Source organism: Aegilops tauschii, chromosome 6 (assembly GCF_002575655.3).
Source record: "Aegilops tauschii subsp. strangulata cultivar AL8/78 chromosome 6, Aet v6.0, whole genome shotgun sequence".
In the NCBI taxonomy this organism is placed as follows: Eukaryota; Viridiplantae; Streptophyta; class Magnoliopsida; order Poales; family Poaceae; genus Aegilops; species Aegilops tauschii.
The window spans coordinates 276,263,302-276,335,390 of record NC_053040.3 but is presented as its reverse complement, the minus strand read 5'-3'; the positions used below and the strand labels follow the sequence as shown (position 1 = coordinate 276,335,390).

The following is a 72,089-nucleotide window of genomic DNA, read 5'->3' as shown; positions in this document are numbered from 1 at the left end:
GTTAGCCCAGTGCTACAGCCCGGATTCGCACGCTGCTGACCGACACGTTCGATGTTGATTCATGTATGCCTGTCCCCATACGTTAGTGCCGCTTTGGGTTCACGACTAGCCATGTCGGCCCGGGTTCTCTGTCATATGGATGCTAGCGACACCATCATATACGTGAGCCAAAAGGCGCAAACGGTCCCGGGCCATGGTAAGGCGACACCCGTGGGAATACCGTGCGTGAGGCCGCAAAGTGATATGAGGTGTTACCGGCTAGATCGATGTGATTTGGAATCGGGGTCCCGACACTATGTGTCATTGCTATCTTATTTATTTGATCATTTTGGGAGCTTCAATTCCTTGAATAATTCAGTGAATGCCATCTGCAATGACCCATTGTCTGCCAGTGCCAACACTCATCTAGCCTTCTCCTTCGCCAATGTCAGCCTCCCACTTAGCTTCTCCCCTTCTTCTCCATGCCCTCAGCCTTCACAAGTTCCTCTTCATACTTCTCCATCACCTCCCCAACATTCATATCATCCACCAAGAACATAATTCATAACATTCAGGCGGTAAAGGTCAATGTACACCAAGCCGGTCAAACAAACAGTACTTTAGCATCTCTCAAGGGAAGTTTCAAATTTCACCTAAAAATTTCAATCAAAGTCATGTTGGAAATTTAATCTACTACCAATATTAAATACTATATGATAAATGTTATAGCTTAAATTCAAAGTAATAGAATGGATCCTCCCTTAACAATATGACTGGTAGATAGTTTTGAGGGGAAATCTGCATATCTTTTAGCATAGACTTACCCAAAGAAAAAGTCATTATAACCGTTCAACAAATGACCTATAGCCTCTAATGTATCAAAGGGGAACAGATCAGATGACATGTTTTTGTAAGTCCTAGGATAACCAAAAAGCACATCATCATGACATGTCATCAGTTGGAAGTGTGACACTTATGACCGTGGTATGTAATTGATATATTCCAGTTGGAAGTGTGTCATCAGATGCAATGTGGAAGTGTGTCATTAGATGCAATGTGGAGGGAAGATATCAAGGATACTCATCGGAGTATGCGGTTGCACTGTAGCAGCTGCGTACCAGTAGGAGAACGGTAGCCCCACTCGTGTACTGGTCGGCGGTCACAACCACGCACTTGTACCCGTCGCTACTGCATGTCTTTGCATATTAGAGAGATATAGATTCAGGATCCAGAGATGGAAGAAGATACCTGGCTCGCCAACATTACTGTCATTGATCAAAAAATCCCTAGGACTGCCTCCAGCAGCGGGCCCTCCAGTAGCATGGCACCGAGTGTGCGGCCCTCTCATCCTCTTCAACACCGCCAACCGCCTCACACTACTCCTTTCCTCACTTATCTCCACCGCTGCTCACCTTCCCGCTGGTGCCATCCGTCGTGCCCTTCGTCTGACAACAAAAATAATTTTTTTATCAATAGATAAAAGTAAATTCACTTCTAAAAAAACTAAATTCATAATCCATATACGTGTCCATGATCTTATTGCATAGGCATGTTCATAAATGGCCCTAGAACAAATAAATTTGATCTCGCTATACATACGGAATGTAAAACTTAGATGGTCAGCCTGAAATAGTTCATTTCTAAACGCAAGCAGTACTGAAAACTACATAGCATTCACAACTTCCATAGTAGCCTATGGCATCGGACACTTGCATATTTGAAAGGCTCGCAAGCTGAAAACTACACGTATCACCAAAAAAATTCCAAGTACAATTGATTATACTCTAACCCAGCCGGCAGTGCCACTCCCTTGATCAATCATGAGTTTGTGCTCTAGATTCACAAGTTTGCTCATTCTACACACTGTACACTGCACATTAAAATACATGGATGAAAGGAAGAGAACCAGGTAGACTTGGTTCTCAAAGCATCTGAATAAAAAGAAGCAACATTTGCTTTTTACGTAACCCATATAACTCATATGTGAGTCAAGGATGCATATTAGTTGGTTTTCTTAGAAATACATGCATGAAAGGGAGTAGCACAAGGTAGACCAGTATATGAAAGAACTTGAATTAAAAAATAGCACCTGTTGTGTGCTTCAAGAATGAACAAAAAAATTCTATGAATGTTGCAGCTCTTATGTACCCCTAATGAGACATAGTATAATTATCCCTATGATTCTCCAAACAGGTTACAAAATATTTGGAATTATTGAACAAGCCCCAACAAACAAATCATCAAAAAATAGACCTACATCGATATAAAAGGGAGCAGACATTACCAAGAAATTTGCAGGTGAGGTTGATATTTGCTTTGTTGTTTGTCCGACAGCGATCAATGATGGAATAGGCTTGGTGGACTTGGTGACGCACACATGAGCCTCTTGGTCCTCGACGGCGGCGATGGCAGACGAATGGAGCTATGAATGGATCACTTGTATAATACATGAAGCATGAATCCTCAACATGCCAATTTAGTGTACCTCGGAAGAAGCACATACAGTATGGGCTGATTTAGCTTTGAAGAAGTTATGGATCTGAAACGACCACCAATACCGAGCTCACCAATAATCCATTATACATATTTGCAATATAGACCAAAAATCCATTCGATCCTGGAATTTTACAATATATATTTCTGATTAGTCATGAACAATCATTACAAACCCAAAATTCAATTACTTAAAATAAGGAGCTCGATATCATATTACCTAATCTTTCATAGAGAAAAACAAAATATTAAAACAATCTTTGCTAGAACAGCAAGAGGTCAGCCCAAAATAGTTTCTATCATCATCTGCACAAATATAAGATAATTAACAATTCTGCACATGTATCAAGCTTCATTCTATGGGGTTGTGGCACCCGGACAGGTGAGCACATCGAAATTTCCAGAAACACATCTCAGAAGTAACCGGCCATTCCAAGCAGCCCAAGAAGATTTCTGGGCATGAACTTGAAAGTGCTAGTTATCGACTAGAGGGGAGTGAATAGGAGATTTTTATGAAAGTCTTCAAAACACGGGGGCTTTGAAGACAAACAGAAGAAATGAACCTATCGATATGCAGCGGAAGGTAGGCTACACTAGACAAGCCATAGTCAAGTAAGCAATGAAGTGGAAGCACGAAGACTATCAGCAGCTAGGTAGTATGGATCAGGATGGAAGATAGTATGAAGCCAAACAGCAAATAGTCTTCACACAGTGAAGCCAATTAGATCATGCAAGCAAGCAATGACTTCACAAAGACAAACTGTAAAGTAAAGAGATGGGAAGGATAGAACCAGTTGCTTGGAGAGGACAAGGATTTGGTAGACCAGTTCCAGTTGCTGTGACAACTGTATGTCTGGTTAGGGAGGCTGAGATTCGACTCAGAAGACCGCGTCTTCACCTTATTCCTCTTGAGCTAAGAACACACAGTGCTCGCCCAATCACTCTGGTAAGTCTTCAAGGTAGACTTCCAAACCTTCACAGACTTCGTTCACTGGCAATCCACAATGGCTCTTGGATGCTCAGAACGCGACGTCTAACCGGCTGGAGGATTCACAGTCCTCAAGTATAACAAGTCTTCAGATCACACGGACAAAAAGACTTCAGTGATGCCTAACACTCTTTGGCTCTGGGTGTTTTGGGCTTTGTCCTCGCAAGGATGTCTCTCTCAAATGCTTCAGAGGTGGGTTGCTCTCAAATGACAAAAGCCGTGCACTAACTCTGAGGAGCCACCAATTTATGGTGTAGGGGGTGGGCTATTTATAGCCACGAGGCAACCCGGCCTGATTTGTCCGAAATGACCCTGGGTCACTAAGGAACTGACACGTGTCCAACGGTCATATTTGAAACACACGCGGCAGCTTGACTTGGGCTACAAGTAAAGCTGACTCATCCAGCTCTGGATAAGATTTGTTCTCATTGTCTTCGCTTGAAGACATAGGATTTGGTTGAGCATCACATCAGTCACTCTGACTTTGTTCACTAGGACCCCACTTAACAGTACGGTGGTTCCTATGACTCAACGAAGAAGAAAAGGAAACTACAAAACAACTATGTCTTCACACTCCATAGTCTTCATGTGAATGTCTTCTCATGTCATAATCTTCAGTGTGAATATCTTAACAGACCACCACTTTCTTCAATGTCTTCACACATTTTTAGGGGCCATCTTTGGTAGGTAAACCGAATCAATAGGGACTACTACCTGTGTTGTCCTGCAATTCCCACAAACACATTAGTCCCTCAACCAAGTTTGTCGTCAATACTCCAAAACCAACTAGGGGTGGCACTAGACGCACTTCCAATCTCCCCCTTTTTGGTGATTGATGACAAACTAGTTGAAGTTTTCAACGGGGATAAAAGTATGTGAAAGTTAAGGATTAAGGGATTGTCTTCATAAGAAGCAAAAGGCTCCCCCTAAAGATGTGCATATAAGTAGTTTGCTTTTGAATGCAAATGCACATGGCAGGTTTACTTTGCGGAGATCCTCTTCGACTTACGAAGACAATTCATCATGCATATAAAGAGATAACGAAGATAATGACATGCATAATGAAAAATGTATGTCTGCGGAATGGCTTCATGCGGAATTTATCATCGCATCACAAGGTAGCAGAATAAGTAGCAGACGACCATTGAGTTTAAGTGTTACAACTCAAAGAACCAAATGTTTGAAAAGACGAGAGTTGTAAAGACTTAGCAAAAATTAATGCAACCACCCATAAGGACCCGCTTGAAGACTATAAACTCATAAGCTTCTCCCCCTTTTGTCAGTAAGGACCAAAAAGGTTTGAAGACATAGAGTATCTACTCGTTCCCATCAAGAGTAGATGAAGGAGCAGGGTCGACGTTGGAGTACGGTGGTGCGAACGGGCCTGATGCAGTGTCGAGATGCAGTGCAGCCATGGTTGGTGAAGTGGCGTCGTCTTCTTCATTGATGACTCCCGCAAAAACAGTTGCAGCCGAAGATGAACGCTCAGAATCTTCAATTGAGGGAGTGTGGCTCCAGCTTGCATTTTGTGGGGGGCTGGAATCAAACTTGAAGTCCTCAGTGAAGCCATCTTCGCGAAGATCATCTTCAGGATAGAGCAGTGTGAGACTCTTCCAGGACCGCCGACAGGCTTCATGGGCAATAAATGAGTTCTTGGTGGCCAAGTTTTGAATGTGATTGACATCCACCAAGATACTCTGCATCTAACGCCTTAGCCAGTCATGATGCTTGTCCTGCTTCTAATGCAGTGCCACAAGAAGTTCTCGGTCATTAAGTACATGAGAACGCTTCCGAGGCCTTTGGGCAACCGTACTGACAGTGGCTTCGGTGTTGGCACGATGTGGCACTCTCATATTGCCAGCTAGAGGATAAGTGGGAGTTGCAGCATTGGGGACAAGAATTCCCTCCATTGGTTGCGAGAAGCTTTGGTGTTCAGCATTGTGAAGATGTAGAGGCTTCTTGGCAGGCTCTGGGTAGATGGCTTCAATGGACAAATCAACCTGAGGCAGAAAAACAAGATGGTTGCGCGCTGAGGGTTGATAATCAACAGAAGAATGGAGCTTGATCAGGCGCATTACCCATGGAGCATAAAACTTCAAACCAAACAGATCAATCCAGATGCAGCTAGTTGTCTGATGAAGAAATCCTGGGTATTGAATCTGATGTCGTTGATGATATAAAATACCAAAATCTTCATGGCTCCTTCAAGTTTGGCTTCAGAAGAATGTCCCTTGATTGGCCATAGAGTACGCCTCAGAATGTGGTATATTGTGCGGGGCAAGTACTTGAGGTCTTTTACAAAGAACTCTTTGGGTTATTCAGCATCTTGAGGTAATGGCTTCATCATACTAAGCATCTCACTCATATTTGGCTCAAGCCTCTGAAAAATACTCTGCAGTTCATTTCTGTGAAGCTGACAACCAGGCTCGTACAACTCACCTGGAGTGGGCAGGGAAGTAAGCTCAATGATGTCTTGAGCTTTGGCTTCATGATGCACATCACCTGACATCCACTCAAGGATCCATGTTTTCGGATCCCTGTTGTAGCCACGAATATGAAGTGTGGCATAGAACTGCAACACAAGCTCTTCATTCCAGTGCTCTTTGTCTATTACAAATGGCAGAAGACCAACCTCTCTAAAGCAATCAAGAGCTTCTTCAAGACAGGGTAGCCCAGAATAGCTTCACAATCAAGACGCATGTGTGGAAAGATTCGCTCTTGATTGTATAGAATGCAGGAGTAATAGATGCGCTGCTGATGGCTCCAAAATCAATCGGAAGAGATCTTTGGCTTCGAATAGGGATTCTTGCCACTGTCAAAGAAGGTGTTGTGGGCTCTGAAGCTGTGCACACTGAAGGAACCTGGTGTTGTTGCAGCACCTGGAAGCCTTGGCAACCGTGGCTTGGGCTTCTGAACTTGTGGTCTCTGCTCCACATGATAGTCATATTGTGGACTGGGAGCTGTGGGAGGAACCATAATGGGCCATCTCCAGAACAAGTTGGCCACAATCATAGGCTTGTTCAATTGTGTGAGGCCTTGGAGGTGGAACAGTGGCTTCAGCATCCACATTGGCTTCAGGCTCCACACGAGCTTCAGGCTCCACATTGTCTTCAGCCATGACAATGTCATTGGCTTCAGTAGCATTGTTTGTGGCAGCCTCAGTGGTTTCAACCTCCGTTTGTTCAATAACAGGAGGGTCGGGCATAATCACATTCTCCTCGAGGAGGACTTGATCAATACCAGGGGGTGTGGCAACTCTTTCTTCTCTTCTTTCTCCTTGATCATCATCGGCTGATGTAGCCGGAATGTCTTCAACAGCTTTAGCTTCAGACTTAGAGACATTCGTAGTAGGGGTGGCTTTAGGAAACACTTGGCGTGCTACTGAGCTTTGGTGCACTTCCCCTTCCGGAATGCTCGACATGGTGACCTGTGGCCTGGGACCTTTGCGAAGCCTGCGAAATGTGGGCGACGCCTTTGGTGAGGGAGAGGTCCGCACCATGTAGTTATCGTCGCCAAGCACCGGAGTCGTGACTTGAGGTGGTGGAGTTCTGGGTGTCTCATCATGAATGGGGGTGTCTTGTTGTGGGTGCTCGGCCCATGAGCCATCCTGAGCAATTGGCGTTAGTGGACGACCAATGCTAATTAGTCATTGCTTGTTGGAGCAGGCGATGATACCGACTCGGGCTCGAGTTGAGGAAGGACTTCATCATCACTAACATTGTCATCTTGACCAATGTCTTCAGTTGTGATGGGGTCAACAGCTGGAACTTCTTCATCTTCATGAGCCTCTATGGAAGCAGGCTCATGGATCACCAGACGACGCTCTTGGTTGTTTGAAGCTGGAAGTGCAACAGAAATGGGTTCAACAATGAGGGGCTCAGAGGCAATAGCACGCTCTCTCTTTGAATACTTTGTCTTCAATTTCTTCTTGGATGGGGCATCATGAGAAGCATCCTTGTGCTTGCATTTCCTGGCTTCGGCTTCAGCTGGCCTTGTCTTCTTCAGCTCTGAAGCTGCTGAGGTGACCTTAGGCTTCGAGCCTATCATGCTGGCAGGGAAGACAATGCGAGGTTCTTCCTGCCTTGGTGCTTCGGTTTGGGCCACAGCAGACTTCTTCTTTTGCTTGGCAGCCATCCTGGGATCGATGCCAGGACGCCCAAGAGCTTTGCACTTTTCAGCTTCATTGTGGGCTTGAACGCATTTCTGTGCGAAGTACTTCATGCGCTCTCCTGAGCCTTTAGCTTCATCACGCTTCTTGTGGAACTCTTCTTTGAGGTCATGCAGCATCTTCTTGAAGATTTGAACATCTGCCACGCTGAGCTTGGCCATGTTCTTCTTGAAATGAGCCTTCTCATAGTCAATCTTGTTCTTGATTTCAACAATTTTCTGAGCCAAGGCCACTTCATTGGAAATTGCTCCGTGAAACATGATGCTAATGTCCATGGGCAACTGAAGATCATCAATACTGATGCTTTGGTCATCGAACCACTCGTCGATGAAGTTGTTCAGAATGTCATCATCAAAGAGAGGCAGATCGTTGAAGATCTCCACCTCTTGCTTGCTCTTGATCAGCATCTCAAGGGCATCATCACCAAGATTGTCATCACTGGACAGATCAATGGTGTCATCCTCGTTGCGCAGAACGGCGGCAGGAGTCAGTTCATGCCCAGAGATCTTCTTGGGCTTCTTGGTTTTCTTGGACTTCTCGGCCTTCTTGGAGACACGAGACAAATCTTTAGACTGCACACTGGATTCAGGAGGTGCAGTGGTCAACGGCTTCACAATCAAAGCTTTTGGTGTGACTGAGGGCTTCGAAGCTTTTGACTTCTTTTTCTTTTGCTTTGGTGGAGCAGGCGCATCTTTTGAGTATGCGTCATCAGCTGATTGCTCCACAGTGGCCCTCTGAGCAGCTATGTGAGAGAGAACCCCATCGAAGCTGGTGAAAGGGCCGATGACATTTGGATTGGCATCGCGTGTGCCATCCGGCCTAGGAGCAGATGGACCAGGGTTGAAGTTGAGTCCAAGATCTTTCTTGTTCTTCACAGCTGACTCCTTGGCAAACTGATAGTTGCGCTTAAAGAGATTGTCTTCGTGACACCATAACATGGATGATGGGTCGGCATTCTCTGGCTTCGGTCCTCGGACCATGCATGGGTAGAAGCCTTGATCAACAGCTTCAGACTTCGACTTAGGCTGCAGATTCCTATACAGAATATCTCCCCATGGGCGCTTGCTAGCATTCTTCTCTGCATATTCAGGGGCTATGAAGTTATACTTGAACCACTGTTCAGCCCAGTATCTTCGAATCCATTGGATTCGAGTCTTGCGCTGGCCGTAACTTTCCTCAGGATCTGACTTGTACAATTCATACAGATCTGGAGGCAGATCTAGAGTTGTATTGCCTCTGCGTTGCCTGCCACCTTTCCTGATAGATTTTTCCATGGCCATTATATTCAGACTAAATGGCTTCAGAACAGTGAATGGCTTCCTTCTACTGGTCAGGCAAGAGCTGGCTTCAGGGGAGTGTATATGATGCTGTAAGAACTCTGCAAATGAATGCAGACTATGAGAACCAAGGGATTCTCCCACGGACATGTACCTGTGACAGCATTAGAGATGCGAGGGAAGGGGAAGAGGTCATATGCATTCTCAGAAGATTTTGAAGAAAAATCAGTTTGAAGACATTGACCTCATAGAGCGAAGACATTCACTTATTTGAAGAGAGTTGGTTCAGGATTTGTACGAATCCATGAATAAGTACAATTGAGGAATCTAACTAGTTATGAAGCATAAGTGAATATTCTTAGCATGATATGAGATGCAGATAAGGACGGATCCATACTTGGAAGTGAAGAAACCACTTTTGGTTGAATTGTATGGATTTGACAGATCAAAAAGGCAGTAAAAAGTGCGATTTAATTACCGCTTATGAACTGCTAGACGAGGCGGAGTTAGAAGACGAGCAGTTCAATCTACCGCGCCCTAACTTGGCGGCGGAAGACACCTACGGCGGCGGCGGAGAGGACGAGGTCCGAGGCCGGCGTGAGGACGACGTCGAAGAAGTCGCGGCAGCTAAGCGCTTCATCTCCGGCGTCGTCGCGAGCTAGCGGAGGCGCTAGGGTTTGAGCGAGGTGGCGAGGTGCAAGAAGAGATTTTGACCGCGTGGTCTGCATATTTATAAGGAAAGGGGCAGCACATCATAATTACGCAGGTGCCCCTGGCAGTTCACATCTGAAGGACACATGCTTGCATGCAACTTATTGAAAGTTGTTCCACATTCCCATGCACGCCTGGATTGTCGGGTGGTCGTTCCGGCTTCTCCGGTATTCAGGCAAAAAGGATATGGCATTAAAACAGATTTAAATGTTTGTCTCTTTGTCTTCAGCTAACAAGGACTCAAAGAAGACAATTGACAGGTTTCAACAGAGTGCATATGACTTGGATAGATAGAATTTGAGGTAGAAGCACAGAGGGGAGGTTAGGGTCCGATCACATTCACTTAGAGAAAAAAAAAAGAATGAAGACATAGCTATAAGTGAATGTTGTAGAGGACAGAACACGCATATATCAGTATAAGACTAACTCAACATTGCGAAGATAAACTTAGAAGTCAAATCAATGTTGAAGACAAACCAAATGCGAAGACTATGAAATTGTGACGCCAAACGAAACACTCCAATAAGTATTTGGTGGTGGCGTTACCCACCGTATAGGAAGTATTAGACCCAGACACGGCGCACAATTATCGTGGCGCTCCGAAGTCAAATTCCACGTTAATGTATTCACACTTAGAGTGTATGTCTTCATTGATTGAACATATACGTTACTTCGTGCGTTGCACATCTAAGTCATCAATATGCATAAGCGTTAGGATGTGTGTCCAATTATAGGACATTTAAGGATTCTAAGATATTTAGCACACACCGCAACTTGCAAAACCTTTTCTCATCCAAGGGCTTTGTGAAGATATCTGCCAATTGCTCTTGAGTGTTGACGTGAATGATATCAATATCTTCCTACATGACATGATCTTTGAGAAAGTGATGACGATCTGAATGTGCTTTGTCTTTGAGTGTTGAACTGGGTTGTTGGCAATCTTGATGGCGCTTTCATTGTCGCAGTAGAGTGGCGCATGCTTCAGGTGGATGCCATAGTCCTTGAGAGTTTGCTTCATCCATAGAAGCTGAGCGCAGCAAGATCCAGCAGCAATGTATTCAGATTCAGAAGTGGAGAGGGATACACAGTTCTGCTTCTTTGAAGACCAACAGACACGAGATCGTCCTAGAAAGTGACATGTGCCTGATGTGGACTTGAGATCAACCTTGTCACCAGCATAATCAGCGTCTGAGAATCCAACTAGATCAAACTCTGAGCCCTTTGGATACCATAATCCTAGTGTTGGGGTGTAAGCCAAATATCGAAGAATTCGCTTCACAGCTAAGTGTTGCGATTCATTTGGTGCCGCTTGGAATCGGGCACACATGAAAACTCTAAGCATTATATCTGGCCTAGATGCACATAAATAGAGTAAAGAACCAATCATGGAGCGGTATACCTTTTGATCGAACTCTTTACCATTGTCGTCGGGCCCCAATTGACCTTTGGTTGGCATTGGCATCGTGTATCCTTTGCAGTCTTGCATTCCAAACTTCTTCAGGCAATTTGAGGTATTTCTCTTGTGATATGAAGATGTGTTGCTCTGCTGACAGATTTGAAGACCGAGGAAGAATTTCAGCTCACCCATCATGGACATCTGATATTGCTCTTGCATCTTGTGTCCAAACTCATCACTGTATCTCTTGTCAGTGTAGCCGAAGATAATGTCAGCCACATAGATCTGGCACACAAACAGTTCACCATCGTATGTCTTCGTGAAGAGAGTGGGATCCAGGGAACCAGGTTTGAAGCCTTTGCTCTTCAGGAAGTCTCTGAGTGTGTCATACCCAGCGAGAGGGGCTTGTGTGAGGCCATACAGTGCCTTGTTGAGCTTGTATACCATGTCAGGATGTTTTGGGTCTTCAAAACCAGGTGGTTGTGCAACATACACTTATTCTTCAATCTTGCCATTGAGAAAGGCACTTTTCACATCCATTTGATACATAAGGATGTTGTGATGGTTGGCATAGGCTAGCAGTATGCGAATGGCTTCAAGCCTAGCCACGGGAGCGAATGTTTCATCGAAGTCAATCCCTTCTACTTGAGTGTAACCTTGAGCAGCGAGACGAGCCTTGTTTCTTACAACTTCACCATGCTCATCTTGTTTGTTGCGATAGATCCATTTGGTGCCTATGATGTTGTGCTTGTGAGGATCTGGACGCTTTACTAGTTCCCAAACATTGTTCAGTTCAAATTGTTGAAGCTCTTCTTGCATAGCTTGAATCCATTCAGGCTCCATGAAGGCTTCAGCAACTTTCTTGGGTTCAGATATAGAGACAAATGCAAAGTGTCCATGGAAATTTGCTAGCTGTGTTGCTCTTGAACCAGTGAGTGGACCAGGTGCATTGATGTTGTCGATTATCTTCTCAATCTGTACTTCATTTGCAACACGAGGATGAACTGGGCGAAGATTTTGTTCTTGCTGATCATTGTCTTCATTTTTAGCATTGACTTCAGGTTGAGCATTGTCTTCGGATTGATTAGGTGCAAAAATAATGATTTCTTCTTCAGCTTGTGCCTCTGAAGGTATGATTTCTCCAGTGCCCATAAGCTTGATAGATTCACTTGGTGAAGCTTCATCTAGCACATTTGGCAGGTTCTCTCTTTGCGAGCCGTTAGTCTCATCGAACCGCACATCCACAGTTTCAACCACTTTATAGTGAAAGAGGTTGAAGACTCTGTAGGAGTGCGAATCCTTTCTGTAGCCAAGCATAAAACCTTCCTGTGCTTTCGGTGCAAATTTTGAAGTGTGATGTGGATCCTTGATCCAGCACCTAGCACCAAATACTCTGAAGTAGCTGACGTTTGGCTTCTTACCAGTTAGTAGCTCATAGGATGTCTTCTTTAGAAGCTTGTAAATATAAACACGGTTGATGACGTGACATGCAGTGTCAATGGCTTCAGGCCAGAATTTTCTTGGAGTCTTGTACTCATCAAGCATTGTCCGTGCCATCTCAATGAGGGTTCTATTCTTGCGCTCCACGACGCCATTCTGCTGAGGTGTGTATGGAGCTGAGAACTCATGAGTGATGCTTAATGTATCAAGATAGGTGTCGAGGCCAGTGTTCTTGAATTTTGTGTCATTGTCACTTCTGATGTGCTTGATCTTGATGCCATAGTTCGTCATGGCACGGTTGGCGAATCGTGTGAAGACATCCTGCACTTCATTCTTGTAGAGAATTATGTGCACCCATGTATATCTAGAGTAATCGTCAACCATGACGAAGCCATAGAGGCAAGCAGTGGTAGTAAGTGTAGAGTAGTGAGTAGGGCCGAATAAGTCCATGTGAAGCAGCTCGAAGGGACGTGACATCGTCATGATTGTCTTCGAGGGATGCTTGGCCCTAGTCATCTTCCCAACTTCGCATGCACCACATAGATGATCCTTCTTTAACTTCACGCCCTTGATGCCTACGACATGCTTCTTCTTCGCGAGAGTGTACAAGTTCCTCATGCCAGCATGCCCTAGCCTTCGATGCCAGAGCCAGCACTCTGAAGCTTTTGCTAGAAGACATACGGCCAACTGTGGTCCTGCTGAGCAATCTACCATGTACAGATCGTCTTTTCGATACCCTTCAAAGACTAGAGATTTGTCAGATTCCATAAGCACAAGGCAACGATATTTTCCAAATATCACAATCATGTTCAGATCACAAAGCATTGAGATAGACATCAAGTTGAAACCAAGGGATTCAACAAGCATCACTTTATCCATGTGCTGGTCGTTTGAGATTGCAACTCTACCTAGACCCAATACCTTGCTTTTACCAGTGTCAGCAAATGTGATGTGACTTTTGTCAGATGGACGTAGGGTTGAATCCATGAGAAGACTTCAATCACCAGTCATGTGCTAGTGGATCCACTGTCCATAATCCATTCTGAAGCCTTTGGTGTCATACCCTACAGTGCAGTTTGGGGGATAGGCTTCACCAAGGGTATTGTGAAGCATAAACATTTGACGAACAAGTGGATTATGAAAGTTCACGTCTTGGTTAGGATAAATAGGATGTTTGTTAAGGAATCCTGGGACGAAATACATAATAAGACCATTTGGGCATTTTATCTTGCACCCCACAAGATGTTTTAGGTCCCCAGCATAAGCATCAGATGCCTTTGATTTCCGGCTAGAGACCTTTCCTTGCAAAAGAGAGTTAATTTTTCTTAACCACCCGCGTCTTCAGGGGTGGCTTAGAAGCAATGAGTCTAAGTGCATCACCTGAGAACTTCGGCTTTGTAGCCCTAGCAAATAGCCTTGCAGGTGGTGAATAATACTCATAAGAATAAGCAGAATAGTTTTTGGTCTTATGAACATAGCGGTTTGACGAAACACGCTCATATTCATAAGTCTGATTATGATTTCCCTACAAAACATTGGCGTTAGGGTGACTCCGGTGAGTCCTGTGTCTGTATGAAGCCTTTGGACCATATGAAGCCTTTGGTCTGGGGTTTGTCTTCTTCCCAGGTGGTGTCATGATGACATTCACAGGAAGATTCTCAAGACAATGTTTGGGCACCCAGATCTTCTTCAAAGGTGGTCCATTCCTGCAATTAGTACCAATATACCTGGCAAACACTTCACCATTCTAATTCTTAAACAATTTATAGTTTGCGTCAAAGGATTCATCAATGATAATTGGGTTAGCACAGGTGAAGCCAGATAAGGTAGATGGATCCACTGAAAGTCCCTTTGCAGCAACCCATGTGGTTTTGGGGTACTCCTCAGGCTTCCAGTAAGAACCATCAACATTCATTTTCCTCTCGAACCCTACACCCTCTTTCCTAGGGTTTCGGCTCAGAATATGTTTCTTGAGGACATCACATAGTGTCTGATACCCTTTGAGACTTTTGTACATTCATGTCTCAAGCAATGTCTTCGGCCTGGCATTCTCATCAGCAATAGTAGTGGTATCCTCAGCAGAGGGGTTAGTTACCACATCAGCAGTTGGAGACATTGCAACAGTAGCAGCAGTAGAACACTCAGCAATAGAGACAGCATTATCACGCTCAAGACATTTTAGACATGGTGGTTCAAATCCTTCTTGAGCGGAACTGATCTGTTGAGCACTCGTTCTCCTTTTGAAGATCTTCATGAGCCGATCTCAAGTTCTCAAGCTCTTGCTTCCGTTGAAGATAATCATAGGAGAGCTTTTCATGACTAGTTGAGAGCGTTTCATGACGACTTTCAAGTTCCTCGTACTTAACATGAAGATTTTTAATGTCTTCAATTAAGGACTGAGTTCAGGTCATTTCCGCGTCCAACAGGTCATCGCTTTTGTCTAGCAACTTTTGAATATGTTCCATAGCATTTTGTTGTTCAGTTGCAATTTTAGCAAGTGTTTTGTAGCTAGGTTTAGATTCACATTCAGAGTCATCTTCACTTGATGTTTGAAAGTAAGCATCGCATGAGTTTACCTTGGCACCACGTGCCATGAAGCAGTAGGTGGGAGCAGAGTCATCCTCATCATTAGCATCAGCGTTGGTGACGAGGCCATTGTCTTCAATGTTGAAGATGGACTTGGCAACATATGCTGAAGTTAGAGCCAGGCTTGCCACGCCTGAATCGGATTCCTCTTCAGACTCCACCTCTGCCTCCTCAGAAGCAGACTCCTCCTCTGAATCCATCTCATTGCCAACAAATGCACGAGCCTTGCTAGATGAGCTCTTCTTGTGTGATGAAGACTTCGACGAAGACTTGGAAGAGTACTTTGAAGATTTCTTCTTCTTGTTGTCATCAGAATCATATTCCTTGCTCTTCTTCTTCTTCTTGGTCTCATTGTCCCACTGTGGACATTCAGAGATGTAGTGACCAGGTTTCTTGCATTTGTGGCATGTTCTCTTCTTGTGATCATGAGTGGAAGCTTCATCATTTCTTGAGCTGGATCTTGAAGACTTTCTGAAGCCTTTCTTCTTGGTGAACTTCTGGGACTTCTTCACAAGCATAGAAAGCTCCTTTCCAATGTCTTTAGGATCCTTAGAACTGCAGTCAGATTCTTCTTCAGATGAGGAAACAACCTTTGCCTTCAAAGCATGAGTTCGGCCATAGTTGGGACCATAGATATCTCTTTTCTCAGATAACTGGAACTCATGTGTGTTGAGCCTCTCAAGTATGTCAGACGGATCAAGAGTCTTGAAGTCAGGGCGTTCTTGAATCATCAGGGCCAGGGTGTCGAATGAGCTGTCAAGTGATCTCAGAAGCATCTTGACAATTTCGTGCTTGGTGATCTCAGTGGCGCCGAGTGCGCGAAGCTCATTTGTGATATCAGTGAGGCAATCAAACGTGAGTTGGACATTCTCATTGTCGTTTCTCTTGAAGCGGTTGAAGAGGTTGCGAACAACATCAATCCTTGAGTCTCTCTGGGTTGAGATGCCTTCGTTGACCTTGGAGAGCCAGTCCCAGACTAGCTTCGCAGTTTCCAGAGCACTCACACGGCCATATTGTCCTTTGGTCAAATGACCACAAATGATGTTCTTGGTGGTTGAGTCCAGTTGAATGAACCTCTTGACATCATCAGCGGTGACACCTTCACCGACCTTGGGAACTCCATTCTTGATGACATACCAGAGGTCGACGTCAATGGCTTCAAGTTGCATACGCATCTTATTCTTCCAGTAGGGGTAATCAGTGCCATCGAAGACAGGGCATGCAGCGGAGACTTTGATTATCCCTGCAATCGACATAGCTAAAACTCCAGGTGGTTAAACCGAATCACACAGAACAAGGGAGCACCTTGCTCTGATACCAATTGAAAGTGCTAGTTATCGACTGGAAGGGGGGTGAATAGGCGATTTTTATGAAAGTCTTCAAAACACGGGGGCTTTGAAGACAAACAGTAGAAATGAACCTATTGATATACATCGGAAGTTAGACTACACTAGACAAGCCATAGTCAAGTAAGCAATCAAGTGGAAGCACGAAGACTATCAGCAGCTAGATAGTATGGATCAGGATGGAAGATAGTATGAAGCCAAATAGCAAACAGTCTTCACACAGTGAATCCAATTAGATCAAGCAAGCAAGCAATGACTTCAAGAAGACAAACTGTAAAGTAAAGAGATGGGAAGGATAGAACCAGTTGCTTGGAAAGGACAAGGATTTGGTAGACCAGTTCTAGTTGCTGTGACAACTGTACGTCTGGTTTGGGAGGCTAAGATTCAACTCATAAGATCGCGTCTTCACCTTATTCCCCTTGAGCTAAGAACACATAGTCCTCGCCCAATCACTCTGGTAAGTCTTCAAGGTAGACTTCCAAACCTTCACAGACTTCATTCACTGGCAATCCACAATGGCTCTTGGATGCTCAGAACATGATGCCTAACCGGCTGGAGGATTCACAGTCCTCAAGTGTAACAAGTCTTCAGATCACGCAGACAGAAAGACTTCAGTGATGCCTAACACTCTTTGGCTCTGGGTGTTTTGGGCTTTGTCCTTGCAAGGATTTCTCTCTCAAATGCTTCGGAGGTGGGTTGCTCTCAAACGACAAAATCCGTGCACTAACTCTAAGCAGCCACCAATTTATGGTGTAGGGGGGGCTATTTATAGCCAGGAGGCAACCCGACGTGATTTGTCCGAAATGACCCTGGGTCACTAAGGAACTGACACGTGTCCAATGGTCAGATTTCAAACACACGCGACAGCTTGACTTGGGCTACAAGTAAAGCTGACTCATCCAGCTCTGGATAAGATTTGCTCTCATTGTCTTCGCTCGAAGACATAGGATTTGGTTGAGCATCACATCAGTCACTCTGACTTTGTTCACTTGGACCCCACTTAACAGTACGGTGGTCCCTGTGACTCAACAAAGAAGAAAAGGAAACTACGAAACAACTATGTCTTCGCACTCCATAGTCTTCATGTGAATGTCTTCTCATGTCATAATCTTCAGTGTGAATATCTTCATAGACCACCACTATCTTCAATGTCTTCACACATTTTTAGGGGTCATCTCTGGTAGGTAAACCGAATCAATAAGGGACTACTACCCGTGTTATCCTGTAATTCTTACAAACACATTAGTCCCTCAACCAAGTTTGTCGTCAATACTCCAAAACCAACCAGGGGTGGCACTAGATGCACTTACAGAACTGACTCATGCTGCCGTTCTACGCAACGAGGAAGACACCATTGATCTGTCAAGTGATGAAGATCTTGGTGATGAAGCGCTTGAGATGTTGATCAAGAGCAAGCAAGAGGCGGAGATCTTCAACGATCTGCCCCTCTTTGATGTTGACATTCTGAACAACTTCATCGATGAGTGGTTCGATGACCAAAGCGTCAGTATTGATGATCTTCAGCTGCCTGTGGACATAAGCGTCACGTTCCACGGAGCCATTGCTAATGAGTTGGCTCTGGCTCAGAAAATCGCCGAACTCAAGAACAATATTGATTATGAGAAGGCTCATTTCAAGAAGAATATGGCCAAGCTCAGTGTGGTTTGATGTGCAGATCTTCAAGAAGATGCTGCATGATCTTAAGGAACAATTTCACAAGAAGCATGAAGAAGCCAAAGGCTCACGGGAGCGCATGAAGTACTTTGCGTAGAAATGTGTTCAAGCACATAATGAAGCTGAAAAGCGAAAAGCTCTTGGGCGTCCTGGCATCGACCCCGAATGGCTGCCAAGCAAAAGAAGAAGACTGCTGCGGCCCAAGCTGAAGCACCAAGGCAGGAAGAACCTCGCATTGTCTTCCCTGCCAGTATGATAGGCTCAAAGCCTAAGGTCACCTCAGCAGCTTCAGAGCTGAAGAAAACGAGGGAAGCTGAAGCCGAAGCCAGGAAGCGCAAGCACAAGGATACTTCTGATGATGCCCCATCCAAGAAGAAATTGAAGACAAAGTCTTCAAAGAAAAAGCGTGTTGCTGCCTCTGAGCCCCTCATGGTCGAACCCATTTCTGTTGCTCTTCCAGCCTCAACCAATCAAGAGCGTCGTCTTGTGATCCATGAGCTTGCTTCCACAGAGGCTCCAAAAGATGAAGAAGTTCCAGCTATTAACCCCATCACAGCTGAAGACATTGGTCATGAAGACAATGTTAATGATGATGTAGTCCTTCCTTAGCTCGAGCCCCAGTTGGTATCATCGCCTGCTCCAACGAGCAGTGAACTTAGCAGCATTGGACGTCCATTGACGCCAATTGCTCAGGATGACTCATGGGCCGAGCGCCCACAGGAAGACACCCCAGTACATGATGAGACACCCAGAACTCCACCACCTCAAGTCACCACTCCGGTGCTTGACGACGACAACTACATGGTGCAGACCACTCCCTCACCAAAGGCGTCGCCCGCATTTCGCAGACTTCGCAAAGGCCCCAGGCCACAGGTCACCAAGTCAAGCATTCCGGAAGGAGAAGTACACCAAAGCTCAGTTGCACGTCAAGAGTTTCCTAAAGCCACCCATACTGCGAATGTCTCTGAGTCTGAAGCAAAAGTCATTGAAGACATTCCGGCTGCATCAGCCGATGAAGATAATGAAGAAGCAAGAGAAGAAGAAAGAGTTGCCACACCCCCTCTACTGATCAAGTCATTCTCGAGGAGAATGTAGTTGTGCCCGACCCTCCAGTTATTGAACAAATGGAGGTTGAAAACACTGAGGCTGTCACAAACAACGCCACCGAAGCCAATGACACAGTCATGGCTGAAGACAATGTGGAGCCTGAAGCTAATGTTGGATGTTGAAGCCACTGTTCCACCTCCAAGGCCTCACGCCATAGAACATGCCTTTGATCGTGGACAACTTGTCATAGTAAGATGGCCTATTATGGTTCCTCCCACTGCTCCTGGACCACAATATGACTATCATGTGGAGCAGAGGCCTCAGGTTCAGAAACTCAAGCCACGGCTTCCTGGTGCTGCAACTACACCGGTTTCTTTCAGTGTGCACAGCTTCAGAGCACGTAACACCTTCTTTGACAGTGCCAAGAATCCCTACACGAAGCCAAAGATCTCATCCGATCGATTTTGGAGCCATCAGCAGCGAAGCTACTACTCCTGCATTCTGTACAATCAAGAGCGAATCTTTCCACACATGCGTCTGGATTGTGAAGCTATTGCTGGGCTACCCTGTCTTGAAGAAGCTCTTGACTGCTTTAGGGATGTTGGTCTTCTGTCGTTTGTGATAGACAAAGAGCACTAGAATGAAGAGCTTCTGCTGCAGTTCTATGCCACACTTCATATTCGCGGCTACAACAGGGATCCGAAGACATGGATCCTTGAGTGGATGTCAGGTGATGTACATCACGAAGCCAAAGCTCAAGACATAATCGAGCTTACTTCCCTGCCCACTCCAGGTGAGTTATATGAACCTGGTTGTCAGCGTCATAGAGATGAACTGCAGAGTATCTTTCAAAGGCCTGAACCAAATATGAGTCAGATGCTCAATATGATGAAGCCATTGCCTCAAGATGCTGAATACCCAAAGGAATTCTTTATAAAGGATCTCGAGTACTTTCCACACACAGTATACCAGATTCTGAGGCGTACTCTATGGCCGATCAAGGGACATTCTTCTGAAGCCAAACTTGAAGGAGCCATGAAGACTTTGGTATTTTATATCATCAACGGCATCAGATTCAATACCCTGGATTTCTTTATCAGACAACTAGATTCTTCTGGGATTGATCTGTTTGGTTTGAAGTTTTATGCTCCATGGGTAATGCGCCTAATCAAGATCCATTCTTTTGTTGATTATCAGCCCTCAACGCGCAACCATCTTGTTTTTCTGCCTGAGGTTGATTTGTCCATTGAAGCCATCTACCCCGAGCCTGCCAAGAAGCCTCTACATCTTCAGAATACTGAACACCAAAGCTTCACGCAACCAATGGAGGGAATTCTTGTCCCCAATGGTGCAACCCCTACTTATCCTCTGGCTGGAAATATGAGAGTGCCACATCGTGCCAACACCGAAGCCACTGCAAGTACGGTTGCACAAAGGCCTCGGAAGCGTTCTCGTGTACTCAATGACCGAGAGCTTCTTGTGGCCTTGCATCAAAAACATTATAAGCATCATGACTGGCTAAAGCGTCAGATGCAGAGTATGTTGTTGGATGTCAATTGCATTCGAAATTTGGCCACCAAGAACTCGTTTGTTGCCCATGAAGCCTGTCGGCGGTCCTGGAAGAGTCTCACACTGCTCTGTCGTAAATACGATCTTCGCGAAGATGGCTTCACTGAGGACTTCAAGTTTGATTCCAGGCCTCCACCAAATGCAAGCTGGCGCCGCACGCCAACTATTGAAGACTCTGAACATTCATCTTTGGCTGCAACTGTTGTTGCGAGAGTCGTCGATGAAGAAGACGACACCACTTCACCGACCATGGCTGCACTGCATCTCGACACTGCATCAGGCCCGTCTGCACCACCGAACTCCAACGCCGACCCTGCTCCATCATCCACTCCTGATGGGAACGAGTAGATACTCTATGTCTTCAAACCTTTTTGGTCCTTACTGACAAAAGGGGGAGAAGCTCATGAGTTGATAGTCTTCAAGCGGGTCCTTATGGGTGGTTGCATTATTTTGCGAAGTCTTTACAACTCTCGTCTTTTGAAACATTTGGTTCTTTAAGTTGTAACACTTAAACTCGATGGTCGTCTGCTACTTTTTCTGCTACCTTGTGATGTGATAATAAATTCCGCATGAGGCCATTCTGCAGATGTCCATTTTTCATTATGCATGCCATTATCTTTGTTATCTCTTTATATGCATGATGAATTGTCTTCGTAAGTTGAAGAGGATCTCCACAAAGTAAAACCTGCCATGTGCATTTGCATTCGAAAGCAAACTACTTATATGCACATCTTCAGGGGGAGCCTTTTACTACTTATGAAGACAATCCCTTAATCCTTAACTTTCACATACTTTTATCCCCCGTTGAAAACTTCAACCAGTTTGTCATCAATCACCAAAAAGGGTGTGATTGTAAGTGCATCTAGTGCCACCCTAGTTGGTTTTGGAGTATTGACGAGAAACTTGGTTGAGGGACTAATGTGTTTGTGAAAATTGCAGGACAACACAGGTAGTAGTCCCATATTGATTCGGTTTACCTACCAGAGATGACCCCTAAAAATGTGTGAAGACATTGAAGACAATGGTGGTCTATGAAGATATTCACAGTGAAGATTATGACATGAGAAGACATTCACGTGAAGAGTATGGAGAGCGAAGACATAGTTGTTTCGTAGTTTCCATTTCTTCTTTGTTGAGTCATAGGAACCACCATACTGTTAAGTGGGGTCCAAGTGAACAAAGTCAGAGTGACTGATGTGATGCTCAAACAAATCCTATGTTTTCAAGCGAAGACAATGAGAGCAAATCTTATCCAGAGCTGGATGAGTCAGCTTTACTTGTAGCCCAAGTTAAGCTGCCACGTGTGTTTGAAATCTGACCATTGGACACGTGTCAGTTCCTTAGTGACCCAAGGTCATTTCGGACAAATCAAGTCGGGTTGCCTCCTCGCTATAAATAGCCCACCCCAACACCATAAATTGGTGGCTGCTTAGAGTTAGTGCATGGCTTTTGTCGTTTGAGAGCAACCCACCTCCGAAGCATTTGAGAGAGAGATCCTTGCGAGGACAAAGCCCAAAACACCCAGAGCCAAAGAGTGTTAGGCATCACTAAAGTCTTTCTGTCCGCGTGATCTGAAGACTTGTTACACTTGAGGACTGTGAATCCTCCAGCCGGTTAGGCGTCACGTTCTGAGCATCCAAGAGCCATTGTGGATTGCCAGTGAACGAAGTCTGTGAAGGTTTGGAAGTCTACCTTGAAGACTTACCAGAGTGATTGGGCGAGGACTGTGTGTTCTTAGCTCAAGGAGAATAAGGTGAAGACGCAGTCTTCTGAGTTAAATCTCAGCCTCCCTAACCAGACGTACAGTTGTCACAGGAACTGGAACTTGTCTACCAAATCCTTGTCCTCACCAAGCAACTGGTTCTATCCTTTCCATCTCTTTACTTTACAGTTTGTCTTCGTGAAGTCATTGCATGCTTGCATGATGTGATTGTCTTCACTGTGTGAAGACTATTGTTGTTTGGCTTCATACTATCTTCCATCCTGATCCATACTACCTAGCTGCTGATAGTCTTTGTACCTTCACTTCATTGCTTACTTGACTATGGCTTGTCTAGTGTAGTCTACCTTCCGCTGCATATCAATAGGTTCAGTTCTACTGTTTGTCTTCAAAGCCCCCGTGTTTTAAGACTTTCATAAAAATCGCCTATTCACCCCCCCCCCCTCTAGTCGATAACTAGCACTTTCAGAGTCGCCCAGTTGTATGTCCGTCATCATGTCCTCATCTACCACTACTGCATGGCCACATAGCCTTCCGACCGTTTCGCCAGGTTTGTCAATAGGACCGACTACAAGTTCACTACGGTGGAAAACACTGACGATGTAAAAGCGCTCGGGGTTACGAGCTTGGCCTGCAAGAACCTTGTCGAAATCCGTGAGCACTACAGGGTCTGGGGTAACACGAAGAAGGACTCCCTAGTTGAACTCGCCTCGGCCATCATCGACCAATACTATGAATAGATGAAGCAGGATGCCAACAGAACACGTCCCGTATCCTGGGACGGGGTCTGGATGCGGCAACTGGATGAACCTCACCTCAGGTTCGCGGCCAAGAGCGTGTACACATGCTACGAGATGCACAGGTGAATCATTGACATGAGGAAGTGCCTCGTTACCCAAATTGACTAGGCCGGATCGAGCCACGAACAGAGCAAGCGTCACAAGAAGTAGATGATGATCAGATGATCGTTTACCCTAGTTAATCATGCATGTAATATATAGTTTACTTTGGTGTGTGGAAATGCTATGTGTATAGTAGCCACCTATGTAATTATGCATGTAATAGTTTACTTTGGTGTGTGCAAATGCCATGGTTGTAGTAGCCACCTATGTAAGTGGATGTTTAATTTGGTTATGCAACCATGTTCTTATAAGTGTGTGTATATATATACATGTTTTAGTTCTGTATGCAATCCCGTCACACAACACATACGTCTTATTAGCAGCAATCATCTGTGTTGTTATCGGTCTTCGCACATATTTCTGATTACAGACCTGTTTATCGCGTATCACACACATCTTGTTATATTGAACCATTTCTGTTCTCTTGTCTCAACACAAACAGTTCATCCGAGTGAACCGCATGCCATATATCGCACACACCTTGATTTGGCTGACCGTTTCTTTTGTGTTGCCTAATCACAAACATTTCATCCGAGTGAACCATATGTTGTATATCGCACACACCTTCATCTAGCTGCCCGTTTCTTTTGTTCCTCCTCATCGCAAATAGTTAATTGAACTAAACCGTAAGCCCTACATCGCACGCGAAACTAAAATCTGAACTGTGTTTGATGCATCCATCATCGCATACGTTTTGCACCTTTTTTGACGGGTTTTTTACACCACCGTTTGCGACTATTGCATCGCACACAGTTTCGTCGAAGGGTCTCTGATCGTAGTGTTGCGTTAGCAGCATCCTGTAGTAGTGAGAAGGTATACTCACATTATTAAAAGAACACATGTGCAAGGTGTTGTAGGGTGGAACCCTAGATGGAGATCTTTCACGAATTGGAGGGGAAATGCCCAAGAACACGTAGAACACAAAAGAGGGAAAACACTCAAATTGACTAGATCCTATCACACATATGCTAGATCCAAGAACACACAAGAGGTCACAATGATCCAAGAACAACAAAGGAAAGATACAAGGTACTAGTTCATCCCAATCATATGAGGAGAGAGGTCTTGATGATCCTATGATGGGGATCCTTCCCAAGGTGGGGGCTTGGTATCCACTAGGGATATTCTCCTAGGAGGTCTTGATCTCCTAAAGGAGTGGGTACAAGGAGCAAAGCTCTCTAATGTCTCTCATATACTTTGCTAACCCTAACAAATGACCCAGGGACAAAATATATAGGTGGCTGGAGGTGAGGGACGAAGTGGAGGGACAAAAGGGGCAATTCCCGGCCAACTCGCAGGTAGGCCCATGCGCACGGGCTAAGTCAGCCCCATGGGCACGGGGGTCCCGTGTGCATGGGGTCTTTTGGGGCCCGTGCGCACGGGGTATCCAGAAACTCTCTGGATAGGCCGTGCGCACGGGGTCCAAAAGGGCCGTGCGCACGGGGTCCTCTGAACTATGCTTCTTCTTCCATCTTCTCGCCTCCGTCTTCCTTGCGGTCTTCCCGTCCTTCTCCTTGGACTTGGCGAGCTTCCTTCTTCCGTGCGTTCTCCTCGTGGATGGTGTAGTTGTACTCTTCCGCTTGGGCTCCTCCTCGAAGAATGTGTAGCTCCGATCACACCTATGTATGCAGACGAGAGAGGGGTCAAGTAGTATACCATCCTCGAAGGGTACAAGTGGACACGTGTAAAGGAGATGATTCACCTTTGTAAGCATGAAGTAGATGTCACACGTGTCACTTGGCGAAGTGGCTCTTGACATGGTGATGTCCATAGGATGCTCCGCATCATATCCTCCCCCTTGGGAAGGATCCGATCACGGATCGTGATCGTCATCACCATGGAAACGGTTGTCGTGGACGTACTTGTAGTTGGACGGAGTTGAAGACATGGCGCCATCCAAGTACTCCAAGGTGTCTCCGGAGTGGTATACATGCAAAAAGAGCAAACACAAGCGACACTCGGAAATACAATGGTTAGCGCACACAAAGTGTCCATCAAGTAAGTATGAGTCCGTTTGGCAAGATTGTGTGTGGCAAGACACATGATGCTTCTCCAAAAGATGTAGAATGATATGTAATGCATTCAGCAAAAGCATTCAATGTGCACACAAATGTGTTGTGAATATGATCAAGGCAACCACGGTGCAAAATAATGTCATAGTGAGACAGTTTATCAGTAGCATGAATATGGCAATGGATGCTCAATATGAATATGTTATCATGCAATTGATGGTAGGCAATGTGATCATTATGTATGAATATGCCATCAAGAAGGATCACAACAAATTTGCTAAGGAAATGCACAAGCTCATATATCATGGATGACATGGAAATGCAAGATGCAATAAGGCAATCATAATGTGAGTCAATCCATGCATAAGATGCAAATTTGTTATGGGTGGTGTTGTACCATAGCTCAATGTCGTGGCACTCCTCAACTTGAAGGTCCATAGGGTCCATCTCCAATGTCGTTCCTCCATCCAATAGATGTATCATGTAGACAAGAAGAAGGAGATAACAATGAAAGAATGACCCATTCAATATGCATATGTGAGGATGGCTCAAGGGGAAGGAGGTCACCATTAGGAGTTTCTTAAAGATGTTGGAGTTGCGCATATTGTATGCCTTCACATAACCAATATGTCTCGTGATGGTACCGCCTTGTGAATCCTTCAAAATGAAAGAACATGACAAACACTCGGAAAAACAAATGAGGTTAGTGCAAATGCAACACCTATCATTCGTGTGGTGAAATACCCAACAAGTGTTTTCATCATTCTTATCATAAGAAAGGACAAGGGTACATGGCATAGTATGTAGGCACAAGATGCGAGAACAACCAAGTGCAATAGGCTCACTCAAACAAGCATGCATCCCAAGTAAGGTGCCAAAGTCTCCAATATCAATAAGCATAGCATGGTTGCACTCACTACAAGTGGATATGAGAGTTGCAACTAATGGAGACAAGCGACAATAATCAAGATATATCACGTGAGAGGCATGAATATATATGTCATCAACCAAGAAAGCGAGTAAGAATGGAACATGGGTGATGCGACAAAGCAAGCAATCATAGTTATCAAGTCAAGCAAGCTAGTAGTGCGAAGATGCAACGTACTAGAAGGAATCATGGCAATCATGGCATGTGTGCAAATAGTGGTCATGACTAATTCACATGACATATCACAAGCATGAAAGCAAGATATGATCAAAATATCATCGATGTATTGGCGGGAGTCCATATATAAATAGCAATTGGACATCATGACTCTCCCAACACAAGAATCAACAATAGCATGTGGCACATGGTAAACATGGCAATAGCAAGAAGTATCTCCACCAAGCATGCAAATACACATAGAAGTAGCATAATGGTGAATCACAAGTAAGTGCAAGTAAGGGTCACAATGGCATGGCAAAGGCATATAAAGAGGCATAACATGCAAAGTGAACACGGGAAAATGGGTATAAAAAGACAATTGGTATATAGCCCATAGCCGTGTGAGAGCCAAGTAGAAGAGATGCGCGTAGTCGTGACGCAAAGTGAGCGGTGGTAAGGATAGTCCACGTGATCCCAAGTCATCCTTGCTCTCAAGAGCTTGTTTTGTCAACTCATGGGATTGTGAGGTTGACGAGTTTGCATAAGTACCTACACAAAACAAAGGCAAAGGAAAAATTGTGTGTGTGTGATATATGTACACATCATCCATTATGATGCATACGTGCATGTGTAGGTTAGCACAAAATATCCAATGCTCAAATAAATGAGTTGCATGATATAGAAACATGTCATCCATCATGAGAGGTTTGTTGTTATGTATAGCATAATGGAGACTCAAAATGTGTAATGCATCATGAGAAATATGTAGAGCATTGTGAGGAATGGTATGCATGTGGTGCACACAAGGGATGTAATCATGCGATACATAATAATTTTCATGGCATGGCATATGAGATGAATTGCACAAATTTTGCAAAGGAAGCATAGCAATATCATTGCAAGAGAAACAAAAGCCAATGGCCATCATCTCGTCATCTATGCCATATGTGCAAATAGGATTTATTTTAATGGGGCATGCATAGTTACTATGTTGAGATTGAAATGATGCAATATGGGAGATCTCACTCATAGCATATGACAAGGTTAATGGATTGTCAAACATGATGTGACTAAAAGAATTTTCACATGATATCCTATGGAGCATAGCATCACAACTAGGCAACTCAACATGCTCATCATCATATTCATCATAAATAGGCAAGTCATGACATGAGGAAGTCGCACTAGCATGAAGTATGGTAATAGGTGTGTCAACATCATGCAAGCAATCATTGTGAATATAGTCCACTAGTGGGACAAGTGAAGCACCATCACCTATGTTACCTTTGGAGCATCGCTCATGTGTTGTAGGTGAGGTGTCGACGATCCAATCATTGTCATCTTCATCGTGGTGGAATGTGGGGGTGCATCATCATCCACCATGGCCATCGTCATCTCCATTGGAGGTATGGAATCATCGAGGATAGGCATGTCGTCATGTAGGAGACCTAGCACCAAAGAAGAAAACACACTCACTAAGTGTTGTGGCTCACTCACTCCCGGCAAGATGCTCTCACTCATATGGTAGGTGGAGTCACTCATGCTCTCAACCTCACATAGGATGTGTGGCATAATCTCGTGTGTGGGGCTAGTGGTGGTCACACTCATCCTCTCATAGGAAATGCTCTCAATGTCACATATGGTGGAGGCACTCATATCACTCATGTTGGGGTGGCTCTCCTCACATGGGAATTGGGGCATCTCGTCATATGTGGGAGTCAGAGAGATGTAGGTGCAAATGTCTCCATGCTCAATCATGTCGTGGTCGTAGCCGTGGATGAAGGCCGAAGATGGCACATCATCACTCTCCTCCATGACCGAAGGGAAAATCCCATGCTCGATCATCTCGTCACCGTCGCCGTGGATGAAGGCCGATGTAGGCGTACTCGTCGGAGGTAGGCGAAGATGTCGCACGTCCAAAGGCGAAGACGCCTTGATAACACTTGGCGAAGATGCCAGAGTGGTGGTAGTAGTAGTCGTAGAGTCCTCTTGGTGGTGCTTGTCTCGCGGTCTTCTCTTGTGCTCATGAAGTTTGGCCGTAGCTTGATGTAGAGCTTTTTGGGACTTGTAGGTGTACGCATCGCGAGCATCTTCATCTTGATGGTGTTGTAGTGCTTGAGCTCGATGGCGTTCCGAAGATTTGCTACTAGAGCGTCGCCACCGAGAAGATGACGAAGGGGAAGAAGACTTGTAGTTGGCCAACATGTCTTGTACTTGATCCATTTGTTCCGCCAACTTGGTGTAGATGTAGTCCCTTTTCCTTGCTTCGCTTTGGTGAATGTCGATGGTGAGTCGCTCAATGTCGTGCATTGCTCGTTGTAGCCCGAAGATGGACGTTTTGTTAATGTAGTTGTTCGGGCCGTCGTTGTCGTTGAAGACCGGAGATGAAATGCCTTGCCTATCCATCACAAGACTCGAGCAAATGTGAGTGGAAGAAAGGAAAGAACTAGACCAATGTACCTTATCCAATGTTGACGATGGATCAATGATCACTCAATAATGTAACAAGGAAATAGCACAATTGGTACCGGATCTTGTCAATTCTCACACCTACACAAGTAAGGCTTATGGTGGAGCTCGGTGAGGATAGTGGCACAAAAAATTGATGCAAAATGTTAGCAAGAGTCAATAATGTTGGAAAATATTCACAAATTCGCAAGTGAAACAAGTAGACCAATAGCAATATGTGGCACACGGAAACACACACACGGATAGATAAATGGGGTCGTGCAACCAAGGAATGAGCACAAAATGTGGAATCCACGGAAAACGCTCGTGTTGCACAACTCAAGAGAGACCCTAGCACGATTGCTCAATAGGCGGATACGACACTTGTGCACAACCTATAAGATGCAAAATGTATGAGCTTTCTATCCCAAGTATGCTATGTGTATGATGTTCCCGTTGTTCTTCTCAAGATGATCCAAGATGATCGGATATGACAATCTTATGTGCAATGTGGTATGATGCTATGGCACTTGCTTACAAGCTCTTTGCTCTCTTTTCTTTTGCTTAAAAGCTTATTCTCTTTTTTCTTTGATATGGCCACTATGCGAAATGCACAAACCAAGATAGCAATTGTGTATATGCGGGAACAATCTTGTGACACAAGGGATGGTACTATGATACCAAGACAATACCGATATGATATGGTATGTATGCAATGGAAGGTATAGATCGATGATCACTAATGTGCACAAGTAACGTTGCCGGCAATACTCAATGGCTAGTCTCGATAGGCAAGTGACGCAAAATGGGCTAAGGGGTTAACAATGTAATGGCAAGAATGTGCAATGATGGGATACCATGATACCAAGGTGATATAGAGGTTACCGTTCTTGCATACGGTTAGGGTGTCAAAATGGTGAAGTAGTCAATGTCGATGACGACCTCGTGGCGGTGATGAGTGGCGGTGTTCTTGATGCAGATACCAAGATGATGTAGACCCGTCCCTAAGTAGCCGAAGCACCTTAGGAAACGGTAAAAACCGCAAACCCAAAATCTCATACGGAAAAATTCAAATGATGGAAGCGGAGATGGCAATGCGGAAGTGGTGGTGGTGGTTGATGAAGAAGCAACCATCCCTAAGTAGCCAAAACACCTTAGGAGACTCAAGTCACCACTCAAACAACCACAATTGCTAAATGGAGCAAAATGGGTTAGGTTGCGGAAGGCTATGGTGGGTTTTGTGGATGATATGGTGGAGGGCCTAGGCAAAGATGCCAAAGTGTCAAATTCGTTATGGAGTCAAATGGTGTTGGAACCTATCTAGATGGATGGGCGGTGTCAGTAGCTACTCAACGAGCTAAAGAACGCGAAAATTGGACTCCGGATGTGGAAGTTATGGGCAAAATGGTGAAGTGCTAGCGGCTGACCTGGGGGGGGGGGGGTCGTGCGCACGGGGGTAGGAGCACGGGGTCCCGTGCGCACGGTACAGGCCCGTGGGCACGGGGTGTCCATAGACTTTTCGAGGGGCCGTGCGCACAGGGTCTGGGGTCCGTGGGCACGGGGTGGGCGGAAATTTCGCGATTTCGTGGCGGAAATTGGAAATTTCTTGGGCAAAATTGGAGAGATTTTGGGGATGGATGGTGGGGAAAAGATGGGGGAAAGCTAGATCCACTCGAAACCAAGCAAATCCATGGATCAAATCCAACAAAACCTCATCAAACCAACAAAGCACAAAAAAATTTGGGGCTATTTTTGGTGGGGAATTTTCGAAATTGGGCCTGAATACAACAAAATTAGGCTAGAGAACAAGAAGGGGGACTCCAATTTCGTGAGAAACCATGGCTCATGATACCAAGATGTTGTAGGGTGGAACCCTAGATGGAGATCTTTCACGAATTGGAGGGGAAATCCCAAGAACACGAAGAACACAAAAGAGGGAAAACACTCAAATTGACTAGATCCAATCACACATATGCTAGATCCAAGAACACACAAGATGTCACAATGATCCAAAAACAACAAAGGAAAGATACAAGGTACTAGTTCATCCCAATCCTATGAGGAGAGAGGTCTTGATGATCCTATGATGGGGATCCTTCCCAAGATGGGGGCTTGATATCCACTAGGGATCTTCTCCTAGGAGGTCTTGATCTCCTAGAGGAGTGGGTACAAGGAGCAAAGCTCTCTAATGTCTCTCATATACTTTGCTAACCCTAACAAATGACCTAGGGACGAAATATATAGGTGGCTGGAGGTGGGGGACGAAGTGGAGGGACAAAAGGGGCAATTCCCGGCCAACTCGCAGGTAGGCCCGTGCGCACGGGCTAAGTCAGCCCCGTGGGCACGGGGTCTTTTGGGGCCCGCGCGCACGGGGTATCCAGAAACTCTCTGGATAGGCCGTGCGCACGAGGTCCTCTGAACCGTGCTTCTTCTTCCATCTTCTCGCCTCCGTCTTCCTTGCGGTCTTCCCGTCCTTCTCCTTGGACTTGGCGAGCTTCCTTCTTCCGTGCGTTCTCCTCGTGGATGGTGTAGTTGTACTCTTCCGCTTGGGCTCCTCCTCGAAGAATGTGTAGCTCCGCTCACACCTATGTATGCACACGAGAGAGGGGTCAAGTAGTATACCATCCCCGAAGGGTACAAGTGGACACGTGTAAAGGAGATGATTCACCTTTGTAAGCATGAAGTAGATGTCACACGTGTCACTTGGTGAGGTGGCTCTTGACATGGTGATGTCCATAGGATGCTCCGCATCACAAGGCATGAGGATCAAGCTCTACGGATGTGATAGGAATAGAAGAACTTCCAAAAATTCTCAAGCACGAACATTTATCGGCCTATCTTCGTGAGCTTTTTGCCAAGGCTGCCGGTATGAGCTCACACAGAAGTTTTGAGTTCACACACTTGTTCTATCCCCAATTTCCCATAATCACATTGTTTAAGAAACAAGTCCTCTCATAGAAAATCCAGTGCAAAAAATAATATGAGATTTCAACCACAGCAAGTGATGTAAACATTAAAGTATGTTCCCTCGATGCAGTGAAATCTTCCGTAGGCATACCTACAACAACTTATGACTTGTAGTCATATATATCCAATATAAGTATATGTACAATAGCATTGTGTTTTTCTTGAACAAGAAATTTATGTTTTCCGACAAATAAGCGATATGATATTGTGGAGGGAGCAGCTATGAGAATAAGACGACTTGGTGAAACCTTCTGCCCTATACATAATTGTTAAAGTGTAGGAAAATCAATCATCAAAGCAGCAAAACAATGTGATGTTCAAAAGAAGTACTTCACTAACTAAAACATATGTAGGAGAAAAAAATTACTGGCCTATATTGGCGATATAGGGAGAGATAAATGTTGTTTGTTTGCTACCTCTCATGGCCACCTAGTGATCCTCTTGGGCGTGAACTTTGTCTAAATCACCAAGGGCTGCTCCTATTTGCTAGTTGTCATGAAATTTATGCAACAGATAGGGGACATGTCAGTACAAAATCATGCATGCATCAATGAATTACATGCTTCAGAGAGGGGACAACAGTTTGTAGCTGATAGAGGCAAAGGTGTCCCGTCTTTCGATGAGATGGTGGCTATCGTTTTGGAGGAAGTCGACTTTGACGATCCGACTACGAACGTGCGAGGATGTCGCGCCTTAGCAATCGCTAAACCAACTCCAAGAGGTTATTGACCATGCCAGAGCACGATCAACCTGACCACGAAGGTCTGCTTCCTGCAGGCAAACAAAGAACAAGCAAGAAACTAAGATTGCAATTTGGATATTGCGAATATAAGAGGAAAGCTTTATTGATCAAGGTGGGGTTCTCTGACGCCTTTGTCTGGTCGTTGAACACAAACCAAGTACGCGAAGTTGCAGCTATGGCGAACTTTTGATCTAAACAAAACCCAAAGTCTAAACGGTGCCCTAAGGGCTGTATATATGGAGGAAGAGGGGGGAATTTCGTGGCCCTTGGGGAAGGGGACCGAAACCAACCCTATCTCTTGTTTCCCCACACATACGGACTCTAAAAACAACCTATACTTATGTATTTCAAAATTACATGGGCCTGGCCCAATAATAAGGTGACGCAGCACCTAGAATAGCCTCTGGACGAAATTTATGAAGTGGCATCTTGTATATTTCGTCCAAGGCTTCATGCACTCCTTATGGTGGCTTCAAAGTCCTGAAATCATCACTTGTAACTCCGTTCTTGTTCCCCTTGCGCATGCCATCAACTCCATGCTTGTTCTTGCTCCAATGTTCATCCTTCTCCAAGCTAGGCCCTTCATTTGTAAGCAAAACAAATGTATCCAATTTAGGCAGCATCATATTCTCATGAACATTAGAATCATTACCAAGAAACGAAAGTACCTGGTAATTTAATTGGCGTGCGCGAGCTCTAGTAATTGGTCCAGTATATGTAACAGTAGGGGCTGTGGGTGTAACAATGGTATTGATGTCCTCATCAGTAGCTCTTGCATCCCTCAGGCCGGGCAATACCAACACCACACCCGCACGCATATTACAAGCACCACGTACACATCAATCAGGGCAGCACACCACAGATGCAGGCATCCAACAAGCTGCTCACGTCGCCGTTAGGGCCTTAGCCAGCTGCGCGCCCACACCCTCCCGGAATCGCCTCCCCAACATCCTTAACAACCGTCGTTTGGCCGACTCAGCAGAAATGAGAAAAGAGATGAGGGAGGGCCCTCGCAAGAAGGGAAAGGGGAAGCAGATCAACCTCCTATGTCCCACTGTCGTCGGAGCCCTAGGTTTGCTTGTCGGAGTCCATGATTTGGTGCCAGCGCACGGGAAAGAGAGAAACTTGCGATGGATCAGGAGGCTCAGGAGGGAGAGAGATGATAGGAGCTTGAAGACTAGGATGAAGCCAGTGGACGATGGACGGCAGACGATGAGATCGGGACGAAACCGCAGGTGGGACGCAGACACGCAACATCGGCGGAGGACAACGATCTCATCCATCACTTCGACCAGAAAGAGAAGGGTAGATGGCGTCGACAATGATAGCGACGACCAAATCGGGATGAGGACCGAGAGAGAATTGGATCGGGAGGTCTCATACTTTTTTGGTGGGCTTCTTTTCACGAGAAAAATAAATGCGGGGTGAAGGGCCTGGAAACCGATCGTGAGGGAGGCAGACGAAAGGGAGGGAAGGACGTGGTCCAATGGCAGGAAAAGGAACCTTACTCCTTTTTTAAGTAGTAGAAAAGAGGTAAAACTCACTAAATTCTCCCTAATAAAAAAGAAAAACTTGGTTCACAAGGGTATTTTTAGAGTACGCCTAGGCGTACCATATTTTTATAGAAGGCAGAAGTTGAATTACAAGACACTACAACTTGTTGTGAACAACAAGTGTAGCAAGAACACCACAACCTAGCTAATCAACAGATTAGCCACCACGACAATTACAAACACAACACAAAAGGGTCTGCCCTAAACCAATCATCCAGCCGCGTCACAACAAATGCCGATCACCACAAGAGCAACAACTACAGCCGGACTCCCTTCGCCAACGCACTACCACCCTTGAATGCCTAAGAGGAGACGACGAGTGGGTAGCGGGACTCGGTCAGTCCCTATAAAGCCATCGTCTTGGGAGCATCGACAACTGCATACATAGCGCCCACGAAGATCAACTCGGGCCAGCGACAACACCAGAGAATCACACCACAAGACCTCCAAGCCAGGTCTCCACCTACTATGCTCTCAACAGAGTAATGACGCCAAGACGCCGCCATCGCCGGTCCAGCAACGGACCAAGGCTTTCGCTCGGAGACCACAACCCGACCGAGAAAGGGAGACGCCAACGCACCTTGGTGACGCCTAAGGAGGGAACCGACACCCACGGGCGCCGTCGTCACTAGCTCCAGCCAAAATCGAGCAGGATTTTCATCCAAACTGTCGCACAACTCCCACCCCTACCATCGGATTTGTCCGAACAGTCCGGGTCACACCACCGCTGCCGCAACACCTCCTCGTCATGATGAAACCGTCGCGGAACATCGACCCCTCACACAGCCGAGAGCACTCAGACCAACACCCAACTCCTACCCGGTCGAAGAAGATGAGCTCCAGACCAACCTCCTCCAGCACTGCCCAGATGCACCAGCACCGCGAGCAAGGGCTGGTCACGCCACCTCCTGCCAGCCAGCCTTGCCTCGGAGCGATCCAGGGACTTGCACGCGAGAGACCATAGCACCTCGCCTCCCGCACGCGACGAGCGTACCCACCAGGCACATCCCGACGCGAGGCGCTGGATCGAGCTCCCAGATCCATCCCGCGCAACCACCAACGCCCCAAGGCGCCGCCTTCCCCGACCACTCTGGCGACAGCGATAGACGTCCCGCGCGCCATGACCTCTGCAGCGAATTCTGGGCCGCCGCTTCCGACCACTTCATCCTGACTGGGATCCGCTGTCGCCAGATGCCATCCGCGCCGCGACCGCCGACTCCCGCACCGGCGCCCCAAGGAGACTGCTGCACCTATCTTCCCGACTGTGCTCCCCACCCCTGCCACACCAGAAACGCCGTGCCGCCCGCTGAGGAGCCCCTCCCCCCCCCCCTCCGCGAAGAAGTCCCGTCAGGGCGCGTACCCCTTGCCCGCCGCCACCATGCATGGAATTGCTGAGAGGAGGGGCTCGAGGCGGCTAGGGTTTCCCCTCCGGAACCGCCCGCACGTGCCGCTCGGGAGGGAGGAGGGGAAACCTATGGAATGAATTAACAAGGAGTGCTTATTCCTTGGTTCACAAGGTCAAAACAATGATTTTGCTCTAGCCTCTAGGGGCGACGAGGGGGCGAAAAGGACCGCGTCCACGAGATCCTCGGCGCACCGTCAGCTGCTCCCTCCGTATTCTTCTCACTAGCTCCATCAATTCAGCTGCCCCACCGCAACACCCCATGTACTCCTCCACCAGTACTCCCTCTCGCTTTCATGTGGGCCCTCAACTCCGTGACCCACAAGTCGGCCAAGTTGTAAGATTCCTGTAAGCTGTAGCCTTCTTCTCCCTCAGCATAGGCGATGGTCCCGTCGCCCAGTAGAACAATTTTATTTACTACAGGTTGGAGCATACACACACGCACTACGAATTTAATTAAAGCTACTAGAGAAATTTATCCCACCCATTCCTCGCTTTCATCAGGGAAGAGAGAGGGAGGAAGAAAGCTATCAACGGCGACGCGGCGGTCCAGCAGATCCGTACTGCTCGGGGGATCTGGGGGAAGGGAGAACCGGTGGGGGCCGCCTATGCGTCGGTGAGGTGGGGCCCAGTCGGCGCTAGAGCAGGAATGGCGGCGGCGGTGTTGGGGAGAGGGAGGTGGCGACCGGTCGTCGTCGCTGTGTTGATGGTTGTTGCGGGGGTGGGCCATGTCGTCGCCAACACGGAGGGTAAGCTGCTTTGATCTGCTACATGGCCGTTGATGTGGGGATGCTGGTCGGTTTGTTTGGTGTATGGTTACTGATTTTCGGTTGCTTTTATTAGCACAAGCTTGAGATGAAGGGTTGGGCGGGCGGTCTCGTCCTGTACTTTCCTATTCGTGTAGTCGAATTGGTTGGAAGGGAATTTATTGTTCCGTATAGTTGATTTTCATAGTCTCTACTAGTTGGGCCTGATCGGTCTGCTTTGTGTGTGTAAGGATAGAAATCTGGTTCCTTTCTTCTTATTCCAAAGCGAAAGAAAACACGCTAATGAGGAATTGCTATTTTGACTCTCAGGTGAGATATTTCATTTGATCTGTGTTTGAGTCAAGACGGCTGGTGCATTCTTGTAAAGGCTAGGCTAGTGATAAGAAATCCTTTTTTGCACAATTGCATCATCAAACAGTATACAAATTGATGAGCTGCTTGATAGTATATTTACTTTGATGATGATTACATAGTTTTTGCCCAGCATACCTGTTTCTTCAAGGAGCTTCTTTATATATTCTTCATAATAAGCTTGTATCTGTCTGCCCATGCTAATTTACCTTTTGTCAATAATAGGTGATGCTCTGTATAACCTGCGTCAGAGTCTGAAGGATAGCAACAATGTATTGCAGAGTTGGGATCCCACACTTGTTAATCCTTGTACATGGTTTCATGTTACATGTAACAACGATAACAGTGTAATTAGAGTGTAAGTTGACGAAAAACTCTCAGCATGCATACCAAAGGGTTCAAGAGTGATCATCTTCATAATACCCTTTTGCTCTTTTCAGTGACCTTGGAAATGCACAATTATCCGGTGTACTAGTGTCCCAGCTTGGGCAGCTGAAAAATCTCCAATATTTGTAAGTTCTGGATGCAATGCACTAGTTTTTTTCAAACTGTAGACTGGCACTTAATACATCTTACATGCATATTCAGTAAAATGTAGTACTGAAATCTTGCCACTTCATATATTCATATAACATCTTATTGTTTATTTACTCTAATCGTTTGGTGTCGATCGTGTGACTTGCATCTATTGTACTCTAGAGGACACATGCCTTACATAGAGGGGTTACAACCGCAGATACACTCCACCTAATTTAAGAAATCCTTTCCTAATTCAAGCACTTCCCTAACTTATCTCCAACTCCTGGAGTCCTAACTTACTTGGCAAGAAATATCAACACTAAGCAACTTGGGTTCTGCAACCTTAGGTGTGCCCAACTCTTCTGCCTAGCTGCCGCTAACCAGGTCTCGGTAGTTCCACATGACATGGGCAGTGGTGAAAGGTCAGATCTTGTGCCGACAGTGCAACTAATCGACTAATCGAGTAGCCCTTCATCAGTCTGTGCCTGATATTGTTATGAACTTCGTCGAAGGTTTCCTCTATGTCAAATTGGCTATCCTGACGATCATCGACAACTTCTCCAAATATGCCCACTTCGTCCCTCTAGATCATCCTTATTCACTTAGCTCTATGGCTCAGGTGTTATTTGATTAGGTGCATGGCATCCCAAGTTTCATTATCTGGCACATTCTTGTTTGTGATCAATGGAAGATTGGTACCATGATTCCAGTCATGTTGCAAGGGTGTGTACTTCGAACTATGTCTTTCGTCATATGTTCCTGCCATGCTCATGGAACTAGGCAAATCTTGGTAAGATGGACTTGTCTTCCAGAGTGCGGCTGTATAGGAGAATATTGCACAAACCAAGCAGCACTAACCTTTTTCCAGCTTCAGGGTGAGTTGTTTGCCATGAAGAGGGGTGATGACACTCACGTGGGAACTCTCCTACTGCCGGAGATTTAGGGCTATTAATGGTCAGACACAAGATTTATCTGTGGTTGGGCTGAATCTAGGATTGTTATTCATTGACCAACACTTAAAGGGCTAGGAGTTTGAAGTAAGGGCAGCTGTTGAATCAGGGAAGCTATATTGAATTTAGAGTTATGTCTGGTTGAAACCCCTCTATAGAAGGGGATTGAAGTATCAGTAAGGGAAAGCAGTAATTACTCTATGTCTCTATCCTCCCATTCCTGATTTTCTCTCCTCACTCCTCGGCCTCAGGGCCTCTAAGCATGTGGAAGACAGCTGGTCCCAAACTAGGGTTTGGCATCTCTCAAGCCTGTAATGCACTCACTGTGGGATTACATATGAGTTAACTTGCTATTTGATTTACTAAGTTGGGTCTATTTATACCCTTCACACGAGTTATGATTGATCACGAATGGCACACCTGCCTCCTAAATTTTACTCCAATGTCAAAAGCCCCTCCCAACCTGCATCACTGCCCCGCAGTAGTGTACCGTCTTTGGCGGAGATGGCCTAACTAATCTGTTTACCGTATCTTAGCACTAGCCGTACAGACAAGATCCTTGTGAACAACGATAGTGAACTGAACCTTGCGATGAAGCTTCAAATATTTTGGGCAGATATCCAGAAACTCTGTAACCTAAATGCACAATCCTAGTTTGGGAGCCTTGGCGCAGCGGCAAAGCTGTTGCCTTGTGACCATGGTCACGGGTTCGAGTCCTGGAAACAGCCTCTTGCATAAATGTAGGGAAAGGCTGCGTACAAAAGACCCAAAGTGGTCGAACCCTTCCCTCTGGACCCTGCGCAAGCGGGAGCTACGTGCACCGGTCTGCCCCTTTTTTTATATCCAGAAACTCTGTAACCTATGTGGTATGTGCATAATCCTTGTAGATTTGCTACCGCGTTTGCTAGGACTATCAGAAATGTCCAAAAAAAATCTTGAAGAAAAAACACCCAAAGGGCATCTTAGATCTGATAATTATCAAGGAAAAAAGCCAGCACAGTGGAAAGATAACTGGACGCAGAATTGACCAGTAAAAAATAAAATTACATTGAAAATCATACTAGCCTTCTTCCTTTGATTGTACACCGCCTGCCGGAGATTGAAAATTGCACTGAACCAACAGTAAAGGACAGGGACACCTGCAAATGCCCTCGCCATACCGTACTTTAAAGACCGGAATAGCCACTCGCCGCTTGGGACGAGATCTAGAAATCGCTGAAGAAACATCAGCTGGAGCATCACACTACGCAGAACAGGCTTACGATCCATTACCACTGGTCCAGAGAGTTGGAGAGAAAACCGGACCATGCCGCATAACAACATTGAAGAAGATGTCGAAGTAGCCACACCAATGGCCAACCAACTGCTCTCCTTGATAGACACACAAACTAAAGAGGGCCAACAGATCTGGCGCCACAAACTCTGACAGGCCCTTTGTCGTCGTCGAGGTAGGGGGAGGCTGGATAGACCTTATTCCAACACACCCACCTCGTTGATGCCGCTAGGGAAACAAAACGTTAGGGAAAGGAAAATAAAACGGATGACGAGGCCGCCAGATGTGGGAGAGGAGGGGGACTGAGGTGACGGCGTGGAGGAGACCTTTTGGAGCGGTGGCTAGGGTTGGGAACAGGAGACAAACTCAATTTTTGTAGATTTATACACTTGTGCATGCCATTTTGAAGATGTTATTTTGCTTATATTCTGTGTTTTCTTCTGTTAGTTGTTTAGTATATATTTCCTCACTTTTAAATGTCTCTCTACGCTTGAAAACTGATATGTGTTCCTTTGGTTATAGGGAGCTTTACAGCAACAACATAAGTGGGCCAATACCTGCTGAACTGGGCAACCTAACTAGCCTGGTCAGTTTGGATTTGTATCTGAACAAGTTCACGGGAGTTATTCCTGACAGCCTGGGGAATCTTTTGAAGCTTCGATTCCTGTAAGAATAGGTCTTTTGGCCACAAGCACATCGGTGTTACTTTGATGTTATTTAGATTCTTTTCAGTTGGTCTGTTCTTAGTTGTAACAGTTGTTCTTGTCCTGCGATCTTTTCTCATTTGGGAGAATGAGGCTTACGAACTAGTGTTAAAGAATGGAAACAGATAATTCTCATTGAAAAGCATAATCCAAATGCCATGATGCATGCATTGACTAATGTGTCATTTTTTGTGTACTTCTCTTTGTAAGGATTTTGGTGTTTGTCACTCCTCTGTATAACTTTTTGTTTCCATTTTTTTACTAACTTGTCATGCAGATTAAGTGCCAATTGTACCATTCTGTTTCCTATTATTAGTTGTATCATTTGTTTCCTTGTATTTATAAGTCTAACTGTTTTTTGCTATTATGCCTACTTGGAAGGATAGCCGTCTTAACAACAACAGCATGTCGGGTCAAATTCCTAAATCCCTGACTGATATCACTACTCTTCAAGTACTGTAAGTTGAACGTTGTGCTCTGTCGTTCTCATGTAGTTTCGTTATGTGTTGGGATGAATATATATAACAGTTACATTAATGCAGCGATCTCTCAAACAACAACCTCTCAGGAGCAGTTCCATCTACTGGCTCCTTTTCACTCTTCACCCCTATAAGGTCTTCTATCTGCAAAAGATTGAATGATGTTTAGCCCAACTCCATTGCCAGTTTTAACAAGGTCTTATTTCTTGGCTCAGTTTTGCGAATAATCCACTTCTTTGTGGTCCTGGTACCACAAAGCCCTGCCCTGGGGATCCTCCTTTTTCCCCACCTCCTCCATACAATCCTCCAACACCACCAACTCAATCAGCAGGTAAGTTATGAGTACTTGAATTTGCTTGTCAATATTCAAGGCAGTAGAAAAGATGGCACTTTGGTACATGCGCTTGATGGATTTTATTCCATTAGGTGCCTCTAGCACTGGAGCTATCGCAGGTGGCGTTGCTGCTGGTGCTGCACTGGTGTTTGCTGTTCCTGCTATTGCATTTGCAATGTGGCGCCGTCGTAAACCTGAAGAACATTTCTTCGATGTGCCTGGTCAGTTTCATATACTGATACGTTTCTTCATTTGCCAAAAATTGTGTCCTCATGTCATCCATGCCACACATTTTGTTCTTATTTTCTCGAACACCACACATCATGTTCTTATGTCATCTCATTTTTCTTCAGCCGAGGAAGATCCAGAAGTTCATCTTGGTCAGCTTAAGAAGTTCTCATTGCGAGAGCTTCAAGTTGCATCTGACAACTTTAATAATAAGAACATTTTAGGAAGAGGTGGTTTTGGAAAAGTGTACAAGGGGAGGCTTGCAGATGGTACATTGGTAGCAGTGAAAAGACTAAAAGAGGAACGTACCCCTGGTGGCGAGCTTCAGTTCCAAACAGAAGTTGAGATGATTAGCATGGCAGTGCATAGGAACCTTCTCCGACTTCGCGGTTTTTGCATGACACCTACTGAACGATTACTAGTCTATCCATACATGGCCAATGGCAGTGTTGCATCACGTTTGCGAGGTACTTTGTTCTTTCCTCTAATACCTAACACGTTCTGAATGCGGCTTCCTCAGCCAATAATCACTTTAAATATGACCTTTTCTGCTGTGATGATATGCTGAAATATTTCTGTTCTTATTTATGGTGCTTGATTTCATAGAGCGTCAGCCATCTGAACCACCCCTTGATTGGGATACCAGAAGACGAATTGCACTTGGATCTGCAAGGGGACTCTCTTACTTGCACGATCACTGTGATCCCAAGATCATCCACCGTGATGTCAAAGCTGCAAATATTCTTTTGGACGAGGATTTCGAGGCAGTTGTGGGTGATTTTGGGCTTGCCAAACTTATGGATTACAAGGATACTCATGTAACTACTGCTGTTCGTGGAACAATTGGACACATTGCTCCTGAGTACCTATCCACTGGAAAGTCCTCTGAGAAGACTGATGTTTTCGGCTACGGAATCACACTTCTGGAGCTTATTACTGGGCAGAGGGCATTTGATCTTGCTCGCCTTGCAAATGATGATGATGTTATGCTTCTTGACTGGGTAAATACTTCTTTTCAAGAGCATAGTCTTGAATTTCAGTTTCAGAAATATTTCAGCCATAGCCAAAATGACTGAATTTCACTGAAATTTAGTGGTTCAGTTTTGGAATTCAGCGATTTTGGTTTTCATTTCGGTCAAAGGGCCAAAGTTTCCACTTGAATTAGATTGGAATCTAACTAAATATTTCAAAAAGTTCAAATGTAATTTGAGAATTATTCAAATTTGTGCATACTACCGTAGTTGCTATGAGTGAAGCAAGGGGTTGGGCGTATGAGAACCTCTACCAGCGTTTAAACATGAAGGAAGGCGAAAGGGACATCTATAAGATGGCCAAGATCTGAGAGAAGAAGACGAGGGATGTCAACCAAGTCAAATGCATCAAGGACGGAGCAGATCGCCTTCTAGTGAAGGACAAGATGAGGAGATCAAGCATTGATGATGAGAGTACTTTGACAAGTTGTTCAATGGAGAAAATGAGAGCTCTACCATTGAGCTGGACGACTCCTTTGATGATACGACATAGGTTGTGTGCAACGAATCCAGGAGTCTGTGGTCAGGGAGCTTTAAAAAGATGAAATGCGGCAAGGCAATGGGCCCTAATTGTATCCCCATTGAGGTGTGGAGAGCCTCATAGACAGCGATGGTATGGCTAACTAAGCTTTTCAACATCATGTTTCGGGCAAACAAGATGCCGGAAGAATGGAGGCAGAGTATATTAGTACCAATCTTCAAGAACAAGCAGGATGTTCGAAGTTGTACTACCTATCGTGGAATTAAGCTGATGAGCCATACAATGAAGCTATGTGAGTCATTGAGCACCACTTGAGAAGAATGACAAGCGTGACCAAAAATCAGTTTGGTTTCATGCCTGGGAGGTCGACCATGGAAGCCATTTTCTTGGTATGACAACTTATGAAGAGATACATGGAGCAAAAGAAAGACCTGCATACGATAAGATACCGCGGAATGTCATGTGGTGGGCCTTGGAGAAACATAAAGTCCAAACAAAGTACATTGCCCTCATCAAGGACATGTACGATAATGTTGTGACAAGTGTTTGGACAAGTGATGGAGACACTGATGACTCTTTGATTAAAATAGGACTGCACCAGGGGGTTAGCTTTGAGCCCTTATCTTTTACTTTGGTGATGGATAAGGTCACAAGGAGATATCCCATGGTGTATGCTCTTCGTGGATGATGTGGTGCTAGCGGTGATAGTCAGACTTTGGAATCAAAAGGTTTTTGGCTTGGTAGAACTAAAACTGAGTACATGAGGTGTGGTTTTAGTACTAGTGGGCACGAGGAGGTTGGCCTTGGTGGGCAGGTGGTATACTAGAAGGACACCTTTCGATATTTGGGGTCAATGCTGCAGAGGGATGGTGATAGCAATGAAGATGTGAGCCATCGAATCAAAGCTGGATGGATGAAGTGGCGCCAAACTTCTGGCGTTCTCTGTGACGAGAGTGCCACAAAAGCTAAAAGGCAGGTTCTAAGGACGGCGATTTGACCTGTGATGTTATATGGCGATGAATGTTGGCCAACTAAAGGGCAACATGTCCAACAGTTCGGTGTAGTAGACATCGTCTGAGATGGTTTGGGCATATACAACGCATGCCACGTTTATTCAGGTTCTATAGGAAGCGTCAGTGCATAGCAGACGTTTAAAGCATGCTGATGATGTCAAGAGAGGGTCGGGTGACCAAACTTAACATGAGAGGAGTCCGTTAAGAGAGATCTGAAGGAATGGAATGTCACCAAAGAACTAGCCATGGACAGGGGTGCGTGGAAGTTAGCTATGCACGTGCGAGGACCATGAGTTGGTTTTGAGATCTTATGGGTTTCAACTCTAGCCTACCCCAATTTGTTTGGGACAAAAAGGCTTTGTTGTTGTTGTACTGTACTTGCTGAAATAGATTGACGGGAAGACAATTATTTCATTATGTATCAAAATTAATGAAATTCTGATGAAAGTACAAAGTGAAAACCATGCTCAAGAGTGAGCGTAAATTATCATCATCACCACATCTAATGTTTTTCTCATGATCATGCTGTTTTGGGATTTTAAGATTTCTTATAAATGATTGTCACCAAACCCATGTAATAATGGGCTGTCCTTAGCCCCATTAACTTGTTATATAGAGGGTATTCATTGGTGAGTGACAAGCTGGCAGTTCATCCTTCCAGGACAGAATGTGCTAATATGCTGTCACTAGAGACAACCAGTTGTATCACATGTGGGATGCATTGTACTCTGTTATCAGTAACAAGTGGGCAAATGATTAATTCAACTGCCAATTCTACAGGTGAAAGGATTGTTGAAGGAGAAAAAAGTTGAGATGCTGGTGGACCCAGACTTGCAGAGCAACTATGAAGAGACCGAGGTGGAATCGCTGATCCAGGTAGCGCTGCTGTGCACGCAGGGCTCGCCAGTGGAGCGCCCCAAGATGTCGGAGGTCGTGAGGATGCTGGAAGGTGACGGCTTGGCAGAGAGATGGGAGGAATGGCAGAAGGTGGAGGTGGTCAGGCAGGAGGCAGAGTTGGCTCCTCTTCGCAACGACTGGATTGTTGACTCCACATATAACCTCCGCGCCGTGGAACTATCTGGCCCAAGATGACCAACGTCGTTCTCTGGCATAGGCAAAAATCACCATTTGATCAGTCATTCAGCCTAATTGTTGTTTGTGAATATGAAAGGTAGCTTGTACTCTTTTGTTTAATGACAATTTTAAAGGATGCATTTTCCCCCCATTCTCCTCCACACTGAGAAGTTATGCTAGGCTGCAGTCATTTGTTAAGGTGAAAGGCATACATTTTGTGTTGAATTTGCAAGGCACTGTTGTATCAATCTGATAAAAGTGCAATGTGTTATTCTGTGATCCCCTTGTCGGTGCATAGACATTCATTTCTCTTCTTTTGTGGTGTCTTCAAAGCTATTGTCAGTCAGTGTAATCTCTATCAAAATATAGGACCATATTTTGACACTATGACAGTGGCAAAAAACGTCTTATATGTTGATATCGAGGGAGTAAATCACAGCCGGCCGTATCAAACCCTATCCAGTGTGTGAGAGATCAAAGAGGTGTTAGGGCAACTCCAACCGGCTGACGCAAATGGATATAGTTTTTGTATGCTTTTTGTCTATAGTTTTTGTTTGCTTTTTGTCTGTTTGAGTGGCTAAGCAGATGTGCCTACCCGGTTTTTGATTTGGGTTGTAGGCGGGCCCAACGCGGCCGATGCATTAGTTCATGTGGTTTTAGAAAAAAAACTAAATAGAAATATAAACTATTCAAATTTAAAAACATGTAAATTAATAAAACATAATTAAACATTAAAACCTGCCAAAGTCCACTTCAAACATAATTATACATAAAACATAAATAAAAACTAAAAAAACTAGCCCAGCTCTGACGTCTGCAGGTGCGGGCGGTGCTGGTGCTGGCGGTGGCGCTGGCGGGTAGATGCAATTGCCGGTCACACAGAGTTGGAGCGCCCCCTACAGGCCATTGTGTGCCCTCCTCGCGCTGGAGAGTCTCCTCTAGTGCAGCATGGTACTCTGCCTTCGCCTTCATGTTCTTTTCACCACTGGCGGCGGCGGTGGAGGGCGGTCCTCGACCTGAATGGCGCCGCGACGACGCACATTGTGCTTCATGGTGAATCAGACGTCCCAGTTGGGACTATCTATCGCGTACGCCGGGTCGGTGCGCTGCTCGAGCGTGAGGATGACACGTCGTTTGCGGATTTTCTTTGCACGCACCCACTCCGAGTGCGGCACCGTGATGTGATGGGGGTCAAGATGCCAACTATGTGGGAGGTTGACATTCGGCCATGGTAGCGGTACTCTCAGTGGTACTGCGCCCGGTGCAGTGTCCGATGAGCCCTCCCCCCTTGGCACGACCGTGCAACGAGCTGGCGCCGTGGTTGTGCTTTCCCTTGCCAAAAAAGCCACCCATTGCGACTAGGGTCAGTGTTGGCCGGCGAGGGGCCACGCGTGACTAGACGTGGACAGGAGTGGGGAAGCCATTAGAAAAGACGCGTGGACTCCGCAGCCTTCCACTTGCTAGCATGCGGGCCCGAACGCGCGCATAACATTTATCAGGACCAGCGGCGGTGGTTGGGCAACCGACACACGGGCCTGAGACTGACACCGAGCAGACACGCGGCGCATCCGTGTAGACGCAAATCGGACATGCGTCCACACAAGCACACACCAGTCGTCTATATGAACTGATGTATGCGACAGAAAGTGAAACAGGTTGCACGAGCTGTGCTATACTGCTTATATTTACCCTGCAATTGTACAGTATGTACATCTCTTCATCTATTACACCGCATGTACAAAGATTTCATACTCGTACGCCGATGGCTATGCTACACCACCTCTGAGGTAAAACTGCACACAGGCAAAAGGAAAAGAAAAAGCGGATGATAACCGCAACGTATTACACTGAAATCTTTTGGGTCAGCTCTCACTGGTCGATGGTGAACTCAGGCAGTGCCGGTTATCAATCTCTCTTGTTGGTCCAGCTTCTTCACCTTGAGAACGCCAAGCAGGATTTGTAGTCCAAAGAACGCACAAAGACAGTATCCGATGGTTGCTGGCATCTACAATGGATAAATGGAAGTGTGTCTGAATTTAGTTTTGTGCTGGTAATTTTCTGAAAGATGAATGCAGTTTCTTTGGGAAACTTACCCGGATAGAATTGAGGTGCAGAATGGTAGCGAGGTTTACCAAACTGCCCGCAGCCACTCCCTGGGTGACACGCAGCAGCATTTCACAACAGAGGATGGTATTAGCACTCAAAAGAAAATAAAAACAGAGCACGACATCATGATCGCATATAGGGGTGTTCATGGCCGGGTTCAAACAAACCCAACCAAAACCGACAGTCAGATGAAAGTACAGTTTTTTCATTAGCCATGATCAAGGACACAAGTTCTAGTTCAAATAAATGAATCGAGCGGTTCCCACCGTGAGACCATTTTTGAACACCCTAATCACACACAGTGCATAGCATCCTAAGAGTTGAAAAACTGGCACCCACCCACTATCAGTTTTATCTTGGACAGCCCTAAATTCCCATAGCAATCATAACATAACACAATATAAAGCTTAATTAATTTATAAAACTCACATATCCAATTGTTTTCTGTACAGCAGCAACTCTTTGAAACGATCTTTCCGATTCTAATGCTCTGACACGAAGCTTGAGATCACCTTGCTCCTGTTATAAAACAACAAAAAATAGACCATTGAGTTCATTGTTGAATGGCACCAGCAAACCACGGAAAATAGACCAAAGAACATTGTAGATACCAAACGCTCAATGATCTGTGCAAGTTTTTCGACTCTGTCAGGTTGACGGAACACATTGTAGAATGCACGAGACTGCCTGTCCCACCGCTTCCTTGCATCCTGAGGTATAATGAAATGCACATGAAACAATCACTCCATGGTAAACATACTCAGGCGTTACCATTTACTCCCTCCGTTCCGAATTACTTGTCGCAGAAATGGATGTATCTAGAACTAAAAAATGTCTACATACATCCATTTCTACGACAAGTAATTCCGAACGGAGGGAGTAGATGACTCAATTTTGTACTAACTATAGTATAAAGTTAGTACAAAGTTGAGTCATCTATTTTGGAACGGAGGGAGTAGGTTAGAATTATGGACCAAAGGTTAACTTGCCTTAACAAGTACTTCAACACCAGCTTCATTAAATCTGAGCAACTCCATGGCATAACTAGTAATTTAAATAGATGCATCAAATCAGATTCAGAGAAGGCCATGTCAAAATTTTGTCAATTAAGAACATGGAATGCCACTAATGTAGAGAATACTCACGGCTTAGCAATCTCTGTAATATCAAATCTAGGATCTAAACCTTTCCCAATACCATCCAGTACTGAAAGAATGGAGAAAGCATAAGGAGCCATGAATGGAGAAAGCATAAGGAGCCATGAAGCTATGGCATCATGTTACAGCCATGATTCTCTACATGTAAAGCTGTCAGACCTGAGAATGCTCTGACCACAAATGTAAAGGTGGCAGGAAACCGAAATGGTTGATCAGCAGCAATTGCCAAAAGATCCTCTCCTGTAAAATTTTGATGCAAGTTAAAACAGAAAAGCAAAACCAGTAGAATGACATGTATGGCATGTTTCCTTCTATCATGTCCCCTGATAGATTGCAGGAATCATGAGCCATTACCGATAGCTGCAAGTCTCTGCTTCTTCTTTTCAAACTTTTCCTCCTTAGATAATTGTTTTTTAAATCCAGGTTCCACGGTTGCCATCTCTCTCTCTTTCCTTTGTGCAGCTAGACGCTCTTCAAAGCTATATAATAGATAAACAGAACACAGTGAGGCTAAGCGGCGTTGTTGATCTCATTAGGAAACTTTTCATGTAACTAAGTACAAAGGAGCATCCTTCCGGGATAAAGGGCTAGTAGATTACCTATCCAGGAAAAATTGAGCTGTTCTTCTGACGGCTGTCATATCTCCAGTAGGAACAAGGACACCCATTTGAACCATTGCTTGAAGCACCTGCATGGATACACATGATGTTCTGTCAAACTTCACAGGGTCTACATTATTGTCTGCAGGTAAACTACCAAGAAAAACTTACTTTATCAGGATCTTTTTCATAAACTCCATAAAATACTTCAAGCAGTCCTTCGCGGATATTCGGGCTAATACTGCAAGTAAAAAGAATGAAGATTAGACTAATTACATAAATGGACTTTGGAGGAAACAAAATGATCATAAGCAACCTTCCCATCATCCCAAAGTCGTAGAAGATAAGCCTCCCACCATTGGCATCATCAACAGCAATGTTCCCTGGATGCTGTAAACGGAATCAATTTAACCAGTGCACGGCTACTGCATTTAATCGGGATACTTAAAAGGAGCAAAATAGAGTACATATGATTTGATATCATGGAATTTATAATCTAAGAGATGATAATATTTGACATTATGGCTATAGCTGACATAAATAGAGCTGCACTCAGTAAAATTGCCAAGGTTGGAGATTGTTTGATGATTTGGAATGCACAGATGCTTTGCCGATGGGACTCTGGCAGAGCATGACCACATAACTACACCTAGTTTCTCTTAGTGCATAATAATTTTTGTGATTCATTTGAATGCATTATAGCGTCCCCACAAAAAAACATTATAGTGCAATAATAGAAGGTTGACTGCATTTTTGTGATTTGAGCGCAGAAGACATTGCCAAAGCACTGGAAATAAAACACTAATATAGTAGATATAGAGTAAAATGAACCTGCAAAGGTTATACCCGAATTCATCCATGTAATCAAGAGGACAAGAGAATATAATGAGAAGTAATGAACAAGACATCCATTAGCCCAGACACTGCTTTACTTTATATGTACTGTATCCATGAATTTATCAGAATTTGTAGAACATTCTTTAATTCTCAAACTGCAAAAGGGAAAGTCCAATTGAAACAACTACAGCATATTTCGCTTATGTATAGTGCAACTAACCGGGTCGGCGTGGAAAAATCCATGCGATAAAATCTGCTCAAGGTAGGACTCAACAGCATACCGGCCTAACCTGAAAAAGATTACGGTTGGCAACAAAAGATACCAATGTTAGTAGGTACTGCAAAAAAAGTCATGGCCGAGTAGTATTCAGACTTCAGAGGATACCTTTTCCGATCAAGCCCTAACTTATCTATCTGCTGTATCCTATTTATTTTGATTCCTGGGACATACTCCATTGTTAGAACCTACAAAGCATACAAAATAAACTTAAGTCTTATCTTCTGTTCTATGTTGCTTGAGAGTTTATTCACAAGTTTCTGCATGGAAGGAACCTGAGGTGTAGTATACTCCCAGTAAATTTCTGGAACCTTCACATAGTCCATATTTTTGAAGTTTTCAGCAAACTTTTCAGCATTAAATGCTTCTTTGGTATAGTCTATTTCCTAAAAAACAACCATAAGATGATTATGTAATTTGCTTTCATGCAAATATACAAGAAACACCGACAAATCAAATGGCTGATTTGAAAGAATTTATCTAATACAATCTGAGAAAAATATATTGATAGTTTGATACAAAGAACTCAAAGCAAGAAAGAGCATCATGAAATGGACTAATAATACAGAGCAAAGTCAACATCAAGATGTAAGCCTCTCAAGCCCAATCCTTGCACTATTATGGAAGTATTGACACCAAAACGCTGTTTTGTGATGCCTAGAGAACTCTACCTACGCATCAAATTATCTCAATTTACTCTCACTGAGGAAAGATGCATAAAAAATGGATACATTTGCTTCCAATAGTCTGTTATATAATAGGTGTTATTTCAAAAACCTGAGCTGTGACAAGCATGAGATAGTAACAGACCGTAGGTTGTGAGCATAAGACAGGCGCACCTGATATAATACATTTGCACATTCATCATAAATAGCAACCCAGTCTCTCTTGGCACCATCTGACTTGGGATCCACTTTCTGAAGGTATTCTGCTATTACCTAGAACATCATCAGTTGAGGGTATCAGCTGATGGTTTGAAAAGAAAGAAAAATAATAGAGAGGCACAATCTGTTAGGGAAAAAGTACACTTTTAAGAGACTTGCCCTTAAATTCTTCAGATCAATATCAAACAGCTCTTTCAGACCAGGCCTTTGCACCTTGAGTACAACTTCTTGGCCATTTAGGCATGCCCGATGAACCTGGCCTGCCAAAAAGGGATGTATTGTTACAGTGTCAAGTTGACACAAGAAAATAAAATGCTTTTGTTTTAGTCAAATTTCAAGATTACATATCTAGTCTACGAGCTTATTACCGAGGCTAGCAGCAGCTAATGGTTCAACGTCAAATCGTTCAAATATCTCATTTACAGATGCTCCCAGCTCTTCTTCAATAGTTGACACAGCTGTCTCTGAAGGGAATGGAGGGACCTGATCCTGCAAAAGAGGGTCCATGATAACATTAGTATAAAGTAAAGATATAGCACTGCTAGTTACCAAAAATCTAGGAAACGCGAGAAGTTTTTAACTGACAAGAACGACTATTTTACTTCGCTGATCTGATGACCAATTTAACTAAACTGGATACATATTTATGCATAAATTTGCAACTGGAGGACTTTGGGGAATTTGGGTCAGCAACAATCAAGCGCATATAGCTGAAGCTCGTAAGCTACTGGAGGAGATCGTGATTAGCCGGCACCAACAGAAACGAGAGACGGTAAGATTTCAAGGACTGAGAGCAGTTAGCTGATGGTGGAAGTGTTCTAATAGGCCTTAAATACTTGTGTTTTATCAAACCACCAAAAAACGAACGATGTTTCATATGCAGATAGGGTGGTTCATAGCAGGTATTATGAGATTCTGATAGACCCCCAATTTAAAATCCAAGAGATAATCTTTTGAAGTTAATCTATGTCAAGACACTTAGTACAGATTTTACCCATGGTCATTACTGAATACTTTTTTTTGCGGGAGTACTGAATACTTGTTTTAAGATTCACAGACTTTTCATTACGAGTAATGAAACAAGCCCTTATGTTTTTCTAATAGGTTACACGTTCCCTATAGCAATCTATCACAGATGCAGATTTGCTAATAAACAATAATCCAGTATTCACCGCAGATGCTTTGGATGTGTCCAGATGCGGAAGTATAGAAGTGTGCATGCAAACCTGCAATTCAGATAATTGATCCACATATTCTTTTGGAAGAATATCCACCCTGGTGGAGAATTGCTGTCCTATTTTAATAAATGTGGGGCCTAATCTCAAAATACTCTCCTTGAGCCACTTGGCAAGAACTTTCCTCCTCATTACCCTTTTCTCTTCCGTCATCCCCCCTGCAGGTAATTCATCGGCATCAAGGGATGCCTTATGCAGACAATTTTACTAAGAATATGTAGGGAACTTTAGGACACAAACGAACAGCATCCAGCAAGTCAGTGAATTGTTTAAAATGCAATACACCCTGTTTATAAGATGAAGGATTTTAAGCCGGCGTCCTTTCTCCATGTTATCATATAGTACTTCTTGTTATATGTTCAAACAGTAAGGCACCTTTTATGACATGTAACCTAAAGTAGTTGGTTTACACTTCATCTCAAAAGCCATGGAATTGCCTATTATTTTCACAAGTAGAAAAATAAGTCCAAATCTGCCTCTCAAGTATCTTGGTAACGAATATACTAACACAAATAAACATGTCAGGCTGCACGTGGTTGACAAGTAAAGCCTAAATGTGCAAAAAAAATATGACACATAAAACAATCATTTGTTATTTTATGGAATATGACCCAAAGACTTGCAAGAAACTGACTGACATTTAGTGGAGTACGAAAAGATAGAAATCCAGGTACCTAAGCTTTGTGGTATAAAACCTTTAATATAGTACCGTGTCATTTCTGTTTGCGTGATTAAGTTCTAACCTCGATAAGTGAACTTCTGGTTGTTGAGCCAAACCTTGAATATAAATGCGAAGACAGAGCCCCATATCTCCAAGGTTCTTTGAATCGTTGAATAGGTTTTAAACCGATTCCAACGACCACCAGGAACAACAGACACCTGCAAGATTTAGATTTTCAACCCAGAATGAGGAAGCATTAATAATGGCATGAGATAAACATTTCAGCTGATCCCAGATGAACAACAATATTAACACAAATCATGGAGTCAAAATGTGCATGACGGTAAGTCATGCTTCCATCCGCACAAGCTGAAAGCACTACAGGGCTGACAGAACAAACAACTGACAAGCTTGTTTACTTCTCTCCACCACGGTGCATATTCTATTACTCCTTTCTGACGATGCTATTACCCGGCCTTCCCTGAATATAACTTCATTCCAGCTAGAACAAAATATGAATGACCTACTCCTTGCATTACACATTTACACTGACGTGTCACTGAAGTCTTTAGTCAAAGTAACATCGCAGTCCTGCTTACTACAGGAGATATCGCACATCCGTCTCGGAAAACAAAAATGGCACAACCCACTGATCGCACACACTGACAGACGCATACTTAGGAATAGAAAACGCCGAGCAAACAAATATTCACCTTGGGCATGGCCTCTCCGTCGCTTCGCTTAAACCATGCGTCCTCCCTGCCTATCTCCTCCACTCTCTCCTTCCTCCTCCTCTCATCCTCACCCGGCCCACGGCCGGATACCACAGAAGTGCCAGACCCGGATGGCACGGGCTTCACGCTCGCGCCGTTCCCACTCCTACTCGCACTCCTGTTGCTGTTGCTGTTTCCGTTGCCGTTGGACCCGAGGTACGCCTCCACCGCGGCATCGTCGTACCCGAGCCTGCTCGCGCTCCCGTTGAGCCCGAACTTCCTTGCTTCCTCCTCAGTAAGCGCAGAGGAGGATTTCTCCTCGAGAACAGCAAGAACGAGGCGGTCCTTTGATCGGCGGCGGAAGCGGAGCGGTGGCGGGGGGCGGCGGAGGCGGAGGTGGTCGGGAACGGAGAGCGAAGAGGAGGCGACGAGGGAGGCGGCCGCGGCCGCGACGGACATGGCGGGGCGGAGAGCTAGGGTTTGGCTGTGGGGGTCGAGGGGGTGGAAGCGAGGGGAGGCGGCGGAGGAGGGAGTGGTGTGGAGGAGGGGAGGGAGCAAGGCGCGGGAAGGGCCAGAGGAGAGAGGTGGTGGGAGGGGAGCCACATGGTTGGCACGGAGGATGAGGCGATCTCACGTGTGGAGAGGTGATTGGGGCGACGGTGAGTGATGGGGCCCAGTTGGTGGGGTAGGATCACGTGGAAAGTTTCTTTCTTTCTTTTCTTATCTCGCGTCCGTCCAATTTTAAGCCCTACCTAGCGAACGCTGTTGTAGCCGTTTGATTGTGTTGCAGGGATCTTGGCGCACGCGCAATTGGATTGTTCGTTGCGGTGCATATCGGAGCCAATGACTTGTCCCTTTTCCCCTCACCCTCCACGGAACACCCTGAATTCCCCGCGCGCGTCCAACCCTTCTCAGCCGAATCTTCGGCGATCCCCGGCGAGGTTTTTGCGGCGACAGCCGGCGAACTGTCACGACTCTCGGCAAGGGATGCATGTTGGTCACCGTGTAGTCATGCGGTGGAACGATGCCTGCCCTGGCGCGTGCTGCAGCAGGTTGACGGAACACTGGATATCAGGGTATACGCAAAAAACCATACATCGGCGCCTCCTTGGAAATATACAGCATTGAGAAAAGATAACTATGGTAAAAAATGTATCTTGGTAAAAAATACTTATGCAGCAACTACAGAGCAACGGGTCGCACGCTGTGAAATATGTCACAGAAGGTCCCCAGAGAGACTCATGATGCCAGCCATGACACACTCGGGGGCTGAGGCGTCAAGCAGACGGGGCACACGTCCCGGAGAGGACAACCTTGTAGAGTACTCCATCGACCAGGCATTAAATACTCGGTCGGCCTACCCCCTAGCCCGGTGCAGGGCTACGGGTAGGGGTCATCATCACGACAACCACGGAGGGACGGATGACAAGACCGGACGCTGGTGCGGTGTAAAGCGGGAGAAGGGCGGTGCGGCGCATCACGTCGATGGAAATACTCGAGCACCTCACACGCAACAGTGTCAGCTCATCTACTACAATGTAACAGAGGTAAGTGGTACACCTCGCCGACAATTATTCGTATACTTTCACATGTATTTTGTAGACCAAATGTGGTATCCCCCACGCCTATATAAGGGGGGGGCATGGTCGAACGAGGGGACAACACTTAGCTACCACCACACCACCAGCAACTACAAGGCAAGGATAAGATAGGCAGAGAGGAGGAAGAGCATATTTAGGAGTGTTCAAGCACTCTAACTAGTACCCCGACCACCACTGGTCTCAGCCCGACCACCACATTTGTAACACAAAGCACCTGTATCCCCCAGTTTATATCAATACCAACATGACGTAGGGTTTTACGCTAAGATGGCAGCGTGAACTTGTATAAAATCCCCATGTGTCCTAGTTTGCCTTTGCCCATGGATTGACAAGGCGTTTAGCCCCTGGCCGAACTCACAAATACATGGTATCCTGATCTCCTGCGTCCTGGGTACACACTCCGACATCTTGCACGCCAGGTAGGGGGCTAAAGTGCTCTTGTTACTTCGACCCATGGTTATGGCAGGCAAGTGTCATATCTCCGGTTAGCCCTAGATTCGGGGGAAGGAGAACGCACGAAGAGGGAAGGGTTCGAGTGTGGTTACCGCAAAGGAAAAGTGTTGGGAAACGTAGTAGAAAACAAAAAAAATCGCCCTACGGACACCTAGGAACAATATGAAGATGCATATCGGGTTTAGGTCAACGATCGTTACCGACTCCGGAGTGTAGCGGAAGTAGATGAGTCGGTGTAGACCGTACTTGGAGTCCCTCAAACGTTGATGACAATCTCATGAACCGCCCTCGAACGGAGACTAAAAGCATGGTCTCTCTACCTGGTTGCAAGCATACGGTCTTCACGATTCGGCAGCGCTTCGCCGTCCAAAGCTAATCGTCGTCGAAGAATTAGAGGGAGGAAATTAGAACCACACGGGCCTTCTAATTATGAGGATTAGAGGTGGATATGGCTAGCTCTAATTAGTCAACTAAGACCAACTAGAACTAGAATTAGATCAACTAGAGGAGGCTCCAAAACTTGTGTAACATAGGGTGGAAATCCTCTAGTATATATAGATTTAGGGGAGAGGAGGGGGCAGCCACCAAGGGGGGAGGAGTCCACCTTAGTGCGCCAACCTAGGGGAGGAGTTGGACTCCCACCCCTAGTAGGATTCGTCCTCCCATAGTGGGAAAGGGGGGCTCCCTATTGGACCCTTGTGGCCTAATTCCTTCTCCACCTCCTGGCCTTGTTAGGCCAATTGATATTAAATTAAATCTAAATTCATTCTAAACATTTTCAGAGCATTATATATATATATATATAATTTAACATCCCTGGAAACATTTCCACCTACATATAATTAACGGGTAATACCCGATATTCACTGAAACCCTTCTGGTGACCCCAGACGCTTTCGGAACCTCTCGAAACTATTCCGGGTATTAATGAAACAATTACACAAATATATTCTCATTACTCCCGTACCACTAACACTCAGCAAATCATGATTACCTTAAGCTTGTGACCCCGTAGGTTAGGTAAACCATAGACATGAACAAAACCTCTTCGTTCAATGACCGATAGCGGAACCGTGGACACCCACATCGGTCCCTATGATTACACGAATGGTATTCGAGTGAACCTTTGGTTATCATGTGATGTTCCCTTTGCTTCGCGATACTTTACAAAACTCGGTGTGCGTCGGTATCCTCCTGAATCATCACCATGCTCACTATACCATTGCTCCCGTTACCGGTTTTATTCTTCTTTCTCGTTAACGTGTCCCGGCATCCCTATGACGTAGTCACCTGTGTCTGGCCAGACGATGATGGATGTCGTCACACCGAGAGGGCCCTAAGAATATCTCTTCATCGTTGGAGGAGAAAATCCCACTCTTGAGCTATCCGGTCACTTGTCAAACTTTTTTGTGAACCTGAAAGTTATCGTTATGACCACCTTGTCACAGATGACGTTCGAGCAACCCCAAAGCCCACCGTCTGGTAGGAAGTTACCGAGACACTCTCATGGTCTGAGTAACTAAAAACATGCTAACACTTCGTGTTATAATAGATGATTTCAGGATATAATCACAAAGTATAACATACAAGTATTGGGTCGATTCAATATGATCGTTCTTCCAACGTCATACCCTCAATGTTGTTTTAGGACTATCACTGCACTTAACGATATCCTAAGATCCGGAAAACGTGATCACCAACAACACTTGAGCCAGCCTTAGAGGCGAGACCGGGAACCTATTGTTTAACCATTTATCATTTCACACGTGCATATGAGTTTTCCACTGAATCGCATATTCCAGGATCATAGCAGTTATAGCATGAAATATAAACTCTTAATTATGAATAATGAAATATAATAACACGTATTATTGCCTCTAGGGCATATATATCCAACACTCTCCCACTTGCATTAGAGTCAATAATCTAGCTGCATAGTCTTGAAACACATATGGCTTATCTGGTGTTGCTCATGCTTTGCTTGTGGTAGAGCCTTTGTCATTAGTTTTGACATATTCAAAACACTGTAATATTTGTGTTAGTATTGTCTAATTTTAAGGATCTCAATCCATCTTGCTTTGATCTTTAACATTTTATTCAAAATAAAATATTATTGAACTCATTGCACTTTGAATCACACCGACTATATCAAGACTTTTCTTGATTATATTCACATCATACTTTGGATCCACCCATTTATATCAAGCCTCTTCTTGATTAGCCATATTCATAATATAATGCTTATGGGTTTCTTACAACTTCTGTAATATCCAATTATATCAAGACATTTCTTGATTCGGACAATATTAAAACATCTAATGTTTTCAAAACACATATTTCTATCATTATAGAATCAACAATACTGTTCATAAAATAATTCTAAGTAATTATCATATCCCAATTATATCAATAATGAACTTTAACTGCATACTCTCAAAATAATACATTTATTCTTTTGAAATCCTTGATATCTGTTACTAACATTTAGTAAAACTCTTTGGCCCTTTTATATATCATAACTATCAAGATGAATTCATTCATATATCCATGCTTATCAATTGATTCTGATAAGCATCGAGTTATATGACATTGAGAGAAAACATTTTCTGTGTTTAAACCTTTGTCAAAATATATAAACTTATTTTAGCTCAATCAGGAATTTTGGATCTAACTTTACATATTATTTTATGCCCAATATTCTGCCTTACAATTTGATGGAAAACCATGTTTCAAAACCATTTTGTTTGTGCTCTGAAGTTTTATTTCCATTCCACAATATGTCATATACATATGAGATCAGAAATACTATATAGCTCCCAGTGAGTTATATGTATACACTAAGTACTTTTATCATTTTGACAAGATCAAAATCTCAATGCCAACTCACTTGTTATAATCTCCAAAAACTCTTTTGAAGTTTGCACATTTATCCGGTGTCCCGAGGATTTTAAAACTTTTCCGGTTGTATCATTCATACATTCTTTTCCTATTTAAGAATTTTTTTCGATATCCATTCTATTTACTTCATACTCTTTGAAGTATCAACCAAGTTCTAAACTTGTTTATTATGTATGAAAAGTAACAACTAAGTTCTAAACTTAATTGTATATGTTTTCATTCCGGTGTGCATGGCTATGAGCCATTCCTTTGAGCTGGGCGCCGCCATCGCTTCCGTGTAGTGTGCTAGTTCATCTTCTTCTAAGATGAATATCTCATCGTGAGATTTCAGAAAATTCAACGATATTCCTGATTTGCATAATCATGTTAGAGTTTCTACATCCAATGTAGTAACTTACGGTTTATTTTGAAGACAAATCGGAACAACTTCTCGTTTGTTAATCCTGCTTATTATTGTTAGAGATTCAGTAATCCTTTCCAGGCTGTAATGTCCTCCCACTTATTTCTTTGACAGGAAAACCCTTTCTTGAAAAAGTGTTCATCCATGACAAACACTTTGCCTTTTGAACATTTCAATGGAAGGAATCCAAATAATGTTTTTGAGATATCTTACAATTCAACATTTATATGGTTTATAAATTCCATAACTCATATGGTTTCTATTAGCCAGATTAATATGCGGTGCTCTATTTAGTGTATATCTTGCTGTTTCAATTACCCCCTAAAATTTATATAAGCAGATTGGTAATAATACCACAATCATTCGAGTGTTTTGCTAAACTTATGACTCAGATAATTTCTTCAATATTGAAGAATCACTTTATCTTTTGTCATAATGATCCTTATCTTCATTATAAAATATTTGAACTCTTCAAATAATATATTCTGAAATTCCTTTGAACTATTCAAATATTTCAGATTTTATGTTAAGTAAATAATATTTTCCTAATCTTTAATGAAGCATAATTATCCATCGCTCCTGTGTTATTCATCGGACTTTATGCATCACTATACATTCTTTTATTTGATTTCTCATTCAAGATAATTCAATACTTCATCTATATGAAGATTATTTCCCGATATAACCAAGCAGTGCCACATTTAAGTGGAGCTCATCAGTCTTCTCAAGGCGTTTAGCATTAATGTTATAGAAATTTTCAAATCAAGATTTATGAATAAACCATCAAAATTTGAGGTAAATCCAAACACATTCTTATAAACACTTCAACAACTATTGTTCTAAACTTTATAAGAATACCCTTCGCATAATCCAAAACATAATGTCTTACACTACTCCAAAACGTAATAACTATTATTCGATCCTAAGATAAATCTTGAATATAGACTCCATTAGTCTCGAGTAGCGATCCCATCACCATCCTTGACTAGCATTACGTCTTTATTTCTTCTCAACTTGTGAGCTTTCTGTAGTCCCTGCATCGATTGCAAATGAGAGCAATCGATCAGTATCAAATACTTGTGACATACAGAAACAAGTGAAACAACATTAAGTTTGTATAACTTTTATACCTTTACCGAAAGAACCGTTCTTGTGATCTACCAAGTACTTCTTGCAGTGATGCTTCTAGTGACCCTTCTATTTGCAGTAGAAACATTCAGTCTCCTTAGTGGCTTCGCCCTTGTTCTTCTTCCGAGAGACGGTCTTACCGACACTAGTAGATATCTTCTTGGACTTGCCCTTCTTCTTGAAACTGGTAGTCTTGTTGACCATCAACACTTCTTTGTTCTTCTGCATCCCATCTTCCGCAGTTTTGAGCATAGCAAACAACTCGTTTGCACTTTTCTCCATCCCGTTCATGTTGTAATTCATGGTAAAACCATCGTAAGATGGGGGGGAGTGAAGCAAGCACAATATCTGTACTGAGTGCTGGCGGAATTCCAAATTCCAGTGAAGAAAGTCTATCAACATAGCCAACAAGCTTCACTATATGCTCACTTATTGAGGAACCCTCTTTCATCTTGCACTCAATCAGGGCCTTGGTTAATTCAAATTGTTCGGTCCTTGCCTGTTTCTTGTACAGAACTTCCAGTGACCCAGTTATAAATTGAGTGGTAGATCGTTCAAAACGCTTCTGTAGTTCATGATCCATGCAAGTTAACATGAGACACTGGACTGCCACATAGTCATCGCTATGAGCAACATAAGTAGCAACTTCTTCTGGTGGTTCATCCTTTGAGGGAGCTGTTGGGGAATGTTGCATGGGAAACAAAAAATTTCCTACGCTCACCAAGATCAATCTAGGAGATGACCATCTACGAGAGGAGAGATTGCATCTACATACCCTTGTAGATCGCTAAGCGGAAGCGTTAAGAAACGCAGTTGATGTAGTTGAACGTCTTCGCGATCCAATCATGATCCATCCCACGAACTCCCGATCCAAGTGCCGAACGGACGGCACCTCCGCGTTCAACACACGTACGGCTTGATGACGCCTTCACCTCCTCGATCTAGCGAGCGATGGTGAAGTAGTAGCTCGAGTCCTCCTGTAGCACGACGGCGTGGTGGCGGAATCTCAGCAAAGGTTCGCTAAGCACTACGGAGAGGAAGAGGGATGCGAGGGAGAGGAGAAGCAGCGCCGTGGCGTGGAGATGTGTTCTCTAGGTCCGGCTGCCCTCTCTCTACCTCTCTATATATAGGGGAAGGGAGGAGGGGGTGGCGCCCCTAGGGTGGCGGCCAGGGCAGATGTGATCTCACCTAGGTGACTTGCCCCCCAAGCTGGGAGGTGGGAAGCCCTAGGGGAACGCCCCCAACCCTCCTGGTTAGGTGAGATGGGGTGAGGGGGGCGCTCAGCCCCTTAGGCCTCGTTTGGTGGCCAGTGAAAAGGAAACCTGGGCACCTAGCCCCGAGCAGGGATTTTTCCTGTGCACATGGGATCCCTCCCACCAGGGGTAGATGTCTCCCCTGCCACTGGTGCCCAAATGGCAACGAAGGGAGGGAAGGAAATCCCCAACGTGCAACACACAGATGTATCAATAATACACATCAGATCACACATAAAATTACATAAATAATTCTGGAAAAAAAACTACAAAAACCACAGGCATATACAAAAATCAGAATTCAATAAATAAATTTCCAAAAATAATACAACTGATATTTCATCACTTTATCAAGGTTAAGATATTGGTCTACATTTCACCGCGATCAAGTGATAGCCTAAATCGTTTTCGTGTGCAATACATTACACCTAATATGACCCATCATTGTTAAGATTGGTACTCAATTTTTAGGACTGCACCATTACAACTAAGGCAAAAGGTTAGCTATAGCAGAAGCATAGGAGCTAATGAGTTGTACAATACAAAAAACTCTAAATTCCCAAGTTGTCATGTTTGAGGCGGACACACTACTGAAGAAGATGAGCTGCAAGGTGATGGTCAATAGTTTTGCTCAGCTCGTTCCCCACTCCACGTCGACATCAGGTACCACAGCTCGATGTTTTAGGGGCACTTGCTGCCTTCGATAAGTTGACATTGAAGCACGTACCTACAGTTAAATTGCAATGTAATTAGTCTAAAACATAGACAAGAGTGACTTAATCAGTTCACCCATAAAGTATAAAAATGCACTACACAGAAAAGTCTGAAATGCAATACACCATACTACTGAAATAATGAAATGGATAAGAGCATGTACCATACAGTAAAATGTTTCTTCTGCAGTCAAATTAAATATTGGTCACTAGGGTGCATTGAACATGATAGTTGGCAATCAAAAATTATTTCAGATAACTAACCAAGAAAACACATGGACCAACTGGTGATTGTAAAACATAGCATATACCGTTGGCATGGTCAAGATACTAAAATGGCTAGAATAATTCACACCAAGATCATAGTTTTGCACTTCCAAAGCAGAGGAAGCATCGACAAAAAAGCAGCAAAGGCATGAGTACCTCTGAAGAGTACATGACTTCACTATGACCACTGCAAAATGATAAGAACTCAACTCTGATAAACCTAGGCAATTAATCGTGGCTACATTAGAAATGCAAGGGGATTGTTACAGAAAAAAGGATGATGAACTCAAAGATTAACTAATTTATTGTTGGTTAGGCAGAGTTTTGCAGGTAGAATTAGGTGGGGACTCAGAAATTCTGATCAATATCTAGGAGGTTACATAATTAGTGGCCTAAAATCTGTTATTCAGTGCTATTACTTGATTTTAAAAAATAAACCTCCGGCACAAGAGCTGCAAAATTAGAAAACTATGCATAAACCAATATATGTTTTTTCACCCAAGAAATATCGCTTTGCTCCATCTCTTTCAACTAATGTTGATTAGGACAAGAGAGACTACATGAAGTCAGGCTTAAAGAGAGACTCTCTATGCATAGGGTGGATAAATCAAATAGTACAAAAAATAGTTGTTCTTGGGAACATATGGAATATGTGCTCACCGCACTCCAAGATTTGTACTCCGGACCATAATAATTCCTGAGTGCAATCACGTCTTGGATCTGGAGCAACAACTATCATTGCAAGGACATGATGACAAGAAGCTATATGAGGTGGAAGAGGGGAGGAGCAAGACGAACACCGGGTCGTCGCCATGGTTGGACATGACATAGATTCCTCTCGCCGTCGAGATCCCGGTGGAAGGAAAAGCACAGCCACTTTGTCCTAGTATGCATGGGTATACAAATTCTTGCTCTTATCATAGACAGAATATAATCTCTGGAGAGTCCAATATTCTGGTTACTGATCAAAGGAATTAAAATTTATAACACACAACATGGACCATCTACTGATCTACCAAGCATTATTCATACTTGCTATAAGAACATGTCAATGTGTTTAATATGCCCATTCACAAAGGAGCAGCGACATGCATAAAGTCTGATGAGCACGAGACATAGCTATGAAAATGAAAACTGAGCCACAGGTATGATACGTGGACTCTAGGCAAGAAGTTTGAACAAGAAAATAAAACATTCTTGGATCTAGCATTGTGTAGTTCTTCTGGACAACCACTAAAACATCAGCAACCAAACATTGTGCACAGATCTAGTGCTCACCTGAGATTGACGATGGTGAAAATGATCTGAGAGGAGGCTGTGCTCACTTTCCTGGATCTGGACGTTCAAGTTCATCAAGGACGGTGAAGGCATGAATTGGAGAAATATATAGAGGTTGAAGAGGGGGAGGAGGTGGTGGCTAACCTTGACCGGAGGAGGTAGAAAACGAACAGAGAACCGTCGTCGTCGCGGTCACCAGAGGAGGCCAGAGCTTAGAGGCGGAGTAGAGATCCGGGAAGGAGGACGGTGACGGCCGCGGTCCATCACCGTTGCTGGAGGGGCGGAGCTTGGATCCTGAGCAACAGACGGAGGGGGTTGAGGGCGTCGCTTATGTCGCCGGTGGAGGAGCTCGGACGCGGAGGAGGCAGCCAGGCAGGGCACTGGATCTTGGTCGACGGCACCGTCGTTATCTCGAGCCGTGGTTTTCCTCCCCGATGTCTAGGGTCGTGGCTTTCCTCAGGGTTACCCCTCGTGTGACGCGGTCCAAACGACGCGGTCGATCTACCCGGGCCAATTCGGCCCGTGGTTCTCTGACCCGGGGAAAATGCGGGGATCCCCCTGGGATCCCTTGAAACCAAACGAGGCCTTAGTGGGCTGGTTTGCCCCTCCCTTTGCCCCATGCCCCCCCCCCCCCCCCCCCCCAACGCTTGCCGGGGCCCCCGAAACCCCTTTCGATGACGTTGGTCATCATCCGGTACCCCCAAAACAATTTCGGACTACAATACCCTTCGTACAATATATCGATCTTCACCTCAGGACCATTCCGGAGTTCCTCGTCATGTCCGGGATCTCATCCGGGACTCCGAACAACCTTCGGTAACCACCATAATGACTCAACTATACTTATATCGTCACCAAATGTTAAGTGTGTAGACCGTGCGGGTTCGAGAACTATGCAGACATGACCGAGACACCTCTATGGTCAATAACCAATAGCGGGACCTGGATGCCCATATTGGTTCCCACATATTCTACGAAGATCTTATCGGTCGAACCTTGATGTCAAGGATTCGGCTAATCCCGCATGTAGTTCCCTTTGTCTATCGGTATGTTACTTGCCCGAGATTCGATCGTCGGTATATCCATACCTAGTTCAATCTCGTTACCGGTAAGTCTCTTTACTTGTTCCGTAATACAGGATCTCGTGGCTAACTCATTAGTCACATTGCTTGCAAGCTCATTGTGATACTGTATTACCGAGTGGCCCCTGAGATACCTCTCTGTCATACGGAGTGACAAATCCCAGTCTTGATCCATGCCAACTCAACAGACACCCTCGGAGATACCTGTAGAGCACCTTTATAGTCACCCATTACGTTGCGACATTTGGTACACACAAGGTACTCCTCCGGTGTCAGTGAGTTGCATGATCTCATGGTCATAGGAACATATACTTGACATGCAGAAAATGATAGCAATAAACTTGACACGATCATATGCTACGTTCACAGTTTGGGTCTTGTCCATCACATCGTTCTCCTAATGATGTGATCCCGTCATCAAATGACAACTCATGTCTATGACTAGGAAACCATAGCCATCTTTGATCAACGAGCTAGTCCGGTAGAGGCTCACTTGGGACATGTTGTTGTCTATGTACCCACACATGTATTTGAGTTTCCAATCAATACAATTATAGCATGGATAATAAATAATTATCATGAACAAGGAAATATAATAATAACCACTTTATTATTGCCTCTAGGGCATATTCCCAACAGTCTTCCACTTACACTAGAGTCAATAATCTAGCATTACATGATAATGAATCTAACACCCATAGAGTTCTGGTGTTGATCATGCTTTGCCCGTGGAAGAGATTTAGTCAACGGATCTACAACATTCAGATCCGTATGTATCTTGCAAATGTTTATGTCTTCCTCCTTGACATAATCGCGGATGGAATTGAAGCATCGCTTTATGTGTCTGGTCCTCTTGTGAAACCTTGGTTCCTTGGCTAGAGCAATGGCACCAGTGTTGTCACATAACAGAGTCATTGGGTCCAGTGCACTGGGCACAACTCCAAGATCTGTCATGAACTGCTTCATCCAAACACCTTCCTTCGCTGCCTCCGAGGCAGCTATGTACTCCGCTTCACATGTAGAATCAACAACCACGTTCTGCTTGGAATTGCACCAGCTTACCGCTCCACCGTTCAGAACATATACGTATCTGGTTTGAGACTTAGAGTCATTCGGATTAGTGTCAAAGCTTGCATCATCGTAACCCTTTACGACGAGTGCTTGATCACCTCCATAAACGAGAAACATTTCCTTAGTCCTTTTCAGGTACTTAAGGATATTCTTCACCACTGTCAAGTGATCCACTCCTAGATTACTTTGAAACCTTTCGGCCATACTTATGGAAAGGTTGACATCCGGTCTTATGCACAACATCACATACATGTTAGAGACTATGGCAGAAGCATAGGGGATGACACTTGTCTTTTCTCTATCCTCTGTAGTCGTTGGGCATTGAGTCTGACTCAACTTCACACCTTGCAAAACAGGCAAGAACCCCTTCTTGGACTGATCCATTTTGAACTTCTTCAAAATCTTATGAAGGTATGTGCTTTGTGAAAGTCCTATTAAGCGTCTCGATCTATCTCTATAGATCTTGATGCCTAATATGAAAGCAGCTTCTCCTAGGTCCTTCATTGAAAAACTCTTGTTCAAATATTCCTTCACGTTTTCCAAAAGTTCTATATTGTTTCCAATCAGCAATATGTCATCCACATATAACACCAGAAACGCTATAGAGCTCCCACTCACTTTCTTGTAAATACAAGCTTCTCCATAAACCTGTATAAACCCAAATGCTTTGATCACCTCATCAAAGCGAATATTCCAACTCCGAGATGTTTGCACTAGCCCATAAATGGATTGCTGGAGCTTTCACACTTTGTCAACATTCTCTGGATCGACAAAACCTTCCGGTTGCATCATATACAACTCTTCCTTAAGGAAACCGTTAAGGAACGCTGTTTTGACATCCATCTGCCAGATTTCATAATCGAAAAATGCAGCTATTGCCAACATGATTCTGACGGATGTAAGCATCGCTACGGGCGAGAAAGTCTCATCGTAGCCAACTCCTTGAACTTGTGAAAACCCCTTTGCCACAAGTCAAGCTTTATAGATTGTGATATTGCCGTCTGCATCCGCCTTCTTCTTGAAGATCCATTTATTCTGAATGGCCTTTCGCCCTTCAAGTAATACTTCCAAAGTCCACACTTTGTTTTCATACATGGATCCCATCTCGGATTTCATGGCCTTTAACCATTTGTCAGAATCCGGGCCCACGATTGCTTCTCCATAGCTCGTAGGTTCATCGTTGTTGTTGTCCAACAACATGACCTCTAAGACAGGGTTGCCCTACCACTCAGGAGTTGTACGTACCCTCGTCGACCTATGAGGTTCGATAGTAACTTGATCCGAAGCTTCATGATCATCATCATTAGCTTCCTCTTCAACTGACGTAGGTGCCACATAAACATCTTTCTGTGTTGTGCTACTCTCTGGTTGAAGTAACCTGCTACCTCTTGAGCATGCGTTGGTTTTCCCTTGAAGAGGAAAGGGCGATGCAGCAAAGTAGCGTAAGTATTTCCCTCAGTTTTTGAGAACCAAGGTATCAATCCAGTAGGAGGCCACACGCAAGTCCCTCGTACCTACACAAACAAATAAGAACCTTGCAAACAACGCGATAAAGGGGTTGTCAATCCCTTCACGACCACTTGCAAAAGTGAGATCTGATAGAGATGATAAGATAATATTTTTGGTATTTTTATGATAAAGATTAAAAGTAAAGATTGCAAAATAAACGGCGACAGAAATAGCTAGTTGACGGAAGATTAATATGATGGAAAATAGACCTAGGGGCCATAGGTTTCACTAGTGGCTTCTCTCAAGATAGCATAAGTATTACGGTGGGTGAACAAATTACTGTCGAGCAATTGATAGAAAAGTGCATAATTATGAGAATATCTAGGCATGATCATGTATATAGGCATCACGTCTGTGACAAGTAGACCGAAACGATTCTGCATCTACTACTATTACTCCACACATCGACCGCTATCCATCATGCATCTAGAGTATTAAGTTCATAAGAACAGAGTAACGCATTAGGCAAGATGACATGATGTAGAGGGATAAACTCAAGCAATATGATATAAACCCCATCTTTTTATCCTCGATGCCAACAATACAATACGTGTCGTTTCCCCTTCTGTCACTGGGATCGAGCAACACAAGATTGAACCCAAAGCTAAGCACTTCTCCCATTGCAAGAAAGATCAATCTAGTAGGCCAAACCAAACTGATAATTCGAAGAGACTTGCAAAGATAACAAATCATACATAAAAGAATTCAGAGGAGATTCAAATATTGTTCATAGATAATCTTGATCATAAACCCACAATTCATCGGATCTCGACAAACACACCGCAAAAAAGAGTTACATCGAATAGATCTCCAAGAAGATCAAGGAGAACTTTGTATTGAGATCCAAAGAGAGAGAAGAAGCCATCTAGCTAATAACTATGGACCCGAAGATCTGAGGTAAACTACTCACACATCATCGGAGAGGCTATGGTGTTGATGTAGAAGCCCTCCATGGTCGATTCCCCCTCCGGAGGAGCCCCGAAAAAGGCCCCAAGATGGGATCTCACGGGTACAAAAGGTTGCGGCGGTGGAAATAGGGTTTCTTGGTGCTCCTGGATGTTTTCGGGGTATATGGGTATATATAGGAGGAAGAAGTAGGTCGGTGGAGCTGCGAGGCGCCCACGAGGGTGGGGGGCGCGCCCGGGGGGGCAGGCGCGCCTTCCTGCCTCGTGGCCTCCTCGCTTCTTTCTTGACGTGCACTCCAAGTCTCCTGGATCACGTTTGTTCCAAAAATAACTCTCCCGAAGGTTTCATTCCGTTTGGATTCCGTTTGATATTCCTTTTATGCGAAACACTGAAATAGGCAAAAAACAACAATTTGCACTGGGCCTTGGGTTAGTAGGTTAGTCCCAAAAATAATATAAAAGTGGATAATAAAGCCCATTAAACATCCAAAACAGATAATATAATAGCATGGAACAATCAAAAATTATAGATACGTTGGAGACGTATCAAGCATCCCCAAGCTTAATTCCTGCTCGTCCTCGAGTACGTAAATGATAAAAACAGAATTTTTTATGTGGAATGCTACCTCGCATATTTCTCAATGTAATTTCCTTTACTGTGGCATGAATGTTCAGATCCGAAAGATTCAAGACAAAAGTTTAATATTGACATGAAAATAATAATACTTCAAGCATACTAACAAAGAAATCATGTCTTCTCAAAATAACATGGCCAAAGAAAGTTATCCCTACAAAATCATATAGTCTGGCTATGCTCTATCTTCATCACACAAAGTATTTAATCATGCACAACCCTGATGACAAGCCAAGCAATTGTTTCATACTTTTGGTGTTCTCAAACTTTTTCAATCTTCACGCGATACATGAGCGTGAGCCATGGACATAGCACTATATGTGGAATATAATGGTGGTTGTGGAGAAGACAAAAAGGAGAAGATAGTCTCATATCAACTAGGCGTATCAATGGGCTATGGAGATGCCCATCAATATATATCAATGTGAGTGAGTAGGGATTGCCATGCAACGGATGCACTAGAGCTATAAGTGTATGAAAGCTCAACAAAAGAAACTAAGTGGGCGTGCATCCAACTCGCTTGCTCACGAAGACCTAGGGCATTTTGAGGAAGCCCATCATTGGAATATACAAGCCAAGTTCTATAATGTAAAATTCCCACTAGTATATGAAAGTGACAACATAAGAGACTCTCTATCATGAAGATCATGGTGCTACTTTGAAGCACAAGTGTGGTAAAAAGGATAGTAACATTGTCCCTTCTCTCTTTTTCTCTTAAATTTCTTTTTTTTATTTGGTCCTTTTTCTTCTCTTTTTTTATGGCCTCTTTTTTTTCTTTATGTTCGGAGTCTCATCCCGGCTTGTGGGGGAATCATAGTCTCCATCATCCTTTCCTCACTTGGGACAATGCTCTAATAATGATGGTCATCACACTTTTATTTACTTACAACTCGAAAATTACAACTCAATACTTAGAACAAAATATGACTCTATGTGAATGCCTCCGGCGGTGTACCGGGATATGCAATGAATCAAGAGTGACATGTATGAAAGAATTATGAATGGGGGCTTTGCCACAAATACGATGTCAACTACATGATCATGCAAAACAATATGACAATGGAGCGTGTCATAACAAACAGAACGGTGGTAAGTTGCATGGCAATATATCTCGGAATGGCTATGTAAATGCCATAATAGGTAGGTATGGTGGCTGTTTTGAGAAAGGTATATGGTGGGTGTATGATACCAGCGAAAGGTGCGCGGTATTAGAGAGGCTAGCAATGGTGGAAGGGTGAGAGTGCGTATAATCCATGGGCTCAACATTAGTCATAAAGAACTTGCATACTTATTGCAAAAATCTATTAGTTATCAAAACAAAGTACTACGCGCATGCTCCTAGGGGGATATATTGGTAGGAAAAGACCATCGCTCGTCCCCGACCGCCACTCATAAGGAAGACAATCAATAAATAAATCATGCTCCAACTTCATCACATAACGGTTCACCATACGTGCATGCTACGGGAATCACAAACTTTAGAACAAGTATTTCTCAAATTCACAACTACTCAACTAGCATGACTCTAATATCACCATCTTCATATCTCAAAACAATCATCAAGTATCAAACTTCTCTTAGTATTCAATGCACTTTTATGAAAGTTTTTATTATATCCATCTTGGATGCCTATCATAATAGGACTAATTCTATAGCCAAAGCAAATTACCATGCTGTTCTAATAGACTCTCAAAATAATATAAGTGAAGCATGAGAGATCAATAATTTCTATAAAATAAAACCACCACCGTGCTCTAAAAGATATAAGTGAAGCACTAGAGCAAAATTATTTAGCTCAAAAGATATAAGTGAAGCACATAGAGTATTCTAATAAATTCCGATTAATGTGTGTCTCTACCAAAAGGTGTGTACAGCAAGGATGATTGTGTTAAACTGAAAGCAAAGACTCAAATCATACAAGACGCTCCAAGCAAAACACATATCATGTGGTGAATAAAAATATAGCTCCAAGTAAAGTTACCGATGGACGAAGACAAAAGAGGGGATGCCTTCCGGGGCATCCCCAAGCTTAGGATTTTGGTTGTCCTTGTATTTTACCTTGGGGTGCCTTGGGCATCCCCAATCTTAGGCTCTTGCCACTCCTTGTTCTATAATCCATCAAATCTTTACCCAAAACTTGAAAACTTCACAGCACAAAACTTAACAAAAAATCTCATGAGCTCCGTTAGCGAAAGAAAACAAACCACCACTTCAAGGTACTGTAATGAACTCATTATTTATTTATATTGGTGTTAAACCTACTGTATTCCAACTTCTATATGGTTCATAACCTCCGATACTAGCCATAGATTCATCAAAATAAGCAAACAACACACAAAAAACAGAATCTGTCAAAAACAGAACAGTCTGTAGTAATATGTATCAAACGTATACTTCTGGAACTTCAAAAATTCTAAAATAAATTTCTGGACGTGAGGAATTTGTCTATTAATCATCTGCAAAAAGAATCAACTAAATAGCACTGTCCAGTAAAAAGTTGTAGCTAATCTCGTGAGCGCTAAAGTTTCTATTTTTTACAGTAAGATAAAAAAGACTTCACCCAAGTCTTCCCAAAGGTTCTACTTGGCACAAACACTAATTAAAACATAAAACCACATCTAACTAGAGGCTAGATGAATTATTTATTACTAAACAGAACCAAAAATCAAGAAACAAAAAATAAAATTGGGTTGCCTCCCAACAAGCGCTATCGTTTAACGCCCCTAGCTAGGCATAAAGACGAGGATAGATCTAGGTATTACCATCTTTGGTGTGCAATCCATAAGTGGCTCTCATAATAGATTCATAAGGTAATTTTATTTTCTTTCTAGGAAAGTGTTCCATGCCTTTCCTTAACGGAAATTGGAATCTAATATTCCCTTCTTTCATATCAATAATTGCACCAATCGTTAACGGAAATTGGAATCTAATATTCCCTTCTTTCATATCAATAATTGCACCAATCGTTCTAAGGAAAGGTCTACCAAGAATAATAGGACATGAAGGATTGCACTCTATGTCAATAACAATGAAACCTACGGGCACATAATTCCTATTTGCAACAATAAGAACATCATTAATTCTTCCCATAGGTTTCCTAATGGTGGAATCCGCAAGGTGCAAGTTTAAAGAACAATCATCAAATTCACCGAAACCTAACGTATCACACAAAGTTTTTGGAATCGTGGAAACACTAGCACCCAAATCACACAAAGCATAGCATTCATGATCTTTAATTTTAATTTTAATAGTAGGTTCCGACTCATCATAAAGTTTTCTAGGGATAGAAACTTCCAATTCAAGCTTTTCTTCATAAGATTGCATTAAAGCATCAATGATATGTTTGGTAAAAGCCTTATTTTGACTATAAGCATGTGGAGAATTTAGCACAGATTGCAACAAGGAAATACAATCTATTAAAGAACAATTATCATAATTAAATTCTTTGAAATCCAAAATAGTGGGTTCATTGCTATATAAAGTTTTGACCTCTTCAATCCCACTTTTACCAATTTTTGCATCAAGATCTAAAAACTCCGAATCATTGGGACGCCTTTTAACTAAAGCTGACTCATCTCCAGTCCCATCATTATCAAGATTCATATTGCAAAACAAAGATTTAATAGGAGACACATCAATCACTTTTAGATCTTCATCCTTATTATCATGGAAACTAGAAGAACACGCCTTCACAAAGCAATCTTTTTTAGCACGCAT

The 72,089-nt window shown here is 44.0% G+C and overlaps 2 protein-coding genes and 1 long non-coding RNA gene across 6 annotated transcripts; 1 reads left to right on the top strand and 2 right to left on the bottom strand.

Annotated features, from left to right (window-relative positions):
• Positions 1-35,702: 35,702 nt before the first annotated feature.
• Positions 35,703-44,990, top strand: LOC109765686 (LRR receptor kinase SERK2). The gene is made up of 12 exons (XM_073501376.1): positions 35,703-35,930; positions 36,012-36,256; positions 36,851-36,983; positions 37,066-37,137; positions 39,890-40,033; positions 40,458-40,529; positions 40,614-40,685; positions 40,766-40,881; positions 40,977-41,105; positions 41,238-41,579; positions 41,719-42,113; positions 44,418-44,990. Exons 2-12 carry the CDS (start codon positions 36,157-36,159, stop codon positions 44,727-44,729), a joined length of 1,887 nt encoding a protein of 628 aa, XP_073357477.1. The 5' UTR covers positions 35,703-35,930; positions 36,012-36,156; the 3' UTR covers positions 44,730-44,990.
• Positions 44,991-46,358: 1,368 nt separating this feature from the next.
• On the bottom strand, positions 46,359-53,795 carry LOC109765687 (protein ACTIVITY OF BC1 COMPLEX KINASE 8, chloroplastic). 4 transcript variants are annotated; one of them, XM_020324470.4, is made up of 20 exons: positions 53,181-53,795; positions 52,550-52,685; positions 51,798-51,964; positions 50,940-51,060; positions 50,731-50,831; positions 50,527-50,625; positions 49,963-50,073; positions 49,796-49,875; positions 49,631-49,700; positions 48,890-48,963; positions 48,745-48,814; positions 48,574-48,662; positions 48,329-48,453; positions 48,134-48,214; positions 47,963-48,023; positions 47,807-47,861; positions 47,429-47,527; positions 47,247-47,336; positions 46,805-46,864; positions 46,359-46,716 (listed from the first exon to the last, which is right to left on the bottom strand). In XM_020324470.4, the coding sequence occupies exons 1-20, from the start codon at positions 53,637-53,639 to the stop codon at positions 46,600-46,602; spliced, it is 2,265 nt and encodes a 754-aa protein (XP_020180059.1). In that variant the 5' UTR covers positions 53,640-53,795; the 3' UTR covers positions 46,359-46,599. The 4 variants fall into 4 exon arrangements, with proteins under 4 accessions (XP_020180059.1, XP_073357478.1, XP_020180057.1 ...); XM_073501377.1 differs by having other exon boundaries at positions 51,798-51,995; positions 52,584-52,685; positions 53,181-53,792; XM_020324468.4 differs by having other exon boundaries at positions 48,745-48,963; positions 53,181-53,794.
• A 7,404-nt stretch (positions 53,796-61,199) lies between these two features.
• On the bottom strand, positions 61,200-63,685 carry LOC109765688 (uncharacterized). The gene is made up of 3 exons (XR_002233458.4): positions 63,316-63,685; positions 63,172-63,228; positions 61,200-61,640 (listed from the first exon to the last, which is right to left on the bottom strand). It is a non-coding gene; the product is annotated as an uncharacterized lncRNA (long non-coding RNA).
• Positions 63,686-72,089: the final 8,404 nt, after the last annotated feature.

Bases quoted from the DNA above. Each gene is read 5' to 3' on its own strand.
- LOC109765686 (XM_073501376.1), top strand. From the start codon at position 36,157: ATGGCGGCGGCGGTGTTGGGGAGAGGGAGGTGGCGACCGGTCGTCGTC. The intron at 36,984-37,065 runs GTAAGTTGACGA...TGCTCTTTTCAG, and splicing joins GATAACAGTGTAATTAGAGT to TGACCTTGGAAATGCACAAT. The intron at 42,114-44,417 runs GTAAATACTTCT...CCAATTCTACAG, and splicing joins ATGTTATGCTTCTTGACTGG to GTGAAAGGATTGTTGAAGGA.
- LOC109765687 (XM_020324468.4), bottom strand. From the start codon at position 53,639: ATGTCCGTCGCGGCCGCGGCCGCCTCCCTCGTCGCCTCCTCTTCGCTC. The intron at 52,686-53,180 runs GTGAATATTTGT...TAAATCTTGCAG, and splicing joins ACGGAGAGGCCATGCCCAAG to GTGTCTGTTGTTCCTGGTGG. The intron at 47,337-47,428 runs GTATCTACAATG...GTTTTATAACAG, and splicing joins CACAGATCATTGAGCGTTTG to GAGCAAGGTGATCTCAAGCT.